General features: G+C 42.6%; 4 protein-coding genes across 12 annotated transcripts; 1 reads left to right on the top strand and 3 right to left on the bottom strand.

Moving 5' to 3' along the window:
* Positions 1–22,585: 22,585 nt before the first annotated feature.
* Positions 22,586–24,023, bottom strand: LOC310803564 (potassium channel subfamily K member 15-like; the record flags this gene model as incomplete). Its single annotated transcript, XM_083668396.1, has 2 exons — positions 22,586–23,559; positions 23,750–24,023. The coding sequence occupies 2 exons, from the start codon at positions 24,021–24,023 to the stop codon at positions 22,586–22,588; spliced, it is 1,248 nt and encodes a 415-aa protein (XP_083524522.1).
* Positions 24,024–28,550: 4,527 nt separating this feature from the next.
* LOC310803563 (opioid growth factor receptor-like) lies at positions 28,551–31,409 on the top strand. The gene is made up of 8 exons (XM_083668395.1): positions 28,551–29,043; positions 29,397–29,462; positions 29,874–29,909; positions 30,023–30,077; positions 30,164–30,242; positions 30,369–30,435; positions 30,533–30,681; positions 30,797–31,409. The coding sequence occupies exons 1-8, from the start codon at positions 28,705–28,707 to the stop codon at positions 31,209–31,211; spliced, it is 1,206 nt and encodes a 401-aa protein (XP_083524521.1). The 5' UTR covers positions 28,551–28,704; the 3' UTR covers positions 31,212–31,409.
* A 1,277-nt stretch (positions 31,410–32,686) lies between these two features.
* On the bottom strand, positions 32,687–52,869 carry LOC310803559 (death-inducer obliterator 1-like). Of its 4 annotated transcripts, none has more exons than XM_083668387.1 (17): positions 52,791–52,869; positions 50,063–50,169; positions 49,223–49,341; positions 47,868–48,888; positions 46,866–47,232; positions 46,551–46,757; positions 45,695–45,905; positions 42,332–42,917; positions 41,935–42,094; positions 41,586–41,702; positions 41,164–41,325; positions 40,560–40,725; positions 39,828–40,302; positions 39,445–39,592; positions 39,071–39,160; positions 38,739–38,934; positions 32,687–37,055 (listed from the first exon to the last, which is right to left on the bottom strand). In XM_083668387.1, exons 3-17 carry the CDS (start codon positions 49,302–49,304, stop codon positions 33,535–33,537), a joined length of 7,509 nt encoding a protein of 2,502 aa, XP_083524513.1. In that variant the 5' UTR covers positions 49,305–49,341; positions 50,063–50,169; positions 52,791–52,869; the 3' UTR covers positions 32,687–33,534. The 4 variants fall into 4 exon arrangements, with proteins under 4 accessions (XP_083524513.1, XP_083524515.1, XP_083524514.1 ...); XM_083668389.1 differs by having other exon boundaries at positions 41,212–41,325; XM_083668388.1 differs by having other exon boundaries at positions 46,551–46,754.
* A 282-nt stretch (positions 52,870–53,151) lies between these two features.
* Positions 53,152–69,602, bottom strand: zmynd8 (zinc finger, MYND-type containing 8). 6 transcript variants are annotated; one of them, XM_083668627.1, is made up of 21 exons: positions 69,483–69,602; positions 64,793–64,863; positions 64,219–64,370; positions 63,251–63,472; positions 62,872–62,985; positions 62,188–62,253; positions 61,846–61,938; positions 61,664–61,751; positions 61,485–61,540; positions 61,324–61,401; positions 61,098–61,213; positions 60,479–60,975; positions 59,971–60,114; positions 59,630–59,791; positions 58,839–59,369; positions 58,078–58,632; positions 56,111–56,322; positions 55,815–55,895; positions 55,618–55,696; positions 55,215–55,454; positions 53,152–54,538 (listed from the first exon to the last, which is right to left on the bottom strand). In XM_083668627.1, exons 1-21 carry the CDS (start codon positions 69,494–69,496, stop codon positions 54,369–54,371), a joined length of 3,741 nt encoding a protein of 1,246 aa, XP_083524753.1. In that variant the 5' UTR covers positions 69,497–69,602; the 3' UTR covers positions 53,152–54,368. The 6 variants fall into 6 exon arrangements, 5 of the variants coding, with proteins under 5 accessions (XP_083524753.1, XP_083524754.1, XP_083524756.1 ...); XM_083668628.1 differs by having other exon boundaries at positions 59,971–60,090; XM_083668630.1 differs by lacking the exons at positions 63,251–63,472; positions 64,219–64,370; positions 64,793–64,863; positions 69,483–69,602 and having other exon boundaries at positions 61,860–61,938; positions 62,872–62,974.
* Positions 69,603–71,756: the final 2,154 nt, after the last annotated feature.

Genomic DNA, 71,756 nt, shown 5'->3' with positions numbered 1-71,756 from the left:
TGGTTTGTAGGCTTTTTATTGAACCACAATTGGCTTTAGAGGCAATAAATACAAATATTTTTTGTTGTAATTACCTGGAATCATTGTGATTTTCACTGAAGGCTTCCATGCTGCCAACTTCTATACACTCAAATATACACTCACCGGCCACTGTATTAGGTACACCTTGCTAGTACCGGGTTGGACCCCCTTTTGCCTTCAGAACTGCCTTAATTCTTTGTGGCATAGATTCGACAACCTGCTGGAAACATTCCTCAGAGATTTTGGTCCATATTGACATGATAGCATCACACAGTTGCTGCAGATTTGTCGGCTGCACATCCATGATGCGAATCTCCCGTTCCACCACATCCCAAAGGTGCTCTATTGCAGTGTTTCTCAACCTTTTTTCAGTCGCGGCACCCTTTGCATGAATGAAAAATCTCAAGGCACCCCAATATATATATTTTTTTTTTTTATGTTGATTATCATTAGAATACACACACTGTCTCTGATGAACAAAAAATGCTTGACGCATGTAGCCTATGTGAGAAAACGTGTTATTTATTTGAAGGAGAAGACAAACTACTTCTTACTTTTAGCTATTTATTTATATGTCAGAATTCTAGGCTTGTACAAGGACCACATTTTTTCCAAAAATGGATACATTCAAAATATCAAACAAAGCATTTACAATATACAAAATGATTGTGATTGGCTATTTGTTTGGGGAGGAGCCGCGGTTTAGACTTGGCTCTTCTCTCGTTGGTGTTTTAGGCTGGTCCCAGCCCCTGACACACGATCCGTTCCAGGTAGAGATATCGCCGGTCCGTTCCCTCTGGGGAACGAGTTGATGATTGATGATAGTTAATGATTACCAAACAAATGTTCCCTGTATCAGATGATTAAAAAACATATTAATTCAATTGATTTGCATATGGAATATCAAATACAATTAGTAAATGTAATCACCCTAAATAAAGAACTGAATAGCTTAATTTACTCTAATGCTATTGAGCATTATAATGCAACTGTTTTTATAAAAATAATTTCTAACACCTACTACTCTTACACGCACGCATACACACACACACACACACACACACACACACACACACAGGGGGGCGTAAATGTGACTTACTTAGTGAGAGATTTGGGCCTGGGAGGATGCACACAACCTCTCTATTCTCGCAGGAATGGATGACAGACACACACGTAGCTCCTGGTCCACAGCTCTCAGGCGCTCTCTGTACTTGTTCTTGATGCAGGTTAAGCTCGAAAAGCTCAGTTCAGAGTCTATTGGATTCAGATCTTGTGACTGTGGAGGCCATTGGAGTACAGTGAACTCATTGTCATGTTCAAGAAACCAGTTTGAGATGATTTGAGCTTTGTGACATGGCGCGTTATCCTGCTGGAAGTAGATCAGAAGATGGGTACACTGTGGTCATAAAGGGATGGACAAAGTCAGCAACAATACTCAGGTAGGCTGTGGCGTTTAAACGATGCTCAATTGGTACTAAAGGGCCCAAAGTGTGCCAAGAAAATATCCCCCACACCATTACACCACCACCACCAGCCTGAACCGTTGATACAAGGCAGGATGGATCCATGCTTTCATGTTGTTTACGCCAAATTCTGACCCTACCATCTGAATGTCGCAGCAGAAATCAAGACTCATCAGACCAGGCAATGTTTTTCCAATCTTCTATTGTCCAATTTTGGTGAGCCCATGCAAATTGTAGCCTCAGTTTCCTGTTCTTAGCTGACAGGAGTGGCACCCGGTGTGGTCTTCTGCTGCTGTAGCCCATCTGCTTCAAGGTTCAACGTGTTGTGCATTCAGAGATGGTCTTCTGCATACCTTGGTTGTAACGAGTGGTTATTTGAGTTACTGTTGCCTTTCTATCATCTCGAACCAGTCTGGCCATTCTCCTCTGACCTCTGACATCAACAAGTACAACCACACTGTAAGTCTCATATTCACACCTATCCCTTTATTGACTATCGTGCTAAATATGACCACACTAATAACATTATAATGTGTCTGATGAGGTACATAGGGTGTATTTGCAGGTCAGAAAGGACTCATGAGGAAACCAAATGAGTAGATGATCCATTACTCCCAAATCATGAGAGGTAAATGGAGACGTGATGGTTAAAGCCAACAAGATGATCCACTAGTGAGAGATATCAGCCACTGTGGTAGGCACAGGAAACCTAATGGGCCTCTGTCAATCAGTCTCTCCAGTATTTGTCTGAGTGTCTCTCCTCTCTTAGCTAATAACGTCACTTCCAAGGATAGATTACAAAGTAATGTGAGCTGCAGCTATACATGGTCCTGAAGTGGACATAACCCAGTAAGTATGCTGGTTCTTTCCACTAATCAACTGAAGCGGGGCCAGTTCTGCTGTTTGGCTCATGACATGGAAAGTCTGGACAGAGTGTGTGGCTGTTCCTGAATCAGTTTATAAGAGTGGGAGGTACTCAGGGCCCTGGCTGCTGCCTGTCTCTCCTATGCCATATAATGTACCTCCCAACAGCACTACAGATGGCCTACTCCTCTCCCTAATTCCCCCCCCCCACCCCACCCCCTGCCCCCTCCACACTTAACAAAGCTGCTGTCTCCCAAATCCATTGCTGTACTTTTTATTGTCTCTTTCATTATATCCTGTTCCCACTTAATCTGGCCCTCGGGATGGGATCGATTAAGAAAAGACCACGCTCAATTTATTATTATTCTCTTTTATTTCTCTCCTGCACAATTCAAATAAATACACTTTTCTCTGGAGCCAATTAATGTCCAAACAGATGTGTCACGCTGGGAGCTAAACTTTGCCAGAGGGTCGAGCTGGCTCTATCTAATCTTCTCCACCAAAGTACATTTTCATCATCAGGATCCAATATCTTCCCACCTGCTCTCAGCCCACCGGAAGCCTACAACTTTGGGCTAATCTCACGTAAGCAATGCAGGGAAATAAATTCACACATCATGAGAGTGGAGAATTCACTGTGTGGGTTGAAGGCTCGGAAGAAAAGAAGAGGCTGAAAAGGACCATGTGTAAAAATACACATGCACACAATGCAACCAATGGAACTCAATATGCACTGTCAACATACCACAAAATACCAAAATCTATTTCAGCTTCTTTTTTATGTTGTGACCCATAAACATTGGGTTCTTGGTGTCAGACCATCAGAAGATGTCTTTGATGTGCTTTATATGCTCACATACTGTATCCTCCTCCTTCTGAATTTCGTCCTGATTTCATATGTTTGCAGAGAATAGAGGAGAGATACAAACACAGGGGACTTGTATACCTGAGGCAAAAGTGAGACTTTACACTTGAAAGTGAACTACATTACTACATTAGGTATGCCAGCCTCCCTTTGAAGAATCGCAAAAATGCTAATTTGTTCATCCAGTCCTCAAAATAATATAGAATAAAATCAATTATTTACTTGTAAATGTTTATTTCACTTCAAAAACAGGTATAACATAGACCTTAAAGGGGCACTTCACCAAATGTTTTTACTTCTTATTCATCATCACCAGCACCATACCAGTGTCTACATAGGTTCTAGGTTCTGTAGTCAAAAAAATGAAGAAGAAAAGATACTAAGAAAATGACCCCCCTATCATGTCAACGGGGGTATAACATTTGTTTAATGTTGGAAAAATGCTCCCGTAATAACCAATGTTCAAAACCCTCAGCATTTCAGAGAAAGAAGCTTGTGACTTTCTGGTTTTCTTTGTCTTGCAGGTGCATTCAAGTTATTGATTGGTCAAGACGATTGCAATTTAGTAACACTTGATGGAGGTCATATTTCTGTCCCAGCTGCCAAGATGTCAGTCTTCAACTTGCCACAGTGACTCATTCTCTGACATTTCTCACCAAAACCACAAGATACTGTATGAAGTCAGTAATGATGATGAGAAGTCTCTTTCATCTCTTGGGTATCAACATTAAACTCAAATATGAGTTCAAAAAGATAAGGATCAACAACAGCATGCTGAGTTTAACACAGGGTAATGCTATAAATATTTGCTAATACAAAGCTAAGATGTGATAGCATATGGGAGCGCTAATTTAACACTTAATCAAAGCAAAAGTCATTTATTATGTTTATTGAAAATGACTTGATTAATGAAAACTCTCAACTAATTTAGTGTGGAGCATTTAATTTTTAATTCAAACTGAACATAATAATCACTGATGTTATTTTTAAATTAACTGCAGAGCCATTATACTGATTACAGCTTGGAGTGGTTATGCTTCCTAAAGAAAATCTGCATTCACCTTTAAAACGAAAATATCTGAAGGGGAGAAATAGTGCAAATATATGAAATGACTGATTGACTTTCAAGTTGATTTGTGTCATTTGATTGTACATGTACACATATTGGAATGTTTCTTTCACTAGAGCCCAGATAATAAAACATTCATACAAACAAGTAAACTCACAAAAAATACGTAAGTGAAGGGACAAATGCCCTATCTCAGCATACAAGGCCAAAACTACTTTGAGTTATAAAAGTATGCCTGCAAATACACATTTTTCATCCACAGTTGCTTTGTTCAGATGATGTTTTGAAGATGTTAAACTGTGATGGGCTATTTATGCAAGCCATTGGCGCAGGGAAGGAGTGGGGGGATGGCAACTAAATACCAGTGATGGAAGTTTGCAGATAGAGTGACACAGTTGGCCGTAACAAGGCTATTTCAGTCGGCAAGACAGTTCATTTTCTCTGTAAATGTTTCGTTCCGCAATTCATCTCTGACATATAAATTGTATTTGAGCCTGATCTTCCGAGGGCTAAAGTGAAGTCCCTCCTCTGCGATGTTAAATGACCTCTGAAACAATTTGATTATGATGTTCTGCTGACAGACAGATTTATCATGGGAGTGGGGCAGTGTAATGGATATGAGCACAGCTCTAGCGACACTGTAGGAGGGGGGTGGAGGGGGGGTGTAAGGAGATGAGAGGGGAGGGGAGGGGAGCGTGGGCAGAAAGGCTCTAAGGCCTCTAATCCATTTACTGTGAGTGACGCATGGTAACAAGTGACTGATCATTAACTCACTCACACACATATGTACAGTACTTAGTAAACATGAATAATACCATTAAAGTACTATGGGGTGACTTCACCACAGGCAGATAGAGTATTGTATGTCTCCGGAAAGCAGTTTTGCTGTAGACCCTGCAAGCACCACTGACATTATGCTGCTCTTTAATGAAAGGTTTATTGTTTGTGCTGTTGAAGTTGAAGCCTTTAGTTGTTGTTTTCTCAACAGTCTTCCTCTCTTCCTCCAATCTTACCTGTCCTCTGCCGAACACACTTCTACTCTGCTTTGTTAGCCTCACTAGCAGGTAGCAGGTGTTGACATCTCTCAGCAGATCCAGAGCTTTACACTCCCAATGCCAGATGAGACACAGTTGAATGGCATGGAATCCAGTACCAAATGTGAGCTTTCAAATGTCACTGTGGGTTCCTGACTCTTCTGTATTCAACCCATCCACTCTCCCTCTTGTATCTGTCTGATTGGCCTAACTCAGTAACCTCTACACCAAATGGAAACGCGTGGAGGCCTGACACCCCTGACATTTAGTCACAGACAATTGTAATGGTTTGAGTCAGTCTGGTCTGGGATGGAAAGCCAATGTTAACAATGCCATCGATAGAGAGACCTCAGGTAGACAACATGGATAAAGTGTTGGCATTACTCTTCCACCTCCACTTTTTCATGTCACTTCAGTTTCAGTGTTACCAGGGAGACTGGGGATAGAGGTGGGAAGAGGGGCGGCAGGGGAGAGGGGACGGGGGAGGTTCATCTGTCTGTCAAACAGTGTATCAGGAGATATAATTTGTCTGGCCCTGACAGACCCTTCACTTCAGCTATCGTTTGACGTCTGCCTCTGTTGAATTAACAGGACATTGGAAGTAGGTTTGTTTTCCTCTGCCTAACCAAGGAAAGGTCTTGTCTGTTGACTTGCATACAAAGCTCAAATGCAAAACATTTACTGAATGTTCTGATTAAAAGGTATCAAGCCAAAGCCAGACTACATATTTAGATTTGAATTTGAATAGCGTGTATTTTTCAAACAAGACAGAAAGAAAAAACATGATTAAATAGATGAGAGAAATAACAAACATGATGTGCAGGATGATGCAAAAAAGAAAACAAGGGGAACGTTGGACCAACACAGTGTGGTGTCTGGCACCCAAATAGAGTTTAGCATTCACTTTCACTTTATTTCAAGATCTGAACTGATTATATCCCTGTCTGAAATATGCAAGACCTTCAAGAAGAGGACAGGCACTCACTCAGTGGAACTGAACAATGATTTGACGTTGGAGTTTCATACAATGTCTACTAGTCTATGTTCAAGAGGAAAATAGAGCTTACTGCGGCCTTTGGCGCATAACCACAACATAGTCTCCGAGCAAAACGTGCATACAGCAATGGTAGTACAAGGAGACACAACTAGAGGGCGAACTCAAAAATATGTTTTGCACAGTGGGGATGTCCAAATGTTCTCGTCACTGACAATGGGTCACAATTCTCGGGGAAAGTATTTCAACAGTTTGTAAAAAGACTATGATTTCCAGCATATAAACTCCAGCCCTCATTATGCCTAAGCCAATGGTGAGGCAGAGAAAGACATGCAGACGGCCAAAAAGATAGTGAACCAGATCCATTCCTAGCTCTGATGAGCTACAGACCCACACCCCTACAAGCCACCGGTGTGAGCCCATCACAGTCTCTGCTAGGCAGATTTTGTCCACAATCCACACCCTGGACGCAAACCTCCAACCTGCATGGCCAGACCTCCAACCACTGAGACAAGCCAACGAGAGAGCAAAGCAGAACTACAGACAGTACTACAACAAGAGGCACAATGTCAGAGACTTGACCTGAAATCCAGCCCGGCACCAGAATCACTGTGAAGATGGATGAAGAACATGGATGGACAAAAACTGCATCAGTCCTCCATCAAGGAGTACTCTGCAGGAACCGATGACACTAGAGACGCCTCCATGGTGCTCCTGAAGCACCAGAGGAGGAAGAGGAACAACCAGAATGTGACATGACATTACACTTACCTGCCTCCAGTTGCAGTGTAACACCTCGGTGCAGACTTGTTAGACTACCGGACAAATATGGAGACTTTATGTAGTAAACACTACATAGCTTGCTTTATGTTAGTAATCCACAGCAGCTATGAGGGTGACTGGCATTCTAATCAGTACACCTAAAGAAAAAAAGATTGTTCTGTTACGAAGAAAAGGGAAAGTTCAAATGAAAAAAAGAGACTGTCCTAATACAAAGGGAAAAAGAAAAAAGACTGTTCTGATAGAAAAAAATAAAGTTCTGTGAAAAAAAATACAAAGAGTATATGTTTATGTTTCAAAAGAAATTTGCATTACAGTTCATAGAGGAAACGTTTTCATGCAACTGTTTAATTATTTCACACTTTTCTTAACAGACTCAACACAATACGTCCTTTTGTAGCCCTTTTGTTGCTGGTTGCTATTGCCTGATATGTGCACCTACTATTGTGTGCAGGCGCACACATCCTCATGCCAACATTTATACTCAGCCCTTTCACAGGTATGGGATCGATACAAACTGGATTATTTTACCTAATTATTTTCGACATGCTCTAATGTAATCACAAATAAGAGAACATGGATGCAATACTGAGAGATGGTAGGACAGGACAGGGTTCCCACCAGACCTGTGACAGGATGGAGGACATACTGGTAGAAAATGCAACACACTGACATGTCTTTATCAAAGAAACAGATCAGTTTCATAGAGCAAACAGTTTTTAATGGAGCAAACAGTTTAATAGAGCAAGTAAGTTAGTATCACAATTGAGCAGAGATGGTAGTGAAGTACTGATGACCCCAGTAAGAAATCATACTACTAAATGATCCCTCAATCTCCTTCATATGGACTGAGCTACTATTTGCCCTTCTTATCCTAATCTCTGAGGAAATCAGTGACAATCTGGAGAGCGCCACTCGTCATGAGTGTGTGGGATGGCATGGCCCCCAAATCATATCTTAATGATTCATACAAGGAACCCCAAATGAATAGGGGATTGGAATATCTCTTCATCTAATGAGTGTATTCATGACTTATGCAGAAAGAGTTGCAAACAATTTTTAAGATATTAATGAAATATTAAACTTCAAGTGGGAAATCCCCTTACATGACTTTGTGTTTATCTTAATAAATCATCATCATTAATTTCCTATTAAAGGGAGCTTGTACTCTATGTTGAGAGAACATGATGATGATGATTACTTTAATTAATACTTGAAATGTTTCTAGCACTTTACATGCACTCATGCGAACCCACACATAGTTAAACAAACTAGCATGCACAAATACACATTTACACTTGACAATTGTCATCAAGACTCCTTTAAAGGGGCAATCTGTAATTGGTACATACATTTTTTGACTTTTTAATTAATGATGTACAGCCATTGATTCTTGAAGAATACTGAAAACGTAACTTATGAATGCCTCATGAGCTTAGATCAACTGTCTTACCATCAGAACCCAATATATAAGGTAGCCTTACTCAATTGTTTGTAAATGTTTGTCCATTATTGAACATACTTCTATAATTTATGGATGATTTATTGCACAATGTTAATTGCGTAAAATTGTGCAGTTGACATTTCAGTATATGCCATGAAGGGAGCCACAGATAGCATTTATTATATCAACATGGGTGTTATCAGAGGTATGCACCTGTACTGTGTTGACTATACACTTTCACAATATCACACAAGCCATTGCTCTATAAACATTGATCAATCAATTACATCCATAAATGCACATAAGAGCTTTAATCTCCAACAAAGCCTTTATACACTCCTATAATCTAGTAGCCAAAGTGAACGTGCTGCCAAAATAACCATTACACACTGAATATATGCCAAAAGGAAAAGCGTGAAAACATTATTCTCCTTTTTAATCTTTCCTCCTTTGTTTCTAGTTTTCCCTCCATCTCTTGCCCCTTTTCTGTAGCTGCCCGGAGAGTGCTGACACGGCAGCTGTCTCAGATTTGGTTTCCCAGTGCAGCAGTGTGATCAATAGATTGGGATTCATTGGGACCTGCGAACAGCAGTGTGAAACTGCTCCCATTTGGAGTTTACAAAATTGCCTGTCAAGAGAAAAATCTATCAATTAAGTCCAACAGAAAATGTACAAGAGATTGATTAAACAAGCAAAAATTGGCCCTTGCAGCACTATCGCAGGTCATATTTGCGCTATACTCTATATGTTGGAGTCAATAGAATAGGCTTGCAGCAGCATTTGCAGTCAATCTTTTTAAAGGTCCTTGGAGGGACTATGTTACTGCAAGTGCCTGTGTGTGTGTGTGTGTGTGTGTGTGTGTGTGTGTGTGTGTGTGTGTGTGTGTGTGTGTGTGTGTGTGTGTGTGTGTGTGTGTGTGTGTGTGTGTGTGTGTGTGTGTGCACATGTAAGTGTTTAAGACAATGATAGATCTGTCTTCTCAACTGATTTAGAATGATACTGTAGATCTGTCTTCCCAACTGATTTCAAAACAATCAGCCTGCACAACATGTTACTTACTCATGATTGAATTCTAATTCTTAACAATCACTCATGACAATTCATCATCGGATTCATCATGGGAATCGGGCAACAACATGAGTAATCAGGCTGTAACATCCAGAGATAGTAGATGCAAGGAAGTGAAGATGGAGCTGGGAGCTATGTTCTGCTGCCCGCCTGGCTGCCAAGCTCTGGCACTGCCACACACTGTGCCCGCCTCCCAGGAGCAAAGCAGGTTTATTCACTGGCACAGAGATCAGCCACTGTCTGTCTGTCTGTCTGTCTGTCTGTCTGTCTGTCTGTCTGTCTGTCTGTCTGTCTGTCTGTCTGTCTGTCTGTCTATCTGTCTGTCTCCCTCTTCCCTCCCAGCCTCTCCCTCCTTCCATGTGTACTTTATGCACTGCTTAAGCAGCCGGCAAATTGGGAGAAGTTGTTTTATCTAATTAAAAGAATGTATCACTAACAGGACACCCCCCCCGCCGCAACATATGGGCTCTCTCAGGAGGACTCGGATTCTATCTCTTATCTCTCCTCAGAGGGAAATGATACAGGTTAAGTGTCTCTCAAGTTGCTTTGGAATGCATAATAGCTTTACCTACAGTATGCGTCATCTTTCTAGGCCTAAGTAATATGCAATTGAGATACTTCTGTAAAAAAACCTGGTTGGTTATAAACAGTATAGACCTAAGGTACTGTATATGATGGTCCATTCATTGGGAGCATCTTTCAAAAGTGTCCAAATGTCGGTTATGTTTCATACCACTTCCACTACCAGGCAATACATGCAGTGCACCCCTCCACTGTGTGCTTTGGTGTTGTACTTGTAGCCTAACCCAGCTCAGATAGATGACCCTATGAAGCAGGGGGAGGAGGTGAGAGGAGGTCTTGCCTTGAGTCAGTAATTGGCCCGATGGGAGCTGGTTCTGGGAGATTACTGTGGAGGAGGCATGTGTCTGTTTCACAGCTGGGAGAGGCTTTGTGGTGAAAAGGTCAGCAGACTGCCTGGGTTGAGACCATGGAAGGGAGATCCCATATACAGTAGTCTTTATGTCTGCAAGGAGGGCCACAATATGGGTCCCAGGTGTGCAGTGAGTGTACTCAGCGGCTTGAGATGAAAGAATTTGCATTGTACATCCTAGCTGTCTCAACTCTGTGAGGATGTTTCCCAAGGTTGTGAACGTTCATTAGCTGATGAACACCATTTGCAGATGTCTCAGCAAAGCTTGCGTGACATCTTGGGTGTCATCATTTATTTTTCTCTCAAACAGTAGTTCTGTTATCTGTAAGTATGTCCTCTGTTACTGCAAAAGAGATCAACGAAAAAGAGATACATCTGATTCGCTGTAATATATTCAATATTGCAGTGCCGACTGAAATACATCTCCACCTTACCACAGGCCTGTGGGGAGATGAGCGGCTTTCAATTTCTGCAAAGCCTCAAGACAAGATTTTGCTCTCCATTTCCCCCCCCCCCCTCCTTTTTAAATCTCTGTTGCCCTGTGTCTCTGAATTGATGAATTCCCCCCTGATAGCCAGGGTGAGATCTGAGCTCAGTGATTGGGACACTTTAATCTGGGCAATCCATTTGGGAGACTCTCGCTGAGTACCCATCCGCCACCAACCCCATCCTCATCCTCACCGCGCTCTGTTCAAACACATCACTTCCTAGCAATCCAAAAGGGATTACAGGATAGGCAGCTTCCTGTGTGTGTGTGTGTGTGTGTGTGTGTGTGTGTGTGTGTGTGTGTGTGTGTGTGTGTGTGTGTGTGTGTGTGTGTGTGTGTGTGTGTGTCTGTCTCTCTCTCTCTCTCTCTCTCTCTCTCTCTCTCTCTCTCTCTTTTATTTCCATTCTGTAGGGGCTGAATCAAATATAGATGTGTCAGTGGTAATGCAATGTAAAGTAGGTAAAAGAAATACAGTGACATCAACTTAAGTCACATTTGACAGGTTCTGTGTAATTTATAACCATACGAACTATCAACTTTCTATAGTGATTTTGAGTACAGAGCTGAAGCATTCTTTTGATTCTGTCATTTTGATGAATGCAATCACAACAAACAGGTAGACACAAGGTAGCACAAGTATGGCACATAACTAAAACTCCATCATCTGTGAAATTACGTTTCCAGAGACATCTGCACCATTACGCCATCTCGATGAGAGAAACAGGGAAAACTGATTTTGAATACATTACTTTATCACTGATGCAACAACTGTGAGGGTGTGTGTGTGTGTGTGTGTGTGTGTGTGTGTGTGTGTGTGTGTGTGTGTGTGTGTGTGTGTGTGTGTGTGTATGTGTGTGTGTGCACATCCAAACAAGCACGAATACACTCACAACATGACATGCACATGTAATAATAAGAGAAGAGAATGTTTTTCGTTTTTGCAGGATGTCTAAGAACCCAAATACAATTCTCACCATAATGAGAAAGTTCCTAATGTTGTGACATCAGTATCATATTCATCACACACTCACACATCACTCAGCTCATCGTTGTGCTGAAAAATAACAGAGAAGAATAAGAAAAACAATAATGTTCCTGAGGTCTAAATTGTGTTTGCTGATAGCACTATCGCCTGACTGCCTGTTGATGGATATTACTTTCCATGTCATTCCCCAGGCTGGCTTTGTGAAGCACTGCCTTTTGAAATGAGTGATTGTATGATGCTCCTCTTAAACTAGTTCAGCATGGCATCATCCATCATCCCCTCCTCTGCCAGTGGGGAGCTGTGGAGTCCCTAAGTCTGCAAGTCACAATGGGGTTACAGAGAGAAACACTTGCCTGCGATCTCACGACGCCATGGTTTTACATCCTCCTATAGCCTCCTGAGGAAGACCTAGAATCAAATAGCCACATTCTCTCAACCTTTATAAACAGTTGAAACCAAAGCCTAATCTAAACTCACATGTCCGTTTTTTTTGCTGGTAAGAGCTTAAAGGGACATCTGACATTCCAGTTCAGTTCATCCATATTAAACAAATAAATCTTGTCATTGGATTATGTTTAATTATCTATACAGGAGTAGGTAACCAAAATCCCTATCATCCTACCCACATTTCCATCCTATCCAATCATCCTACACAGTCATTTTCCCCAAATTCCTATCATTTGATAGTGTGTCCCCTAATAAAAAAGTTATTTTGATTTAGAGAAGGAATGCTGAGAGAGAGGTGAGGATAACAGTGGAATATCACATGGGCCTCCTACAGGGACATCTCCTGAGCTCTGAGCTTTGTTTAATCACTTCTCTGAGGGTTCCACTCCTCCACCGTGCCAGGTTGGCTTCAGGCATGACACGTTTCCAACCACAAGGGGTGGAGGAGGGGAGTATGTGTGTAACTTCAGGACAGGACAGAAAACAGGACAGAAAGTGTGTGATGAGGTATATCGTACAGCACCTGAAAGTGGAATTATAACGCTAAGGATTGATTTTCAAGTATTTAGACATGTATTTATTTACCACAAGCAGTAGCTATGCCTTAAGATTCATTATGGTTCAAGTTCTAACCTTATTCAAGCTGAGCAATCAGAACAAAGAAGCATTAATGTGAAGTAACAGCCATACATTTTTATTTAGGGGAGATATGTTGCAGTTATCAGTGTCTACCAAAGGTTTTTAACTATATTCTATGCATACAGGACAGCCTCATATTGATCAAATATGCAACCCACAAAGCCACATGAAATGTTTCCCAGCATTTAGGCAATTCTTTCACAGTGTGACATTTCTTTGAGTTGTTTTACAATGACAGGCCACCTGCTGACTGTGAGCCAATTCTAGAGCTTTGAATAGCATTTATGAAGCTTAACAATAGAGTTGTTATGTTGTCACAATCTCCACCGATCTGAGTCAAGGCTCCTTTTTGTTGTCCCTTGAGACACACACACACACACACACAAACACACACACACTGTTTCTCTCTCTCTCACACACACACACACACACACACACACACACACACACACACACACACACACACACAAACACACCACACCAGACCAGACCAGACCAGACGACACCACACCACACCACACCACACCACACCACACCACACCACACCACACCACACCACAGCACACCACACACACACACACACACACACACACACACACACACACACACACACACACAGATGGCCTCTCACTCTTGTTTAGCTGGGTTTTGTATTTTATTCCGTTTACCATGCTGTTAGTCTTTTGGCTCGTTAGTGGGGAACAGTGAAGTTGAAGATTTATTCTCACTGCAGGTGGGGAGGCTCCTCTAGGATTCGGAGTGATGGTGTCTCTCTGGCTGATATTTTATTCTGATGTCTCAGGGTTCTGTGATTGGGAGAAAACAAGAGACTAAAGAGACTAGCTCAGTGCTGAAGTGGGAGGCATGCAGGGCTGGTAAAGCCAGTGTGAGTCACACAGCTGGCTGTCAGGCAGAAGAAGAAGTTTCTAACTTTTTGTACATATCTTCATGTCATCCCCATCAATTGTGATTGTGTCTTGTATTGATATTGTTCTTTCATTCATGCAAAGTGTTGTGTTAGAATGTAATGTTAGTGTTTCTTTAGCATATATATATATATATTTAAGATGAGCAACTGAAATTAGTAAAGATATACAGAGCTGTAGAGTGCTTTGAAAGAATACTGAATGGTTTGCCTTCATGGACCAACACACTTTTACTCTTTGTAACAGAGGAAGACCTTTTGTGTGTGACTAGTGAATCATCTCTATACCATATAAAGAATCACAGATATGTATGTTGTGTTCCAACAGAATATTAGTAGTAGTAACAGCAGTTGTTTCTGGCACCAAAAAAAACGACAAGAGGAACCTGCATCTCAAATTATGATGTAATAGTTGATTATGTGTCTGGCAAAACTATTACGAAAACTATGTACGAGTTTTTATATGAGCTCTCGTTAGGAACATAAGACCATCGGGCTCCCGCTCTAAGGGGTAGCAGTATCTTTGACTTGATCTCTAGCCAATCAATGGGTATCAATTAAGGTATAACCCAATAACCATACAGGCATGATCTGCTCATGCTCTGAAACCATGTATGCAGTGCACTAACCAACACAGTGCAGGCATACAGTAAGAATGGATAAAAGTGTCAGCTAAATGGCATAAATGGCATATATATAATAACACAACTGTTTCTGTGTGTTTGTATACCATAATCTTGTTCCTTGATTCCTTAAGTACTAATTCCCAGCTATAGTATCTCCTTACCTCCCACTGGCAATCAAACAATGATTCTGTCCCCTGCCAGTAGACTACAATATGAATATAGCAGTCATTAGTCATACAAGTCCTACTGTGTTGGTATGAGGATAAAACTAAGGTGAGAACACACGCTGCTTAGTTTTTGGCTCCGACCATCCCTGCTTGGTCTTTGCTGCCAACACATTTTCTGTTGGTATAAAAACATTTGATAGTTGCTTTGGTAATGTTTGTTTGTTTGAAAGTGAAGTAATTGATTACTAAGAATCATTATTAAGATTAATTGATGTAGAATACGTTTCAAGTCTGGCATAAAAAACAGATGCAGATTAGCCTAGTGCATCTGTTTCCTAAAGAGACCTTTGATGATTAATGGCAAGCGGTGTTATGTCCTGTTGGTGTAAACTTCTGCTTCCTCTTGCTCAGCAGACCAGACCAGGAAGCAGTCAACAGAATGTCAATATCATTCCATATCCGAGGGGAAATAAATGGGTTGATAGACTCAAAGTGGTATTGCAATCATTAGGATTGTTCTGAATTACCCGTATCTTTTCCTTAGAGTTTACAAGTAATGCATTACACATAAGTAATGCATAATACATGCGATAAACATACATGTATGACTCTATTGTGATGTCTCATGATCAGCCATGTTGAGTCAGGTCATAACGCCTTGACAAATGGCCACATTGGTATAGTGCAGGTCAAGCGGTTTGACTGTAGTTTGTGTGACAGTAAGAGAGAGATGCCATTGTTATAGCCTGGCTGTATGGAACAGTAGAGAGAAGCAACTAAATTCATGGCATAGTAAAATGTCATATTTTTCTTAGTATCGTGTGGCTGGTGGTATAAACGAGTATAAAATGACGACGTGACATCAAAAGCATTCTCTTTGTTGTTATACTCCTATTCCCGAGGTGGTAATGCTAATGAGCATTGGCCTGTGAAGAGCCATAGCATCACAATGCAACAGTGTAGTGAGCAAACCAGGAGCCTGACAGTTGACAGTGAGAGAAAGATAAATGGAATGAAACACAACTGCAGTATGCTGAATAATTTAATGCAGAGTCCCCAGTAAAGATCTAACTACTCCCTCGTTTAGGAAGATTAACAGAGTCGACAAATCATTCTGGTGTCAATCTTTTTACAGAAAGTATGAATAATTCCCCTTTCATATCTTCAACTGCAGTCATTCTTTATGTGGGTCCCCTCTTGCTCATCTTGCCGCTTTCTTCTTCTAAAAATAAAAAAAAAGAGAGACATGCATTTGTTATCCTTACGACTGAGTGCCTGTGGTTTAATAAATTGTATCTCTCTTATCTCCCTCATCCAATTCTGCCAAAGCAGCAACTTTTGAAACTGTCCTATGTCAAAGAACATCATTTTGTACTGGCCCTGGCACTACACATAGTGATAAAAACATAGCGCTTGTGTCATACAGACAATGAGTCCGACTTGGTTAGTGTTGAGGTGAACAGGGGAAAGCACTGTCACCCCTGGTGGTAGCACAGTTGAGGAAACACTAACCCTCACCCTCAAAAGTGGTGTAGAAAATAATGACGAATGATTCCTTTATGAATACTTATTATATCCGGGGATATATAAAGAAGTGAAATGACACAGACAATGGATGATGATTATGTGTCTGGCAAAACTATTATCTATTCACTTGTTCATTTTATGATGTGCAGTATGAACCCTCCTGTTCTGTCTTCTGTTGTTTGAGACATTTCCCCCAACTCATCTGTTGCCTTAATGATGAGTATGATTATTCCTTCTCCCTACCCACAGTGAGACACTTGTCCTCTTCACCCATGTTCCTAAATGGTAGACATACTAATTTTCCAACTCTGAGACTTTATCCTGAGAGGCCTCATGACTAAATTTTAATGGGTCAGTCAGTCCTACTAACATAGCCTCTCACAGAGCCTCTCACACTCAATAAAGACAACTTAAACAAAGGCATCAATCTCCCACAGGCAGCTGCCTTCCTTCATGGCCGCAAATACACGTCCAAGGCCAAAGCTCCAAGTTACTATCAGAACTGCATTTCACTCTCTTTTTTCCTTTCTTCTTTTTCTCCATCCCTATCCCTCCTCCTCATTGCCGTGAGACGTGGGGCTGCTGTGTGCTCAGAGAGAATGGCTAATTGTGGAGCACTGCACCTGAGGAGGAGAGGAATAAACAGCTAGCCCTGTAATTCCACCCCCTCTGCGTGCCGACGCTCTCTCACAGGAGAAGCTGAATGATGTGTGGAGAACGATTTGCCTGGAAGCCTTACTGTTTAGCTCAAAGCTCAGATGCCCCATCATCTGAAAAAAATATTTCCTAAACATTAAGAGCATACACTTCAATGAACACACTTGGTTTATATTGCCATAGTACATCTAGAATGTGTGTTATTTTGTATGAAGGTGATAATACAGAACTAACTAATGGAATACTAATCTTCCAATTGTGTTGTGTTGTCCAAACAATGTTTATTCTTCAAGCAGTATATGACTAAATATATATGGTTCAAAACATACAGGCCCATGAAATCAGTTGATTTCATACAGCACATACAGTAATATTTCTTTTTCCCACAGCATAGACAATGAACATTGTTGTAACACGTGCTGTGAGGAGATGTCGCACCTAATGCACTGTGGGCATCTTGATTATGGAGTAATTCAAACCCTCTTTTGATAATGTAATTGAATTCGCTGCAATTAGCCAGCCGAAGTGATCTTTTTGACACACAGTCCTAAAGAAACCTGTGGCTGATTGAAGGAGACATCCACACAGTAAAAACATCCACACCATGCTGCTATACAGATACACCAAATTGGCTGGAAATTAAAACTAATGAGCAATTACCCCACCAATGAACTTCTGCTAACGTCTGTTTTCCAAAGCTCTCACACTGAATCTTAATGTTTTTCATTTAATCAGCCTGAATAAGTATGACATTTGTTTTTAATGATTATATCTTTATTTTTTGTTATTTTCTTTATGAAGAACCTAGAGACAATTAGTCCTAGAGAGGGCCTTTTGACACCCACAGATCCAAGCACAATGGAGTCATCAATGGAGTCATTAACCATAATTAGATATTTAACATCTCAACATGTCCATCATAATTCATGTGGTAGAGACAGATGGATAGAGAATACAATAACAGAACAGTGGCAGCACATTTCTACATGTGACCACTCCAAACGCCACCACTCATTTTAAGAACCCTGTGTACTTTTCACTGATATGATGTCACCCAACTGTATCAACTCGCCCTGTGTAACTGTGAGTTACAATAAGCATCATCAATATGTGCTTTGAAGCATCATGGCAAGGCCGTCATTATAAATCAGAACTGATTTTTATTTCACGGCCTGGTTACATAGACCTGGAATAATCACATATCAGTCAGAAAAGAGATGGAGTTTGTCTCCTTGTGAATAAATCAGTATGTGCAAACAATGCAGCCCATGTGTTGAGTACATAAATAGCTCTTCCTTCATAAATACATCATTACCATTATAAATGGTTCAATTTGTTTGTGATTTCATGTAGGTACTATTTGCATGTAGGCTCTTTAACGCAACACTGCCTTATTCATTATTAAAGCGCACAAACTCTTAACCCTGAGAAAGAAGCATGGTGCACTCTACTTGAACCTATGTTTCCCATTGCGTCTTATTATCAGCCTAATATTCCACTGTGCATTAAAGAGCCTTCAATGTGGGGCACACTTCAGAGAGCTGACTGGAGAGGAGAGGGTTTGTTGTAATCACAAAGGGAAATCAATTATTCACCTTCTCTCCAAGCCAATCCAGATCTATATAAGTACAAGCAAGATCCAAAGCAGCCCTTCGACAGAACAATTCCACAGAAATATCAGAGAGCAATAAACTGAGTTGTTTGGTAGGGTATTTTTGAATCAGTCACAGGGAAGCAATGGGATCTACAGTATTTGGTTTGAAAAGAATCCCTGAACATATTAAGTAAATTTCCCATTTTCAAACTTGTTTGACAGAACAGTGCACGTTGTTTTGGTGTGAATTAAATTCCATTCAATCAGTTATAGAGTCGAATGACACTCAATTCAGGGAGCTGTGAAAATAGAACTAGATAGCATAAACCATCTGGATAAATATTATCATGGCACTTCTCAACTTTAGATAGAGACTAAACATAAGTGTATTATTGCAATGTTATGACATTGTGCCAGGTTTTCGTTACTGCAGCCAGATAAAGATTTAGGCTTTAGGGTGTCTTTTTAAACAGTGTAATTAAATAATAGGCCTAATGTATTCAGGGATATACTTTGTGTTAGGCCACCTTACTCTGTAGCACAACTAGGCATAGCGTAGAGTGCCGAGGTCTCAGTCCTGCTCCAGAACTGCAGCAAATCTTTGTAGTTTGAGTGTGAAAGGTCCACAGACAATGGTGCACTTTACATGTTTCCTTGATGAGCTTTGATTTTCAGCTTAAATCTTATGGATAGGCTATAGGACACATAAGGCATCGATTGTGCAAATGTTTGTTTGCCTTTTTCACCCCTTTTTCCCCATTATCATTGTTCTCAGTTCAATCGTGTCATTGTCGATCATTATAAGTATCATATTAATTTCGATGGGTTTCAATCAGCGATGAGAAACAGATTTGGGGGAAAAGTAGCCTATTGAAGTGTTTCTAGGCAGTGAAAAAAAATAATAAATTAAGATTTAATGGTTCTATAACAAATGTTTGTTTCTTTCTAATACCAGTAGTGTGTTGAGAGCCATGGCTTTTAAGAAGAACACTATCACCACCTGCAGTTGTTAACCTGCAATGGCACCATGTAATAGATTGCATAATGATATCTCTATTGAACACACACATACAGTATGTCTGTTAAACTACACAAATTCCTCTACAATAGAAAAGGGTTATGGATAGTGTGATGGGCCTAAGTATACTTTAAATAGACATGTATTGACTGGCAGCAGGAGACCTTCCGAACCCTGCTCAATGGACCAGAAGCAAACAGAGAGATTAGATAGGCCAAATGAAGAAGCAATTCTCTGCAACCAATCACTACAAATGATGACAAAACGAGCACAAATTCTTCATGCAAAGAAGAGTCATAATGTCACTCTCCATGACAACCTCATTTTATACTATCATTAGCTTTCTACTGTCAAGGCATTTGCTCACTGTACATATTTGTCATCACTTTGAGCTGACAGCCACGTACTGACAGAAATGGATATGAAGAGGCACCAGATGCATTAGAAATAATAAAGCGCAGTGCTATCTGCAGTATTAATGGAGTAATTATGTAAATGATATAATAGGTTTCATCAGTTACAAAAGACTTCACTTGTTCTGCCACACACAGATGCAGCTGGATTGATCTTGCTCATGGTTTAGCTTAGTCCATTTTATTTGTTTACAAACATCTTCCTAAATCACTTTTGAATAAATTATTGATTCAGAGTCTCCCCTATGCTTGACTGAATAGTAAATCATTAGCTCATGTTCACTTATCATTGGATGAGCCCCTGGTACACCCATTCACATCTAATAATGAGCACTGAACTTTCACTGGGTATTCATAACTGGCACATCCATTGTCAACATCACTTCATTGGAAATTAAAGATGCATGTTTAGTTTTTTAATCAGTCACACAGTTGTGGTGTTAAAATCTACATTTGCTACAGCAATTACTGTGTATGCTTTGGTCTTGATTGAATATCAATCAGAAAAGAGGATAGGGAGAAACACACAGACTTTCTCTTGCTCTGTCTTGCTCTCTCGCTCACACTCAACACACACACAGACACACACATACATGCACACACATACACACACACACACACACACACACACACACACACACACACACACACACACACACACATATTTTTCCTAATTGATTCTTAGAGCAATGCTGCTCCCTAGTGTAAGGAACAAGTATAATGATGAACATGTTGCTGGGGTTCTAAATACTGTGGCCACTAAAGGTCCCTGCCATCATGCTATGTATTGGACATTCACCTGTTGGAGGAGGAATATTTGGAAAGAAATGTGACAAGGAGTGCAAGATATTGAATATGTCCGTTTATGTAGTGTTGAAGTGTATTAGGCCTACGTAATATGGTAATTATGTTTGTATAACCAGTTGGTGTGTAGATCAGAAATTCAATACATGTTTGTGTACCATGATTGTAGTCTAGTACTAAAGATGTATCCGAGAGTCAATATCAAAGTGAAACAGTTCAAAGTTACACAGTCTTAAATCCTTTCCTACCACTTCTGTAGCTACATGTCCAACCTTAGTTTTCCACTGCAGATAACTGTGGATGGAAATGTTACCAAGGGAACCAGACTAAGCAACAGAGAGAACACTGGTCAGGAGGAACCTACTAATGATTACAGACTGGAGAGGAGCTTCAGGTCACTGGTGACCATAGAGGAATGTCAGAGATTAAATCATTTCATTGGTTAAAATGGGCCCCACTTGCGTGTCTCTCTGATGAGTGTTCTCCATCCTCATAATGTAGATGGACAATTTAGATTTTCTAAACAACAATAGGCTAGAATTAAGTGGTGATACGTCTATACAAGAAAGACCATACAAAGCTTTTTGTTAACAAATCTCCCAAAGTGGGGGTCACATCTTTGCAATAAAGCACTCATAATGTCAATATTTACCAATGCATTTGTCAAGAAAGCATACTCTAAGAGACAAGGAAAACATGAAAAGTTTTATTTTACTTGAGTTTTTACTTGAGGTACACCTTGCTAGTCCCGGGTTGGACCATTGGATTGGATCATTGCTGCAGATTTGTCCACTGCACATCCATGATGCGAATCTCCCGTTCCACCACATCCCAAAGGTGCTCTATTGGATTGAGATCTGGTGACTGAACTCATTGTCATGTTCAAGAAACCAGTTTGAGATGATGTGAGCTTTGTGACATGGCGCGTTATCCTGCTGGAAGTAGCCATTGGGTACACTGTGGTCATAAAGGGATGGACATGGTCAGCAACAATACTCAGGTAGGCTGTGGCATTTAAACAATGCTCAATTGGTACTAAGGGGCCCAAAGTGTCCCCCCCCCCCCACACCATTAAACCACCACCACCAACCTTTGAGTTACTGTTGCCTTTCTATCATCTCGAACCAGTCTGGTCATTCTCCTCTGACCTCTGGCATCAACAAGGCATTTTCGCCCAGAGAACTGCCGCTCACAGGATATTTTTTCTTTTTCGGACTATACTCTGTAAACTGTAGAGATGATTGTGCGTGAAAATCCCAGTAGATCAGCAGTTTCTGAAATACTCAGACCAGCCCGTCTGGCACGAACAACCATGTCACGTTCAAAGTCACTTAAATCACCTTTCTTCCCCATTCTGATCCTCGGTTTGAACTTCAGCAGGTCGTCTTGACCATGTCTACATGCCTAGATGCATTGAGTTACTGCCATGTAATTGGCTGATTAGATATTTGCATTAACAAGCAGTTGAATAGGTGTACCTAATAAAGTGGCCGGTGAGTGTATTTGTGCTGTAGAATTTTTTTTATTACAAAATACAATGCAGATATCTGTAAATGCTACCTTTTGGTTGGAAAAATAAACTCATAAGTACATCCTGAAATATGTAAGTGCTACAACTGTGACTGAAAAATCCTACACAATTTGTTCCGCCAGAGAATCAGAGTACAGTATCATATCTGTACTGCCCTCTCAGAGCTTCAAATAAAAAGACAAAATCAAGAACAAAGGCCACTTAGTCCAGGTATTCCCAGCAGTCTAGGAGGCTACACTGACCTCCTCCGTGTGTGAGGACTGTTCATCCCCAGGAAGAGAGCCCCGCTGCTAGAGGAGGACTGGGCCGTGGTGCCCCTGGAGCTGCAGGAGGCCCTGTCCACCCTGTAAGAGACAGAGTTGTAGAAGACAGGATTGGTGTGGCAGCCTGAGTGCTCACAGTGGGACGGAGTCGGGGAGGGGCTGTCACAAGCCTCCAGCCCGATGCACATATAGGAACACAGGGCACTGATGCTGGCCTCTGGGGGAATAGCGGGGACCCTGCTGCTGGGGGCCACCCTCCACTCCTCAGGTGGGGAGGGGATGAGGTTGGTGCGACTGGTGCCCCCCTCCATGGGTAGCGTGAGGTTGAAGCGACTACTGTGTCCGTCCTCAGGTGCCCCCAGGGCTGTAGCTTCTACATCAGTCTCCTCCTCCCCCACTTCCACCTCTCTGCAGTGTGTCCCCTCAGGCTCTGCTCCTTGTTCCTCTCCCTCTACCTCCAGCATCCCGCCCCCCTCCTCCGTGCTCACGGTGAGGAAGCGCAGCACCACCAAGTTGAGGAAAGTTATGATAGTTAGCCCCATCATGATGTACATGAAGCTGAAGGCCACGTAGGAAGTCTTTTGAAGGGCCTCATTCTTCTGCAAGGCCACAAAGTCCCCAAAGCCAATGGTGGTGAGCGTGATGAAGCAGTAGTAGTATGCATGGAAAAAGGTCCAGCCCTCAAAGTGGGAGAAGGCGGCTGCTCCAATACACAGGATTCCCATACAGAACAGGAAGCCAACCAGCACCATGTTCCCCATGGACACCTCGGTCCTCTGTAACCCAAAGCACTGCTTGGTCCTGAGGAGGAGGTAGCGGACAAAGGTGTTTATCCTTTCACCCAGGCTCTGGAACATCACCAGGGTCAGAGGGATGCCCAGGACTGCATAGAACATACAGAATGCCTTGCCAGCATCCGTGCCTGGGGCAGCGTGGCCATAACCTGCAGAATCATATAGCATCTATCACATCTATAGACATGGAGATGTGTACATAACACAAAAAACACACATATGTCAAACTTTTTTTTACTAAAAGGGCTGAGACACAGGAGTTTATGGACTTGCTATATTGTGCTGCATTAGTCCTATACAGTAAGAGACAGGTGGGGAAAGCACAGCAGGATGACTTGCCAATCGTTGTGATGACGGTGATGGCAAAGTAAAAGGATCCCGCGAATTTCCACTGTCTTCCCGCGCGATGGGGCTCCGACTGCAAGACCACTCGCTCAATGTCGTCATCGGTAAATCCGTACTTCTTCTTCAGCTCGTTGCGCTTCTGCTCCAGGGTCTTTTCCCTCGAGCTCTCGGTCTCGGACTCGAGTGCGTCAAAGACCGCAGCTCCCACCAGTAGGTAGGAGATCATGCACAGTATAAGAGAGAGGGTCCGAATGTTCTGTGCCTTCATCCTCACTCCGAGCGAACTCGAGTGGGCACTGAGAGGTGGGAGGGTGTGTTGCACACGCAGGGAGACAGGTGGACGCGCAGTTTGCCACGCACATGCATTAAGTAGCCTACTCTATGTGGGTCTGCTAAAGTTGGTTAGCAGACCCACATAGAGTTGGTTGATGGGCTATTAGCCTGCCCCTCAGTGCCCTATAGTGGTACAGTGTAGCCTACCTGTAATTGTAGCTACCTGTCCTATTTTTTAACACCAACAGCGGCCCCCACGTTCCATATGTTGTTTGCGTTCTGCTCCAGTCCAGAGATCACAACACATGTCAAATGTCCACATTCATGTGCACGTGCACCTCTAACCCCCAATGCAAAAAAAGTAAAAAAAATAAATAAAAAAAATAAAAAAATAAAAAAAATGCATTGAAGTAGCTGGTTTCAATGTGCGTTATTTTGGCGACCAGTAGTTGGTGATTTTAGTAGTTCCATCGTGAGGGCATAAAACGTTGATTTTAAAGCCTATATTTTATTAGCAGCTTCTAAGACCTGGATCGCCAACATACCTCCAAAGCTGGTGAAAGTTAACTGCAATAGGTAAAGGGACTTTGTCAGCGCATCCGATCTTAGTATAACAGTCTGTGACCAAAGTAAGTGAAGTAATATACATACGACCGGAACCGTAATGCAACTCTTTTCGCGTATGCGCACCTGAACTGAAAACTCTATGCATATATAGGCTATGCGAATGCCATTGGTATATCTGCGTATAAATATACATTAAATTAATATGATTGTCTTTTTCAATTATCATACATATAGGCCTACAGAAGTCGTTGAAACCAATGAAATGCACGACAGATAGGCCGACGTGTGTCACCGGGTCATCGCTTTTTTCATCAGGGATGAACGGAAAGACTCACTTGAGGTAAAGGGGCCAGTCGAATGACAGTTATGGAACACTGGGTTACATTTCGGTAATTGAGTTTGGATTAGTTCTACAACAACGCTGTATTTTCCGTAACAATAAACAGCCACACATGGCGTGAAACCACCGTGCACTGCAGTGGTGATGCTAAAATCTCCAGGCGCTGTTCGTGGTGCTGAATTGAACCCACATTTGGAATGGTCACCGTCATATAAGATCGCCTCTGTGTTATTATTTGGTTGTTTATTATTTGGTTGTTTATTTGTGTGTGTGTGTGTGTGTGTGTGTGTGTGTGTGTGTGTGTGTGTGTGTGTGTGTGTGTGTGTGTGTGTGTGTGTGTGTGTGTGTGTGTGTGTGAGAGTGATAGAGAAAGTGAGAGGGAGAGAGAGACTGTGGATACAGCTGGCCTTTTCATACTCTCTTGATTACGTTGCCTTGTGAAGCGTGCATGTGCGAAGTATTCACAATACGCTTGGGTAATGTATTACTCTGACGGATGAAGCATGGGCCAGTGGCGGAGTTGACCTTTATAAAGCACACATGGTCCGAGAGTGATCAATGAAGCCTTCATCAGAGAGATGAAGAGAGAGAGAGAGAGAGAGAGAGAGTGTGTGTGTGTGTGTGTGTGTGCATGTGCGAGCGTGTGAGAGTGTTTGTCCATTAAGAGCATGATTATCTGTTAAATCTACAAGTATTGTCCCTCTCCTTTTCAAGCATATGGCTGTTTCAAGCAGACAGTGAATACTTTAGTCGATTTGACACAGTGCAAACTAAATCTATTGCCTCCTAGATGATAAGAGTTCAGTGAGCTAGCAAGGCTCTGTTTTCTCTTCTGAAAAAAAGAGTAAGAACAATCATTGTATTGAATGGATTATATGACCCTTAAATATATGTTGTTAGCCAGTGTCCAGAGTCCACTCAAAGAAACCATATGGCGCTTACATATTACAGTACATGGTGATCATCTGAGGCCAGTTTATTAAACAAAACTCAAACTCATATTGTTTATCACAAATGATTTAATCAAACAAAAGTGGTCAGCAGAATATGTATTAACAGAAATGTATTAGCTTGTGATTTTTGAAATTAAGTACTTTTTAGGCTTGAGTGCCGAAACCCTTTAATGACATTGTTCCTGATGGTGATGATCCAGGGAGTAATCACAGTGTATTATCTGATTTTCTAAACAACCCCCCCCACCCCCCACCCCCCCACTAAGACATTAAGGCCAGGATGTCCAGCGACAGGTCAGTCATTTGCCAATGTTCCACCCACACTGCAGATCAGACATGATATAACAGGTAACATCATGCAGTGTTTACACTGATAAGAGACTGTACTTACTGCAAAGAAAATAGATAAATAGATAAAAGACTGCATAGGTGCCAGGTGTCTATAGCTTGTGTCTTTCCATAATAAGACCCTTATGCTTAAGTAATCCCTTAGTGGAAAGGCAAGGGGAATTTGTATGTATGAACTGTAGCATGTAGGGGTTTGGAGGATAGTTCAGAAAAGGATCCATCTCTGACTTTGGATGAAGCTATTATTATCCTCATCGAGATCATTTCAGTTCTCTCATTGCACTAATTCCACAGGCCCTGGCTTTTTTTTCAGAGGTACACACAGGTGTCACAGAAGGACACAGGCTTGAACTTTACAGCTAATGTGAGTGGTGCTTTGTGCCTTATTAAGCAAAAGGGCAGAATGACGGACCTTTAATTCTTCTGGGATGTCACCTTTAGGGAGGGGTATGGCTGACAGTAACTGTGACTAAGGGCCAAGTATTCAGCTGAGAAAGACAACAAAATAAACGGTTTATTGCAAAAAAAAACTTCAATACATATGACAAAATTATATAAAATGTACAGTATATTGTTTTATAGTACTGTATAACCATTTGTTGTATATTTTTGAGTATGCAAATCTTTTCCCCCAGACACTGCCTATATAATTAAATAGAATTACCAACTCTGGTGTCACGCCCTCCACTTCCACCTAGTCTGTCCCAGTGCCTCCCTCTCTCCTGTCTGTCTGTTTGTGTGGGTGTGGCCAGACTCTGGCTATTTCCTCATTAAATACCCTATTATTTTATATTTGTGTCCTGACTCTGTGTTCCGCGCCTGAGTTCATTAGCACAACATCTGGTACAACATACAAATGATAAATCGAATGTCGTCAAATGACTTACAGAATGTCAGACAAAAAGGTATAATGCATATTTTGTACCACAAATTGTAAGTAAGAGTTCTGTGTGTACTTTTGAATTTTCAAGTGCCCTAAAGTACTCCCAGCAGTGCAATCTGCGTTAGTAGATGTCCTGAGACATCATTGTTACTTAGCATTGGAGTGCCCCACCTATAACACTGTAAGAGGAAGGGTGGGAAACCCAGCACTGAAAAAGTATTCTGTAAGAGATCTGAGATTAGGGATTTGGAACTGGAAAACAGGCATGATTATCAGTCATATGGCTCCATCATGTTGGAAAGTCTTCTATTATTCCTATTCAAACTGCATATTTTCAGAGTTCTGATCTGGTCCGGGGTTTTAATTTTAATTGAGGATGCAGCATACCCCAGCCATTGATGTGCATAATGTATTTGTATTTGTTTATTTATGAAGATTCACAATACCACCCACTCCATCATCAAATGGAACATAGTTGTGCACTCAGTGCTCTCTGCATTTTGTCAACATTTTGTACATACCTCCTTTAATCGTGCCTAGAGTAAAGAATTTTCCTTCTATACATGCTGTAACCAATCAAAAGGCTCTATGTGGCCTAATGCACATTGGATGGAGCCTCAATAGGGTGACAGTGTTCAGCCAGCCTAGATCTGCCAGTCACCAGACAAAGTTTCAGGCTCTGATGTTGCCTTGAACATATCGACTGTAGGTGACACCTGCAAGTCAAGTTGGTCTGCTCTTGATTGCATTAAAAAAACGAAGAGAGGGTGAACTGGTAAAGAATGTGATTGTGTACATTTAGGACTAAGATGTCTATCTTACCCATTAATTTGGAGTGTTGTTGCTGCTGTATATGTTTTATCATTACACATACTGTACATCTTGAAATCAAATCATGAATATAGGCATAATACACCTGTAATGTTGACTACATCAATTGTTTATAGATTGTTTCCATATGACCTCTTATCACTGAAAATCTGTGCAAAGGTAGACATGGATCAACAAAGCATACATATCTTGCACAGAGATTAGGCCTAGCTGTATTATCAGCTGCAATGTCTATCTGTTCCACCATAAAAGCATGAAGCAATAGTGTTTAATGTGAGTAATGTGAAAAATAATAAAAGAGGCTACAGCCTAATGAGATTGGAATTGAAGTAAAAGTTAGTTGAGAAAAAGAGGAAACAAAATAAACTAAAACTAACACACTGAACGACTGAATACAAAATGCACTGCTCCATTGTCGTAGCTCAATTGTCAGCAGTGCAACAAATGGTTGAATGCCTGACTCACACAAACAATATGCGACCACAACATAGAAATGTGATGGTCGGGGTCAGTCTGTCTTGTGACGTCTTGTAAACGCTCTCGATATAGTGGCACAAAATATGAAACGAAAGTGAAAACGTTACAGTGCCATAACCCACTGAGAGTATCATTAGGATGCTCGGTATCGTCGTGCATTGCTAGGGCATTAGCTTATTCTGTATTCCCATAGTCTATCATCTTTAGAACTTTTTCGATCAGACATTAGGCAATCTTGAAAGTTACCGGACGGTTTGAAATTTCCATTTGTGTTTCAATGGTAAAAAGAGCGCTAGACTGGCTTGCAAGACCATCGAGACAAAGAAAGATGTATCCTTGGTTTGATTGGTTATGGGTGGGGTTTAGATGGTATTGTCTCTGTTTTTTTAAGTACATTAAATCTAAATACAAGGCGAGTTATTTGATGCAAGGCAAGGTATTTGATGACGCTGAAGATGGTAAGGTGCTCGACCCCCCAGAGCCCACTTATAATTTGAACTCTAATGATATCCATGTTGATGTTACTGACGAGTACTATTGTGAGTACGACTCCACCTGGGAGACATCCGCTTGTGAGAAAGTCACTCATCGTCAAAGAAGGAACGTGCAGCACCATGTGTGTATATATATATTTTTAAATCAGACCTTCTGGTTACGCACACACACACACACACACACACACACACACACACACACACACACACACACACACACACACACACACACACACACACACACACACACACACACACACACAATAGCACAGACAAACTCGCCCTGTCAAAAAAATGCAATGCTTTGCAATGAGGTTTAGAAAATTATTTTCCCATTTATACATTTTAAAACATTAAACTGGGCCTTTTAGTTAAAATGAACACTTTTTAACGTAGGAAATTAATTGTACTGAATCGTGAATAGTTGTGTGACATTATTGCTTGACATTTGATGTATGACCACTGTATTTATCAGTCACACAGGTTTCACATGTTCAGGAATGCAGCAAGAGATATGCAAAGATACAGGTGTGATTATCCAGTAAGTCATCAGTCTCTTCACACATTTTTCTGATTTATTTACACCATTTAGCCCTAGGCCTACTGTATCCATCATAATGATGATGTACTGCAACATGTTTCTCTTTAGATTAGTTTATTATTGTATTGAACTGCTCTTGAATAATATAACATAATGATAACAAAAAGGTTATATTATTCTTGCATGTGATATAGCCCACTGTTTCATCAATAACATTACATTGTCTGTATTTCTAGCCATTCACGCCTATGTATCTATTGTAAGTCGCTTTGGATAAAGGCGTCTGCTTAAATGCCAAAAATTTTAAAATTTAAAATGTAAGCCATAACTTCCACCTCAGACTTACACTGTAGATCACTGCTGTCCTTTCGTACCATTTGACATTGCTTTACCATTGTTGCATTTCCTCAGGGGCATGAGAACCTGTCCACTGGCTTGCAACAACAAGTAAGCATGCTCTCATTCTGCAAGCTAATGCATAAACAGGCCTATTGGTGTAAACATTACTATTGCAATACAGGTGAGAATTGACATTTTCTTGGCAACTTCTCTTTTATTAGGATTGCATGACTAATTTGAAATTCTACCTTGGAGATCTGAGGTCCAACCCTGATGGTATGCTATCTACATTTTCTTCTAAATGTTGCCTAGATTTCACAAGGGTAGTCTTTGAAATATTTCTAACTTTTTTCTTTGATTAGGTGTCTACATCTGGCAGTTTCACAATGATTGGTTTGGGGATTATGCACGACTGGAAAGAGGTCACTCATTCATTCAATGGTCAGTTTAGTTTACACAAGAGCTTTACCATCACTTTATTTTATGTCATATCTACCAAATGATAATGACCTAACCTGTTACTGTAGCACTGTGATAAAATACAACAAAAACATTCTATTTATTTAGGTTGTTCCCACTTCAAGAGCCAGGACTGAATGATCTAGCCAAGGAACTCACCAAGGAGGAAATTAAGGTTGTTTACAGCATAGACAAATATAAAATGAATGTAATTAAACTGTTAAAAGTAATGAAAAAAAATGGTTCTCACTTGAAATCTGCTTTCCCTTCAGGCTTTCCTCGGAAATGAGACAGCGAAGAAAAATCTGTTCAACTCCTACATACTTATGCTGCACTTCTATGGTATAAAGCTATCAGATGAGAAAACTGGGAAAGTGCAGCATGCTGAAAACTGGGAAGAGAGATTTAGAAATCTTGACAGGTTGACAACCTTTCCTTTTTTACCCTCATTTTATAGGGATAGTATGCATATTTCAGTATTGAAAATTGTTAACTGAGATTAACAGTACCCTCTTGTATTTTTTGTTCCATGGCAGAAACACACACAACAATCTGCGCATTACCCGCATCCTGAAGTGCCTGGGCACACTGGGGTTCCCCCACTACCAGGCCCCACTGGTCCAGTTCTTCCTTGAAGAGACTCTCGTCCATGGCAGGCTTAACCGTGTGAAGGAGAGTGTGCTCAACTACTTCATGTTCGCTGTCCGTAATAAGCGACAGCGCAGGGAACTAGTTAGTTTTGCCTACAAACACTATGAGCCCAAACAAGAGTTTCTGTGGTGCCCTAGGAAGATCCAGATGATGTTGTCTGCTCTCCCAAATAGTCAGGGAGCTCAAGAGAAGAAAGCAGAGAGTGAACCTAGCAGAGATGATTCAGAGACTATGACAAACACGAAGAAGGACTCAGTGAGCGTCCTGTCGACTGAAGAAAAGAACCAGGCAGACCAGTAAAGAATCCAGAACAACGGTCATTGAAGCTCATCCTCCATACAATGAGCCGAAGAGTCAAGGAGCTGAAGTTGGGAAAGCAGAGAATGATCCTACCAAAGCAGAATCACAAGGCAAGATGAAAACCAATGAGGATTCAGTGCATGGCCCATCTCCTGATCTTAATTATGGAGCTACTGGTAATTCAACTGCTCAAAACCCGCCCAGTATGATAAAGAAGCTCAGCCACAAGGAGCTGAAGAGAAAGCAAAGAATGTTCAAAAAGCCGAATCAGAAGGCAAGACAAAAACCAATAGTGATTCAGCGCATTGCTCTGTGTAAAGTTCATCTCCAGACGCCAGTTACTAGATCCACAAAGGGACCAAGGACGAAGATGAGTAAACCAGTGGAACAGAGGGATTCAATGACAGATGAAGGGAGCACTAGTGACTTGAATGATTCTTTACCAACCTAGGGCTCCACAGATGACCGTGGTGAAAGTGGTATTCAGGGAGCTGAAGAGGAGAGCACAGTGAACATAGCAGAGATGATTCAGAAGGTATGACAAACACCAATAAGGACTCAGTGAGTGTCCCATCGACTGATGAAAAGAGCCAGGCAGAGACCAGTGAAGAATCCAGAACAAAGGCCATTGAACCCCCAAAATTGGCGAGTGACCTACCAAAGGCCACTAAAGGGTATGAAAGGAAAACGGGTTCAAAGGGGAACCAAGAGACCTGATTATGGATCAGGAGTTGCGCTGAGTGAGGAATGGGCGTATCCTTCGAATCAATCATAGATCATAGAGATGAATCAAGTATCATAAGTGGAACGAGGGAGCATGCATTTAAAAGTGTCATCTATACCCATAGAGTACAGTGAGCCAAGAGGTTTTTGTGCTTATTATATTTGTACGATTATGCAGATGTCTTTTTTTCTTAATGGACAAGCAAAAAAATAAATATAGAGTAGATAAATATATATAAATATATATATAAATAAAAGTATATAAAGTTTCTCTTAATTGTGTATTGCGTGGCTAATGGCTAAGGAAACAATTTGAACAGTGTGCCCTGGTTGCTGTTGTAGAAAGTAATAGGGTGCATAAACAAAACGTTTATGCACGTTTATGCAAAATGTTCTTGCTCTTCATTTGATTGAAGTGCTGGTGTTGTAGAATGATGATTTGCTTGCCTCTTTAAGATTACTGTTTCAAATGCTGTAAATGCTTTTCATGATTAAAATCATGAGGTACAATGTAAATAAACTGTGGCCCCCCATGTGTTATAAGCGTCTTTATTAGACTGAATGATGTAATTTGAAGGCCCATCAGGGGATCAATGACAAATAAGCACTTTCCAATTTTCTAAAACATTCCCAATAACTCCACATAAATCATGCCAGTAGCTAGAATACATTGTCAGAATACTATAAAATGTGAATGTTACACAATACATATTACCTCACATCCCTGTATTCATTTATTCTGATTGGATTTTTATTGAGAAACAGCACCACCCTCTGATACTATTCTAGGTTAAATAAGTGCTAATGTTGTAGTTTCTGGCCTATATAGTATGTTTGTGTGTTTTAATGTGTTAGCCACTCAGAGATGCCACACACCTCATCCTCAATAGGTCTCAGAGAAACTGAAGAAGTTGACTGACACTGATTCAAAGAAGTTCAAAACAAAATTAATTCATGACAAAGAGAGGTGTTGTCATAAAGGTGGTTTAATTGGCCAAGTTTAAACAAAATCAGGACAGGCTTCAATGACAATAGTCAACATCCAACTATGGATATTTATGTTTATCTATGCTATACAGATAAACACCATTCAATGGTAAACTGCTGAACATACAGGTATATCATTTCAAATAAACTCAGACTAAAGCAACACGTGTATCCTCAATCCTCACATTATCCATTCCAGATATATGGCTTATAATTTTTCTACTTAGAAAAGTTTGATTAAAAACACACCAGTATATACACAAATACATTCATATTTACATTACACTGAGGGTGAGAGAGTTAGTCAGTTACTTTCAAGTGATTCTTATAAAAGATGTTTTGACAGGGCAAAGCAAAGGTACATGAATGGTCATTGACATCTTGCACACCTGCTAAACTTAAATGACTTTTCAGTTTGTTCAAATGTGATAAAATTCTTAAAATATGAAGTGACAAAACAATACAAAATGTTCAGACCTTTCAACTACAGGAATACAGTGACATGTAGAAAACATTCCTAAATAATGTCTATTTACACTACAAGTTATGATGGAAATTAGTGAAAGCGAAGTGTGATTCATTACAGTAATTAGTTGTCCAGGAAAGTAAGAAATTAGGATGTATTTTTATCATTCTCAACTTCTGAGGATTTATCGCTGTCCTTGGGAACATCAGGTTTGTTATCTTTTTTGTCATCTCTCTTTTCTTTGCTCCTGCTCCTGTCCCGGCGGTCTCTGTCCCTCTCTCTCTCTCTCTCCCGGTCCCTGTCTCTGGCTCTGTCTCGGTCCCGGTCTTTCCCACGGTCTCGGTCTCTGCTTCTGGAGCGGTCCCTTCTCCTGTCCCGGTTGTCTTTATCTCTGTCGCGTTCCCGCTCCCTGTCTCTGTCTCTCTCCCGGTCTCTGTTCCTGGGTCTGTCTCGGTCATGGTCTCTCCTTTCAGGCTCTCTCTCCCTGCCTCTGTCCCTTTCCCGGTCACGCTCTCTCTCCCTCTCCCTTCTTTTGTCTGCCTCTGGATCCCTGTGGCGTTCTCCCTCTGGCTCCCGGTGTCTATCCCCCTCCCTGCCTCTGCTGCGGTCTCTCTCTCGACTGCGCTCCCTCTCCCGGTCTCTCTCCCTGCCTCTGTCCCACTCTCGCTCCCTGCTCCAGCGCTTGCCCTGGCTCCTGTCCCAGGGCCTGCCCCCATGAGGGCCCTCTCGGTCCCTGTCCCTCCTTCGGTCTTCAGACAGATCCCTCTGCCTCTCTTCAGAGAGCCGTGAGGAGCCAGGGATGGGCTCCCGGTCTCGGTGGCCACCCTCAAAGCGACTAGGCCTGTCTCCACTGTGAGGCTCTGAGCCTTCTCTGGTGGGGCTGCTCCTCCTCCTCCTCATATCGGGAGAGTGTCGGCGCCAGTGCTCATCCCTGTGGGAGTCTGGACTATGGCCCCCCATGCGGTTTGGTAGATGTATAGGGCCATCTGGAGGGGTGGGAAGTAGTGGCCCACTGTGGCGTGCTGGCCTTGGGTCATCAGGATGGCTGTCAAGGCGGTACCGCTGGGGACCTCCAAAATGTTGAGAAGGAGGCCCCCTGTGGTCTGAAGGGGGAGGGCCCCTCTGGTCGTCAAAAGAGCTCCTGTGTGGTGGAGGTGATGAAGGTGCTCTAGAGCTCCCAAACTGATTATGGGGATGGAAGCGCTGATCACTCATATCCTCACTAGGAGGTGGGCCTCTTCTCCCCTCATACTGGTTGTGTGGAGGTCCCCTGTAAGGGGCGCCTGGTGGGGGAGCCTGGTTGTCTTTGTACATGTGTGGGGTCTGTCCCTGGTGTTGATCCATGCCTTGCTGATAAGACCCTGCACTGTCATTTTTGTATTGATCTACAGGGCCTCGTGATGGGTCTATATTGGAGGGTTGGGAGCCGTGATCCCCAAAGTGAGTGGGCGGAGGGCCACTGGGCCCAGGGAAGTGGGATGGAGGAGGTAACCTGGTGTCAAAATGGCCAGGGGGCGGTCCTGTAAAGGGTGGAGGGGGGCCTCTTGGTCCAGGGTAATTGAATGGAGGAGGGGGCCCAGTAAACCTAGGTGGGGGTAAACTGTTTTGCCCATCAAAGGTATGAGGGGAAAGGTTATGGCCCTCAATGAACTGGCCTGGAGGGGGTCCTCGCTGTCCCATATGCTGGGGGGGTATGGAGCCCATTGGGGCATTGAACATCTGAGGAGGGGGGGCTCTCTGGTCCATTGGCTGGAATGGAGGTGGGGGTCCTCTGGGCGGCATGATAGTCTGGGGTGGAGGCACAGGGGGTGGCTGTTGCTGAGAGCCTCCCCATTGATTCTGATAGGGAGGATATGCACCTGGAGGCGGGCCATACTGGGAGTACTGGGACTTATCACCTTCACCTTGTATGGGTCGTGGACGTCCTGTCATGGGAGGGGGACCCTGCATGGATGGGGGAACAGACATATGTGGTGGCACAAGCATTGGGGGTGGGCCCTGCATCGGTGGGGGGGCAAGCTGGGGTGGGAAAGTGGTTGGTGGTGGAATGTCAAGAGGAGCTCTGTAGTCACTATGGAATCCTGGCGGTCCCAAATGTGACGTGTGAGGGGACTGAGTGTCCCCCAGTGTGGTGCTAACCTGGGAAACATTTGAGGACAGGACAGGAATTGTGGGTAAAGCTGTGGAGGTTATATTTGTGGAAATGTTAAAGTAGGTGGAGGATGTAGATTCTTGACTGTTCTGCTCAAAACCAGCAATCTCTCCTGCTTTCAATATGCTAGCTGCATTTGGCCAAATACTGTACTTGTCCATCTCTGTTTCAACCTTGGTCGGTTTAGCTTCCTCATTTTTCATATTACATTCTTCCATGTAATTGACCTCCATATCAGGTTCCATATGTTCCCCTAACAAGGGAATGGACACCTCTGTTGTGTCAGATTCCAAGAAGGGGACAGCATCGGTTAGAACTTCCTCTTGGGGCAGTGGTGTTTCTGGTTGTTGTTCAGCTACAAATTGTTGAGGTGGGGTGGACTGTGATGGTGGTGTGGTTTCTGCAACAGGAGCAAGCACCTCCTCTTTCTCCACAATGTCTGTGGTTCGTCTGCGGGGGTCCCTACTCTGTCGTGGGTCCCTTCTCTGGTTAATCAAAGGAACCGCTGAAGATTTCACTAACTCCTCAACCTTCTTGCCTAGTTGCAGAAGCTGACTGTTCGCCAGTAGGGATTTAGTGGTCTGCGTTATCAAGGTGTCTGTGACTGAGAATAAGGCTGCTGATGTCCCTGTGGTTGACCTTTGTTGACGAATGGATTCCTCCTGCTCCTCGAGCTGCCGTTTCTCTACCTCAATCTGTTTGTTGATATCATCCAGCATTTTCTGCTGTTCAGTCAGACCAGTGGCACTACCTCCAGGTGTGGCCTTAGCGTGACCAGGGACCTCTGTCTTGACCTCCTCAAAGATGGTGTCATCCTCCGGGTCATATGCCACATCGTCCACCTCAGATGATAACCCCTGAGGCTGATTAATGACCTCAGGGTCTTTAACCATCTGAATTAGTTTCTTGGGCACTGTGTAGCCCATGCTCGGGTCGTACTCCTCCTCTGGGTCGTATGGACGGTCATCCTCATCCTCCTCCACCTGCTTCTCTTTTGAAATCTGCCCAAACTGCTGAACGATGGGATCAAGCAGTGTAGCAGAGGGGGCTGAGACTTCAGCACTTTGGTCCGAGGGGGATAGGGAGGCCTCAGAGTCCTGCTTCTTCTTCCCAAAAAGAGTCTTGAGAATGGTCTGCAGGGGAGTGGCGTTGGCAGCAGAGGATGCAGCAGAGCTGGAGGAGGAAGGGGAGTCTTTGCCTGTGGAGGTACCCGGGGCTTTCACAGCTGACAGGAAGGAGAGTACTGAGGAGGCGGCGAGGGAGCTGGATGAGGCTTCTGAGGAGCTAAGGGGGGGAGGAGAGCCTGGGGGTGTTGTGCTGAATTGAAGATCCTGGCTGTGCCGTGAGCCTTTGCCCTCAGCTTTGATGGTTGTTTTTAGAAGACCAGTGTCATCAAGGTCTCTATTTAGTGTCTTGGAACGCTTCTCCTCACTCTCCAAGGAGGTCCCGGCACGCTTCTTGTCCTTCTGGCAAATCACTAGCCCAAGGAGGAGGTTAGGGCGTGCTGGCTCAAGTCCTGCAGGACAGAAAGTTGAGACAATTCATAAACATTCAAGGGCACAACTCACTCAAATAATGTCTGGTATACATCTAATAAAACCTATATCATAGCAAATTATAACAATCAATCAAGAAACTAAGTGAAATGAGAGCTTGTTTTAAATTCTCATATCATATACTATGATTCCAACACAGTTCAGGAGGATTTCAAGAGACAGGGAAAGTTATTCACATTATACATGGTAATTGAGAGTGCACAAAAAAGGTGAGTGCTTGTGTTGATGATATCCAGTCTGCCGTGTATATTCCAAAACAATATGGAAAATGATCTGATGCTAAACCTAAGGCCCTACATTCCGGCCTTAATGTTCCATTTATAAATTTTATAAACACAATTAGTAAAACAAACAAAACATCTTGATAATCAACATGAAAGCACAAACTATCACTTACAATGTAAATGTGTCAAATAAATACTTAAACATTGTAAGCCTGAGACAGTTCTTCTAATTAAGAAACAACTCTCACATTCAACGACTGAGCGGGGACAGATGTTGCATGTTTTAGTTCAGGTATTGAAGAATTCCCCAGATGAGAATGTGTGTAAATGTGCCTGTGTCTGCGTAAAATGCATTTGATTCAATGTCTATGTTCTAAATTACTGTTTTAATTGCAACCCTCAGAATAAAAACAACAATCACACTTCACAGGTATATAATGTCCACATACAATCAAACACTTCACATTTTCAGAGTTTCTAAGTCTTGTATTATTTATATTTGTTTCTGTTCTAGTCATACTACTTGTAATTAGTAGTTGATAAGTCTCGACAACAGATTCCATATCAACAAGTAAATTTGCTTGTTGCACTGTACATTCTACTCAACTTATGTTAAATGTTTGACTCTTGATCCAAAAGGCATGTGATATTTGAGTGAGTAATGTTTTATTCCTGCAAGTCAGTTCAATTGTTGAGAAAGCAGTCTTTTCTTGTCAGTTATTTGTTCCAAACTGCAGCGTGAGTGGGTTGATCTCTGTTCAGGTTCTCCAAGCTAGACCCTACTATAATAACTTACCATGGCTCCCCAGGCATTAGAACTATGGTTTGGGATGGGTCAGGTCAGGTGCTGTCCCTTCAATCATGACGTGTGTTGGTAGATGCAGATAAGATCCACAGGTACAGTGTAGCAGGTGGCAGCATGCAAATGTGATTGGTGGCATTCCAGAAAATGACATCCTTCAAAAAACCGACCCAACATTTCTGACAATTACAATATAATAGGTGAGCCTAAAAAACAACAGGCTGAGACTGACATCTACGACGGCATCAACCTGCGATGCACAACATCCTTTATTAGAGAAAGACGTGTGATACATGGCAATATACACACAGAGAGTACACAGAGGGCACACAAATGTACAGAGGGATGTTCATGGAGGAAAGCAACAACAAAAGCATGTGAGCACCCCCTACAGGACATATCATAAATCACTACCATAAAACAAGCTCTCATTTCACAACTAACCTGCTTCCACAGGCTACCCTGTGTATACTCACCTCTCAAATCAAAACCATCAACTAGAATCATTCTTAACATGGGTGTTTTCAGGAAAACTGACTGTGGCATACCATTTCTAAACCACTGGGGCGGTGCTAATGTTAGCAGAGGCTTCTGTGCTTCTCCCAGCAAATGCTTACCTGGCCCTTCGAAGGGTAAAAGCTTGGAGGGCAGGGGGTCCTTGGAGCTCAGAGGGATTAGATAGAGGTCTTTGATACGCCGGTTGTTATTGGCAACCACTCCAAAACGTTTCCTGCTGCTGAAATAAGAGAAGAGAGAGACATAGGCCACCTCCTCTTCCTCCGTCGCAGGGTGGAACCGGATCAGACACAGCTCCTGAAGAGACAGAGAGGGACAGACAGACACAGAGAGAGAGAGAGAGAGAGAGCAAGAGAAGGTGAGACTTTAACTTAAGGCCCTCTGACAGGAAGTTAGTTAAACGCCTTGACCAACAGCTTTTTATCAAACATACCTTGGACAGGGATGTCTTCAGTTTCCCAACATAGTCCCACACTGTGCTTGGAGCGATTCGACCGCCTATGTGGATGGTGTCAGGCAAATCCTGTACAGGGTAAACAATGTTTACTCTCTGTTAAGTGATGATATCATCAATGCTACATCTATTCATAGCCACATTACACAAGTAAAAACTATTCTGAAGCAATTGAATTATAAGGTTCACTATGGTCACATGTAACACAGTTACCAACAGTTGTATTGTGTCACATTATAAACAGAGATTCTACTGATTTAGCAATCAAATCAGTTCCAGTGTTATGTTTCTCCTTAGCTCCCTTAGAAATACTATAAACAACATGAATCAGTGAAAATAATGAAAATACCAACCTCCTTTAGGTGTTCAAAGGATCCTGAGACCATGTATGCCTTGGTGACAAACTTTGCCACGCTGTGCATGTTCACGAATCCTTTCCACATCATCTCCTGGCCAGAGAGGAAGATGGCCGTCTCACCCTCAGGAGGGGGCTCTGATGCACTAGAAAAGCCAAATTACTCTGTTATAACAGTTCACAACCACATCCAATCAAAGCACATTTTTCAAATGCATCTTACAGAGAAAGAAATGTGTTTGCGTGAATAAACCTCTAACAGAACACCATGTAAAATGTTATCTCTAGTCATTAATATATCTGATAATCCTTTACATCCAAAATGTCATTCTGACTATACTGCTTTCCTCAAGTCTGACTTAGTGGGGGGAGATGGAGCACCTGGAGGCAGCTTTCTGCAGGATGGGCCTGGGGATGGAGGGAGGAGGAGCTGGAGGCATAGGCAGGGGCCCCTTGGGCACCACTTCAACTGCAACTGCAACCGCAGGGGGCTCTGCTGAGACGGGCAGCACCATGGAGGCCACCACCTCTTGGACACTGTGTGTGACAGTCACACCGGAGCTGTGTCTGGCCATGCGGGGGTCTCTGCGGGTGATAGTGCTGACAGAGGACACGGCTTGCGTGATGACGGGGGCAGGTGTCTGAGATGGAGGCACTAGACTGCTCATCTCCTCGCCGGGAGGTGGGGGCTCAGAGTAGGGTGTCGCATTAACTGGGTGGGAGACCTGGAGGCCTTCACCTGAGAAGGATCTGGAGGGACGCAGCTCCTGCCTGGACCTCACCTCAGGCCTCACCTCAGGCTTCTTGGAGAGTTTGGGTTTCTTGGTTGCTGGCTCATCATCTGCAGATCTCTGGCCTGGAGAAGGAAGGTGATAAGAGGCTTAAAAAATGGCACCATGTTGCATAAGGTGTGAGTTTAGAAAAGGACTTACCATTTCACCATCAATAAAGGCATTTCAGAAATGTTATACCAACAATGATAAATCAAAGTGATATGCTAATCAAAGTGATAGTAAAATAGCAAGTGGATTTGGGGGTACACTACAAGGCATCAAGACCAGATGAATTGCACTGTTACATCAATGAAAAAATGCCACTTCCTATTCTTTTTACCTGTGCAAATTTTGCAGTTGAGGTCAAAGAGGTGGGCCCTATGTTCAGATGTGGTGTCCTTCAGCATGGTGCTGAAGATGTCTGGCATGGCACTGCTACTCTTCACCCCAGCAGCAGATCCCTGGGCTGAGCCAGAGGACACAGCGGAACCAGACTCCTCCTGGTCCTAAAGACAGACCCCCCCCAGAGTCAAATCTACTCTAGAACTTATACTCTAGAAAGTATTATTTTTTACTTAAAACCCAAAACAAATTTGGTGAGGTGCTGAATAGCAATGCGAGTGCTGCACAGGGTGGGTGGCAGTGAGCTTCAGTGGGAAAAGGTAACAGTGTGAAGGATAGAGCAGACTGGCAAGATAATTAATCTGTGAAATCCCAAACATGTTAGCATTGTTTCAGTCCTTCCCATTTGGGATTCATTGGTTTGCATTCATTGATTTCAATTACACCAATATGAAAAAGTTAGCTCTGACAGGAAACTAAGGAAATAGGTTGAGTTTTGCAGAAAAGGTTACAGCGGATTGTAAAAAATAAGCTTAAGGAAAGGTAAATAAGACATTTACAATGCCAGAGTGTCAAGAAAGGGAGAAAAAGCCACCACTTACTGCCATATAAGCCATGCGAGGAGATGGGGAGGTGGCAGAGATACATACGTCTCCATCAGACATTGGAGGAGCTTCCTCCATGTCCACATCAGGGGGGCCAGCCTCCTTTCTATGACCTGTTTTAGGCTGCCCTATCTGGGGTCTAGCACTGGAACTCTGGACCTATAGGACACAATAATCATAATGAAAACCATCAACAATAAATAGATAGGGATATTACTAATATTGGGGATGTTAAGCCAATTATCTACTTTTTTAGCTGAGATATTGAAGCATCCATTAAACAATTAAAAAAATATCCCATCACAACTACAGCAGTAGGTATTAAGCAACAGTTAAAATCATTGCTCTTTGTTGCACCGAATTATGTCTTTCATCAGGATCTCTGTACTGGGGCAAATGCAGAATACTGCCATTGTTACCTCTGTAGAGTCAGGCTTCCTCCACTCAGAGATCTCTTTGGAGAGCAGCTCCTCAGCACTCAGCCTCACCAGCCTGAAGGGACTGACATCCCCCCAGACAACCCTGTAGAACAGACCCTGAGACAAACAGAACTCACTGTTACCGACACCAATCTAAAGATTAATTGAAATGTTGAATTAAGATTGAATTCATTTGATCAAAATAAGATATATTCTCATCCATTTACTCTATATTCACTACTACGATAAGAAATACAGTTTGTCATTATCATCATTACCAAGGTTTGTAAGCCTACACAACAGCTGGCTTGTGTAGACACAAGCAACTTAAGTGCTTCTGTGGACTGACCTTATTTTTGGGGTCCTTCAGGTTGAACATGAGAGATCTGTATTTGTTCTTGTACTTGCTGTCTGTGTTAAGGCACAGTCCAAACATCTCTTTCTCGATGCTGACAGCCAGTTTTCCCACCTCACTTTCTGACATGTTCAAGTCATCACTGTCACTCACCCTGGTGGGACAAATCATAAAACTCTTTTTGGAATCCTACGTTCAAGAAAATAGAGCTAATAATTAACGTTACTTCAGACCAGGGTCATTTTACTATCATCCTAATCCTAAATCTGACTGCTATAATCAATAGGAGTAACTCAAGCTCACAATGACCTTAGGTGGGGCTAGATTCAAGAGACTGTACAACCTATTGTATACGATAGTGGTTCAAGTGCAGCTCTTATAGTGCCCTTACCTCTTGTAGAGTATGTCTGTGAGTGAGCGGCGGATGTTCTGTCTCATCTGGTTGTTGGGCGGAGCCATTGGAGGCAGGGGGGGTGCCGAGGCTGCAGGCTGGGGAGGTCTGGAGGAGGCAGACTGGGACTGGCTGGATGATGATGATGATGATGATGCGGATATTGGAGAGGCTGGGACTCTGGATGAAGAGGACTGGCTGTGGGCTGGGGAGTCCTTCTGAGGGGGCAAAGCATGGGGCTGCTTCTTAGGAATGGTGAAGGTGGACTTGGTGACCCTCAGGGCCCCTGTGGCGTGAAGAGGGCCAGCGGCTGGGTTGGTTGGGATAGGAGCAGGTGGTGGGACTGGTTTCTTAGACTTGGCTGTTTTACTGGGGGGAGTTAATTGTTTCTTGGATGACTTGGCACTGCTGAAAGGAGTTGAAGACTTTTTGCCCTTGGTGGCAGTCTTCCCTCCTTTGGGGCCGGGAGACTTCTTGACTCCTTTAGGCGGTGCTGTGGAAGCAGGAGACTTCTTCTCAGGAGGGACTGGTTCCTTCTCTTTCTGCTCATCTTCACTCTCCTCCTCCTCCTCCTCCTCTTCAGGAGCTGCTGAGAATAAAACAATTGACATTAAAGACTAATCCAAAACCATGTCTGTGGAACACCAAACATATCACATGTAGCAAACATTCTAAATTAGCATAACACCAGTCAGAATCATGCAAATCTACAATTTAGAATAAATAACAAAGGTAGTGTCATTACATATTACATTGTCATAATGCAAAATGTGCTTAAAAAATACAGAACCACATACTCAAGAGGCCAACCACATGAACACACAGAGTTGAGAATAAGAAAAGAAAAAAGCAGGAAATGTCAAATTGCCTTTATTTTTGGCAAATAAAGATTAAACAATGTTGTGATCAATAGCCATTATCCATCCTTTGCAGTTTCATTAATCTCAACATCAGTTGAAACTGTTTTGATCCTCTTCATGAAGAATGCACAGATGAGTCCACAATTCAAGATGACCATGTGACAGCCTACCTAAACACCCACAGGTTTGTGTGGCTAGAGAAGAAAGTACATTATTTTCTGTTGTTAATCAGGCCAGAATTTCACTAGTTTCTGAGCAACAGCACAAGTCCCCAATCGACAAGTCATATCACCTGGGTGTCAATGACCAACATAAAAAAAAAGATGAATGGTGGATGTAATATTGGAAAAGTTGAAGGATGTATCCAAAGCCACTTCTTTGATCTCCTCGCATCCTTTCTTTCACATCTCAAATATTTTTAGTCAATGATAACTATCATCCACAATAAATAAGCTGCTCCAGGACAATCAATACAACTTACACAACCAAACACTAAAACTAAATCAAACTCAACACCAGCAACTTACCATGTCTGGACAGCACACAAAACAGCTTTACATCTTTAAGAGATTAACACGATGCAATATCAACACTGAAGTCTCACCCACCTCAATTGAAAATCTTAGACCACCAACTCTTATCAAGCATGATAGCACATATGCCTTGATGAATCCTACAATACAAATATATGTATACATCCAGTAGCTTTGTTGAATATTATGTACTACACTGTCCATGTCTACAATGTGTTGCTCCTACATTAACATAGGTCTCTAGGTGTGTACAAAACTGCAATACCATTGTGTGCCATCAGGACAAATGCCAGAGCTTTCACCATTTATACCAAACTACAACTGCACATTAACTAAAGGTGGTCGTCACTTCACCAACACAACAACTTAATCTGTTCTTACCTGTTACACAATGATCACTTGATTTCTTTAAAATGAAATCAAGATTCTTCAAGACAAACTGAGTTAAAACACACACAAGGTATCAAAACAAACCATGTGTCATAGTAAAATCTACTATACAATCTAATTGTCTATCATAACTGGTCAAACCTGTGCAAAATATCATGGGGATCTGAGAGGCTATGCATGTGAGTGAGGTCACATATGATACTCACACAGGCAACAGAGGAAAAAGTCAGCTGGTAATACGGTGGGTAGACAAATTCTTGAGGGTATGTATATTCTATGCATATATCAATACATACTTTGCCCTCACATTTTAATAAACATATCAAAGCATAACACCACTCTACATTTATCATCATTACCAGGACAATATGTTGTCCAGCATGAAAAGTAGGCACTAATCTAGGAACCGCAACTGTTCCTCATTGTCAAAACAAACTAAATGTCCCCAAGATATATTTCATATCAGTTAAATATAAGTGTGTGACAGCTGTTGATAATGGTCTGCCTCACTGCTCTATATCTATATGCAGGTTGTCATCGACCCTGGTCTTCCAATCTTCTGGTGCAGTCTTCTAAAACTTGTGCAGCGTCATCCGCTGGTCTTGTCTCGGTAGTCGGAATATTGATTTCCTGTCCCAGCTGTTCAGTCTGTGGGCTTCAGATTTTCACATCCTCTCTCCTTGCTGCATGTAGATTAGTGGCATATGTTGTCTGTGCAGGACTGGCCAAGATATCCCCAGCAATCCGTGATCTCACATAATCAATCAAGGCATCCAAAAATCTGTAATATCACCTTTTATTTTATAGCCAGTTTCCCAGAGGGATTTGTGATGCATGACATTCAATATGAATGATGTAATTAATCAAAACCAGCTTGTTATTCACAAAGCTAATAGTGAATACAACTTGAGCTGGACCTAACTGTATAAATCCAGGGATAAAAGTCACAGACCTACCTGCTGGAGAGGAGGGTGGGATTGTCTTCAGATGGATAGCAGAGTTGGAGAGAGCAGGTTGTGGCGATATGCACACTTGAGGACTCCTCACATGGGTACTCACTCAGATTTCATAAAGCACTACAGTAACTAGGCTTAATTGATTTGCCAGAAATAAATCCCCATTTGAGATATTTTCATGACTATTCTTTCATGTCTGCCTTCATTAATAGCCCCATCTTTTGTAGATCATATTTCACATTGGAGAATACTTACTTTTGGCTCGCATAGCTATGACTGTATCATATACTTACCCACTCTGCAGATCTACTTATCTAAGTTAGTTACTGGGCCTTTGCAAAAAAAATTCTAGAAGAGTATATTTGGGGACCTGTAGTCATCAAGGGATAAAATTCTCCATAATATTCCTTAGACGTTACTGCCTCGCCCACAGATATGGGTCACTCATCCAAGGCATTACGTTGGCATGATAACCACATTTATCATTGAAAAACAACGCGTTTTTTCAAAGAGAACCCAATGCATATAATACATTCACCCTACTCACTTGACAACTCCCTATAGTGTAAAAAGATAAGTGATTGTTAAAGATCGAATTAACAAGACCTTCAGAGAGATACATACACGTTTTGTTTAACACTGTTGGTGATATGGGTGTAGTCTTTTCTGGCGTTACTGCATTGTAATTATGGTCGCTGGACCAGGACGACATGGCGGGTGGTGGTGGGCGCTCCTCAGCATGCTGCTCTTCGTCATCATCATCTTCATCATCACTGTCAGACTCTTCCTCATCTGTGGACTTCTTGCTAGTCTTCTTCCCAGGGGCGGAACACTTCTGGATCGATGGACAAACATACAATTAATCAGATTGATAAGTGAGAAAGCATAAGGGTTTCAAGAGCTCAATCTTTATGGTCATAATGCATTACTGGAAGTGATGGAAGGACATGAAGAAAAAGGGTTATTCATGTTATTCATGTGAAATGCATTTCAAAACAAGCTAATGTACTGAAACACTTTTGATACTTTTTAATCAAGTAAATATTTTTTAATTTAAATGGGACAAAAACATTTCTCCCGGGGCACACTCATCCCTCCTCCATGAGCTTCTCAGACCAGCTTCCCATTTATAGAGTCACTGACTGGAAACAAACCGTTCCATAAATGTCTGCCAGTCAAGAAAAATCCACCATGCAAAGATGTTTCAGTACATCAAATCATCATTAATTGTGGGTCTCAGACATCTTGGAAAAATTCACTTGTTTTTGTCATCCCAAAAACAATTACATAAGACTGTTACCCTGCAGCCCCTTACCAGTTAACTGGTTCCAAAAAAGTTGTTTTCACAGTTTAACTACTAAATACAGCCTCATCTAGTGAGTTTGTACCACTCACTAGATGAGGCTGTAGAGAAGTTAAATGTAAACCTTTTCAATGCACAAACAGCTAGAAACGCCTATAATCTAAAGACCCAAGTTACCTTAGGCGTTGTCCTGGGGCCAGGTCTTCTCAGGGTCTTGGGCTTGTTCTTCCGCTTGGGCTCCTTGACGCCAGTGATGGACTTCATGGCTGCAGCGGCGTGTCTAAGAATGCAATCGTTGCCGCAGTAGACAGAGTCAGGTAGGGCGTTCCTATCACAGCCAGGACCAATGCACTTGGGCAGAGAAGACTCCTCCAATGTCTGCTGCTGAAAATCACAGCCCACGAGTGCACAGTTCAACACACCATAGGCAACATACATAGCTCTTGAATTGTGAATCCACTTACAGATACACTTTGAGTAAAAGAAACCTACCGGCTGAAAGATCTTGATCTTCTTTTTCCCGCTAGGGTTGGTGGCTTTCTCTATCCTCCCTTTGATCCCCAGGTCGTCCCCACCCTTCTCCTCTGTCCCGGCAGAGGCCGTAGGGGAGAACGCTGCCACAGAGGGGCTGGCCTCTGCTTTACAGGACCCAGGGGCAGTAATAGCTTTAGGTTTCCCATTCTCTGTGCCTGCAGCAGGGGAGGAGGTGGCAGACATGGTGACCTGGCTCATCTTGGTGGTACAGTTCGGGCAGACATAGTCTTCGCCATTCCTCTCCATCAGGCGCCCACGGGCCTCAGTGATGCCAACGCAGTCTCCATGGAACCACTCAAAACAGCGGTCACAGCAGATCATGAACCTGGGCGCACAAACACAGCACTTGTAGTGACAGAGCACAAAGAGGCATCAAGACAAAATACAATCAGACAGAGACAGGGTTGGAGACTTACACCAGCCCCACATTACCCGTGTAGCTTTTGCTAATACTCATTTAAAAAAAAAAAAAAAGAAGTAAGGTTTACATTTGAATCTATTCTGCCTTCCACATTATCTGTGCGATGCAACTGCGAGTGGCAGCGCTAATATAGGTACGGTTTCTATTTAAGCCGCGCCAAGTGAACCTTTGGAAATCTCATGCATTCATCTGTCATTTTTGCTCGCCTGTCCTGATCGGCTTTTAATGTGAATATACAAAAATAGACTATTTGTTGTGCGCGAGTAATGTGGGGCTGGTACAGACAGGACAGAGAGTTGATGTTGAATCTGATCTAACAGGTTTATCATCAAAGCAGCAGTCCTAGTTCAAGTCAGCTTCATATCTGTATTCAAGCTCATCATTCAGGCAAGCTAATCATTAATAACCTGAGGGAGAGTTATTTAGGTCATTTTGATCACAATGAGGAGGCCAGTAGAGAGGAATCAGAGCATTGCTACAGTGGAGTTCTACAGTGGGATCTGGATTATGTTATTCAATAACCATAAATAAATGCCTACCTTTTGTTGTGCTTCTGTCGACAGATGCAGTACAATGCATTAGGGTCATATCCTGAGTCATCGGACTCACTGGAAGACGAGGATGAGGAGGACAATGACTCCTCATCATCCTCACTGTCATTATCGATTTCCTCCTGTGCCTTGCTGGTCTTCGGCCCTACTTTGGGCATCACATCTCCCTTTAAAGGTGTGGAACCCTTATTGGCTGCTTTGGAATAAGTCCTGAGAGATGCACGCATGCCACTGGTGTCTTTGGGCTTCTCATCGCTCTCCTTCTCTTCCGTCGCTTGCTCCTCTTCAGTCTCTTGCTCCTTTTCCTTGTCTTCTTTTTTCTCTCTCTCTTCCACCTCTTTCTTCACAGAGTCCTGCTCTGGCTGAAGCTGTGCTGTACTCTCCATCTCACCCTCTTCAGGGCTGGGTTTCTCCTGGTCCTCTTCCTTATCCTGGGGTTGGCCCTGGTCTTGGGACTGGGGTTGGGGCTTTGTAGGTGCATCTCCACTGACCTCCTCCTCCTCATGCTCATTCTCAGAGCTTCCATCATCGCTGACTGAGGCTCCTCTGCCTCTGCCACCTATAGCCTTCCCAGGAGTCTTATTCTGGCTCCTACTCCTTGTCTTCCTCTCTGGCTTGTCATCCACAGACTTCACATCTGTGTTTCCATCAAAGCTGGCCTCTGAGGCTGTCTCTACGTCTGTAGGGGTTTGTGATGGAGGATCCCCACCCTCCAGGCAGGCAGAGCCACTCCTCCTTCCTGCAGGGCGCCCTCTTTTGGTGGTGAGCAGGAACTCCTCTAGCTTGTCTGTGCGCTTGGCCTGTCTGCCGCTGCGCCGCACGGCCCCCCGGCCCTCTTGGCTCTCAGGGGCTGGGTCCCCTGGCATCTCTCTCTTAGCGATGGTGGTCCGGCGGAATCCCCAGGTCTTCCTGGTCTCACTGGTGGCCTTGGCAGAATTCTCTGTGTCCTCTAGCTTTTCCTGAGAGGCATCTTCACCTGGCTCTTGGTCCACCGTTTCTTCTGACACACCTATTAATAGAATCAACACAAAGTTATTGGCAAAAAATGAGGGCATGTGATTACAGTGCGGTTGCTAATGCCTGCAATACTGAGAAGCTTTGCCAATCAATGGACTTCTAAGAAACTAATGATTTTAGAGTAATTGTGCATTCAAAAAGAGAACAGCACCAGAGTGAAAACAACTGAAAACCCTTGAGTTGCTTATGATTCCACTAATTCTGACCCTGTACCCAAATCAACATCCTTTAAAGAGCAGAGGATCCAACCGTGCAGTTGTGTCTATTAGCAGTCATTCATTAAGCCCCCCTCATTTATAAAGGGAAAAGAAGCTTGTCCAAGGTACCTTGAGCGCTGCTATCCATAGGGTCCTGGCTCTGCTCTGGCTCTGGAGCTAGAGAGAGCTCAGGGCTCACATTCTCCTCCATAGATGATGGAGTCACTCACTACTTTCAAACAGAATATCTACAGTTAAGAGAAGAGCACAAGAGACAGGCTATGAGTTAGCCTACTCTTTTAACTTAAGTTTCTAAAATAAACTGAAGATTGGGGTGGGTGGAGGGATTCCGGGCCATAAACATGGAGCAGCACTTTGAGGGCATGTTTTCCATCATTTCAAATGTCACTTTCAAGTTTCTCTGTGGCAGGAAGTACATTGGCCAAACCAAAAACATTTTCCAATTTTCCAACTACACACAAGGTTGGCTCACTGGCAACTTGATGAAATAACGATTAGTTGAATCAAAATCAGGAAGTCCCACCGAGATAAATGATCAGGGAGGCATCTGAAGCAGAACTTTGCTTCATTGCTGTGGGCATTTTAGAATTCCTTCCATGGTAACATTTGCTTATCTCATTGCTTGCTTGAATCTCACTAGTTTAATTGTTGTATAATTTCATATTATAACTGCACACCACTCATACACACACATACTAACATATTTGAATTTAGGAAATTCTAACAAGGACTGACAACCAGGAGAAGTGCATTAGGATATTGTCATCAAAATCAGAACAAAATGGAAAACCACTACCGGGACAAGCAAAATATTAATCATTCAAAATGACATGACTTGTATTTACAAATGGGACAACACCATTTCTAGAAAAATAAACAGATTAATAAATGAGGGCACAGCACTGTGCCTCCACATAACTAAACATGAGTTATTCTATGTGGCTGTACCTGTAGTGGTGGGTAACTGAATGAGAAACTTAATAGATGAGAAAAGGGTTCCGTCTCCTCCTTATAGCAGGTTCTGATCAGTACTCATCACAGACCTGATACTGGACCTGCAGGTAAGAAGCAGAGAACATGTTAAATCGGTGTGAAGTGGTACAATTATCCTAAAAGTGCTCGCATAAATAATTAGATTTTTTTTTTTTTTTTTTTTTTTTTTTTTTTAAATGCAGCATTAAATGTACAATAAGAGCATCGCATGACATGTCAGCATAGATCCACCACCTAGCAACTTTGTGAGTGGCACACAGGGACTGTTCAGTGCTATGAAATTGAAACAGCATGGCATCTCTGATCATTTCAATCTGTACAACCCATTTCTAGATATCAGACGAGTCTCAAGTCATCAACAGTTTCCCTTTTCCACAATTAAGTCAGTAATTTCCATCATAATCATTTTAAATTTCAGTTGACTATAGTTGCTTTATGGTTTAGGAGCATAGCATACAATGGCTTCAACACAGGACTATGAAAGAGGAAGATGTTTACCAAGTCAGGAGGCACCACCAACCGTTGATGGCGCTAGGACCATATTTCAGCAAAAATATAGCAGGCAGGGATGAGGCACATTTCAGAGAACAAAACTGAGGTTTAATTGTGGGTTCTTCTAAAAATCATAATTTCTAAATTAGAAAAGGGGAACACAAAACACTTGCTCCAACTTGAAGGTGTGTTGTGTGGCCAGAGTAGGAATCGCAAAGTCCATAGGTGACTGCCATGGCCCACACAAGTGGAAAACAGTGGTGTTCAGCTGGATCTCCCCTCAGCATAACAAGCATATTTGTCAATGTTTTGGATAGACAAAGTTAAAATGCTTCTGGCTTGACAGCGACAACTGACTAATTTAAAATGTCTCAGTTATGTCTGTTTAGGTGGTGCAGAGAGTCCCCATAAGCAACATCAAGAGATGTAAACATATGTTGCAGGAGATGGACAGCTTCAACCACAAGGTCAAACAAAGTGCAAAATGTGATTAATTTTGGTAATGCTGAACCCCACTATCCCATGTAATTGGAATGCCTCTGCATCTTTTCAAATTCCATATGTTAGAAAAATAAGAGGGCATATCTTAACAATGGTTTTAACAGTCTGTAATGACTGATTAATGGAGTAAACATTTCCGATAAAATACCAATATTGATCATCAACATAGCTCGGAACAAGTTATGCTTCGCTAACAAACAATCAAATGCAGTTAAATATCTTGCCGACCTTGATCCTCAAGAAATTAATAAGGAGGTGGACTAAACACAATATGAGACTGGCAAAGCAAACGTTACATTCCTGTTGCACAACATCAGCCCTTCATGTATAGGCCTACCATTGTTAGTATACAAAACAGCAATAAACAGATCTGGCCCACTCTTATCGCAAAAGTCCTAAGCTCATATAGGAGGACTCAACGATGACCATTCAAATTGAGACCATTCAGTTTGAGAGAGGGAGAGACTAACTGCACACGCGATAAACTATTTCTGACTGCTACCTTAGTGTTAGCATAGGGCAAATATTGTCTTTCTTGTGCTGCAGTGTCAGATAAGGCCACTCACAAATAGATGTAGCACAAGAGTGTTTTCGATAATTGTATCCCTTCTTTGAAACACCGCAAACACATCGAACACCCAGGAAATGAAATGGTAAAAACAAAATTACCTAGTACGCAAATAGAAGGCAAAGCGAGGCTAAAAAGGCATATTTATCATCATGGGCCTCGACTACATCCACGGTCGCGTGCACAATGACATAACAATCCACGAGCTACATTTCCTTTGAAATAGTTAACCAACGAAACTGTCTTGCCAAATTAACTAAAAATGAACTAAGAACTGCGGCAATTGACCACAGCTACGACAGATGTACACCGACCGTGTTGGAGATGTTTACAGAGAAGCCTTGACGACTCGCAACAACTCAACTGACGCATACACACCCACTCGCTGGCTTGTTAGCGGGGGAATAGACCATCCCACAGTAGAGCTTCAATGTTTACAAAACATAAACGTCGATTTTGCACAATTTTTTAATGATCAGATGCCACTTACCAAAATTACATATTTTATGTTCGCAGACATTTTCGAAACATGTAGCTAAAGACCGTTCCGTTGAATTCTGTACTGCAGGCTGTAGCTAGTTCCATTTTAGCAATTAGCTAGCGAAAAAACTCCTTCTATTGTTACTTTGATGACCTCTAAATTAACTAATGCCACCTCGAGCTACCATTGTAAAACATGCATTCTCTCCTACATAAGTACACACACTGAAAACAAACTCCTTAAATTGCCAAACAATTCATCTTTGCATGAACTGATAAATAGCTGGCACTTGGACAGGGCGCCACGGGGCCAGCATAATCTTCACATGGAGCGTTCCAACTCAAATTAACAAAATAGAGCATGGAGGGCTTATAAATCTAACTTTCATCAACTGTCAGAAACTCCCATTAAATATATAAACATTGTCACGAATGCGTTTGTTACCGTTACAAGGACCTAGTGCATATTTATTATATTATTTTCCAGCAATTAGCCTGACCCGCGCCACGCGCGGTAGCAACGCGCTTCAGCTAGTGGGCATGCTTGTTGCGACTGACATTTACAGGCAGAAACAACACAAACGCTGCAAATGGAAAATAGTCAGTCTGTTAAGGTATTTAAGACATTATAATATCACCCACCTAAAACCTCGACGATATTTGTGTTTTTTCACGGTCTACATCCAATCCTCCATTTTCCTTTCGTGTTGGCTCGCGCTGGTGATGCAGAATGGCTGACTGTCAGATAGAGGAGAGCTATAAATCCCCCGATGTAACTACAGCGCTCGAACAGGTCAGGAGTGAAATGGCAGACCAATGACAATAATAAAAGACGCTTTCGTCTCAATGGCTGTGTTCCAAATGCGTATACCTTATACGCTCTAGATAGAGTGAAAGAACGCATTTAGGAACACAGCCAACGTATCACAGAGTATCTTATGGAAAGATGTCTGAAATTTCAGATCACAGGTTGTGTGAGGAACACATGTCAAACACTTTTCAGAACAACATATTTGTATTTATTTATGTACATAATGTAAACAACAGCAGTGACACAGTCCTGCTGACAAGAAATATACAGCAGAGTTCCATTAACTATCATTGTCTCTTTTCAATGCAGGAACAGGGAGGCATTCCAATACAGTAGATTAAGTGCAGTCTATGAAAATCAGATGGGAGGTCCTGCTCGAGTTACAAGTTATAACTGCGAGAAAAAACCCAAAACATATATTGTGCAAACCTGCTCTTTGTATCATATTCTAGTAGATACCAGTCCACTTTATTTGCCTTCTTCCTTGCAGGTTTTCACATCATAATTATATGGCAGAGACATATAAGGAAAATGTTAATATCTCTTTCTCTATCTCTTTGTTAGAAATTATGTTTAATTTGCAATATAATGTGATTTGTTTTTCAGTGAGGATAATACAAGATGAATGCAAGAGTAGTATGAATACAGGGCTGAGGGTAACATTTAAGATAAACATATGGGTCAAGACAGGAAAATAGAGAGAAACATTCAGAAATAGAACACCCATATAACTGCTCTCAATTGGTGCCATGTATTGACGTTACTGCACTCTTGATACAACAGGAAATGCATTTAACATAAGCTATCTCTGTAATATATTGAGGGCAACACTCTGATATAAATTAAAATAATTTAACATACAAAATGGAAAACAAAATTTACAGACATGTGTGTCAACAGTCATCAAGCCATGTTCTGTTCTGGTCCATTCAAATTTAGTTTCTTGATTCTTGGACCAAACAGTCCAGTCACACAGTAGGCTATGTAGTATGCACTCCCAATATATGTTAATTGAAATTGCAAACAGTAATAGACAGACACACTTTTCTATACATCTTACACGCTCATACACTCCATAATTTAGCCACGGAAACCTGTTCCTGTCTATGAGATTGCAAAGGGAGTGTAATATGAAAGTGTAATACAAGGAGGACTTTGTGTTTTAACCAAATGAGGATGGCTCCCTCTAGTGATTACTTTTCTTCAAACTCCTTGTCAAACACTTGAAATGGAGAAAGAAAGACCACAGGGTGATTGTAGCAAGTCAGCAAGATCATCAGTGGAAAAAAAAGCCTTTGGATTCCTGAAGAGCATGAAATGCTAAAGAAGCCCGTCCATGTAGTGAAGGTGTCGATAGTTCTATACAGGTTGAAGTGCGGTAACTCAGTGTCGGGGAAGGGGAGTCAGGGTTAGGACAGACTAACAGTGACATTGTCCTTGCTTTTCGCCACCTCAGAGTCTCTGTCTACGGGAGCGGATGCTGCCGTGTCTCTGGGGGAGGTGGGGTCACCACTACACTGTCCTGAGGCTTTGTTTGGGCCATCTGCTGTGGACTCTGGTTCTTGCTGTGAGGCTGTTGCTACAAAATGGGGACAAGGAAATACATAAATATAATGAACAAAAGACAATAGATAGAAATGCACAGATGTCGTGGTTGCAAACTGAGCAGACAATGCATATTAGATTAATGTTCATTGTCATTAGTTTAGTCTCGCATAGCCAATACCTCCAAATCACGTTGTTCTCACGCCTCTATTGGAGGTCTGGAGAATTTTAGATTAGCCATTCTGGCTTGGATTGAACCAGAAGGAGCGATGGGAGAATGTGCTCACAATTTCATTGGATGTTATATTCCTAGAACCCTACCCCCACATGCCTGTAGAATAGTTACTTGTTGTTATGTGCGTCTTCTTTTCCGACCGGGTAGGACTATTTTGCAGAGAGTTGTTGCCTATGCTAGCTTGCAACATTGAAGAAAATGGAAGAAAAGTTTTTTGGCGCTCCGCCAGAGCAAGGTATTTGATTGGTCACAAGGTGTCACTCATTTCAAACAGGTTTCCACCCCATAGTAGCTACTTACTGCAAAGGATTTCCCCAGGAATTCCGAACGAGGAAAGCCTGGTCTCAACAAAGTTAGCATTAGTTCAACGTGTTGAACTTGACTATGTGCAAGATTTTGTGTGTTCAAGCAGTATGCTAACTTGTATGGCTAACCGCAATGACTGGTATGTTTGTGTGTGTATACTATGTGTTACCTGACTGCGTGCAGGACTTCATGTGTTCTGGCCAGTGGGCTTGCTGGCAGGGGTAGTCACAGTAGCTGGTGTTCCAGCAGCAGTAGAAGATGGCCTCCTTTCTGCAGTTGGCACACCACTGCTTTTTCTTGGTCTCGTCTATCGCTTGCTGCTTCTCCACCTCCATCTGTTTCTTCATCTCAGCCATCAGCCGCTCCCTCTCCTGCTCTAGACTCTGCCTCATCTCCGCCATTGTCAACTCTGCTCACACACACACATTCATAATCTATAAACCTGAATCTAAGCAGTAATGTTTCTCCTCCTTTGTCAATAGCTTCCATTGTTTTACTGTAAAGTCATTAAACATAGATTTGACTCCACACATCTGCTGTGTATAAGCTGGTTCAAAGTAAAATGTACTTACCTAGATTGTGCTTCATTTCTGACAGCTCCTGTTGATGCAGCCACTGCAGTTTTTCTATTTCAATTCTCAAACGTCTAATCTGTGGGGGAGAGTCAAGGACACCAATTTAGACACTCCAGAGACATGTGACCATGGAGCTCTCATTAACAGGGTTGTACTCACAGCTACAAAGGCTTCTCATCAGAGAGCCTACCTACCTCTGCTATTGTATTCCCTGAAGTGCTTTTGGAAAGGTCATTGTAGATCTCAGTCATTGTCCCTTTAATTGCATCCATTATCTGAGGAAAGAGAAAATCTTAAACAAAACTTTTCAAAGTACCCAACGATTAATCATAACTTCATAAAATAATATAGGGGGAAAAATCAGTTGAGAGTCTTCACCAAACTATTTCTGATTATGTAAAATTGTCAAATAAAACGTACAGCCCTCCTTCCAATTCAAACCCATACAGATTTTACCCTGTGGCCATCAGTATAAGCCCAGTGTACTCACTTTGTTAGTGTACTTAGCGATGTCTGCTGCTACGTCTGCTGAGGCAGTGGGGATCTGGAAGTCTCCAGCCATGGAGGAGGAGGAAGAGGAGGAAGAGGAAGGGCCGGAGCCTGACCCAGGGGCAGCCATCATGGCTACAGAGACTGGGGTACTGGTTACCAGGGTAATAGCTGACGTGGATGTACTGAGGGGAGTGTCTTTCTGCTGGACAGCTAGAAAAAACAGCAAAAATCTAAACAATAGTGACATTTAAGTGTTGATGCGGTGCACTGTGACACTGGCCCTAATTCTGAGAGCAGGCACATGTTCAATAGCATGTCATAGACTACAGTATGTACAGTCATGAGAAAAAATTAGGACACCCTATGAAAACCTTTGTCTTCTTCAACATATTCAAACATATGGACATTTGATATTCATTTGAACAATATTGAAAAATTGAGGTAATATAACTAAACAAATACAACTGAAACAAATTATTAAAAACATTATTGGTAAAATGTAATTAATAGAAATGCAATCTTCTTGTGAGGAAAAAGTTAGGACACCCCTACATTTAGTTCCACTTAAAATGCCTAAAATTATAATAAAGAGCACCACATCAGGTGCAAATGATTAGAACATCGTTACAGAGGATTTTGGAGGAGCCTGTCCTATTTAAACCTCAGATATTTAGTTTGGTTTGCTCTTGATTGTTGAAGTGAGTTGCATCACCATGGCGAGATCAAAAGAGCTCTCTGAGGCCTTCAGAAGAAAAATTGTAGATGCATACGAGTCTGGGAAGGGATATAAAAAGATCTCCAAACTATTCGAAATTGGCCATTCCACTGTCCGGAAAATAATTTACAAGTGGAGAACATTTAAAACCACCACCAACATGGCCAGGTCAGGCCGCCCAAGCAAGTTCAGCCTAAGAGCTGACCGAAAGATGCTTAAAGAAGTCTCCAACAATCCCAGAATGTCATCACGAGACCTACAGGTATCTCTTGCCACAATTGATGTCAAAGTACATGCATCCACCATAAGAAAGAGACTGAACAAGTTTGCATTACATGGGAGGTGTGCAAGGAGGAAACCCCTGCTGTCAAAAAAAAACATCAGGGCAAGACTAAAGTTTGCCAGAGAACACCTAGAGAAAGACCAGAACTTCTGGAACAATGTGCTTTGGACAGATGAATCCAAAGTTGAACTATTTGGGCACAGTAAGAGTAGACATGTTTGGCGCAAAACCAAGACAGCATTTGAGAACAAGAACCTCATACCAACTGTGAAGCATGGGGGTGGAAATGTCATGGTTTGGGGCTGCTTTTCTGCAGCAGGGCCTGGTCAGCTCACCATCATAGAATCCACTATGAATTTTGTATTGTATCAGAGGGTGCTTGAGGAAAATGTGAGACCATCTGTTCGAAAGTTGAAGCTGAAGCAGATGTGGACCATGCAACATGACAATGACCCAAAACATTCCAGTAAATCTACCAAGGAATGACTCAAGAAAAATAAATTGAGAGTTCTGGAATGGTCAAGTCAAAGCCCGGATCTTAATCTTATTGAGATGCTGTGGATTGATTTGAAACTGGCTGTGCATGCAAGACACCCCTCGAACATCACACAGCTGAAAGAATTCTGCAAGGAGGAGTGGGAAAAACTTTCTCCCAATTGATGTCAGAGACCTGTAGACAGTTATAAGAAACGTCTAATTGAGGTTATTTCAGCCAAGGCTAGCTATTAGGGCATAGGGTGTCCTAACTTTTTCCTCAGTAGGAATTGGCATTATTGTTAATTTTTCGTTAAATAAATGATTACAAAGTTACATTTTCATAGTTTTTTGTTCAATTACATCCCCTTTATCTATAGACATTGTTAGAAAGAAGATAACATATTGATATGTCCATATTTTTAAGAGAATAACTTAATATTTTGGGGGGTGTCCTAACTTTTTCTCATGACTGTACATGAACTAAACATACCTTTCACAGCCTGCCTAGTCTGGTACCGTGTGCTTTGGGAGGATTGCTGTTGAGATGATGATGATGGTGGCGCAGTTGCAGAGGCCTGTGTTTGGGACAGGGCTTGTGTCTGCAGCTGGCTGCCCTGCGCCTGTGCCGGTCCTGGCAATACTGTCTGCAGCGGTGTGGTCGGCTGCTGATTCTGCTGCTGCCTCTGCACCTTCTGCATGTGCCACTTCTGGGAGGAGGTCTGGAACTTGTTAGTGGGGTTCCACACCACAGCCCTCTGCACAACGGGGACAGTCTCCCTAGGCAGCAGCGGGCGCTGTTTCTTCACTGCTGTGGTGGTGGAGGAGGAAGCTAAGGAGGAGGTAGAGGAGGAGGCTGGGGCTGTTGTTGGTGTAGCGTTAGGCAGGGTGGCAGAGGACATAGTGGTGGGAGCAACAGTAGTAAAGGACACAATGTTGAGTGGTATGGCCATAGGGGACTGGGAGGGGTCTTTGACACTGGGGGTTGAGGAGGGGGCTGTGTTGCTTTGAGTTGGGGTAAGGACACTTGATGGGGTGGGGGCTTTACCTGCAAAGACAAAAAATAGACATACACATCAATACTGTTATGTTTGAGTACTGTTTTCTTATCATCTGAATAGGATGGTGGGTTGGAACATATAATAATAATGTAACAAAATGGACAATGAAACACACTGATTTTGATAAACAAATAATCTATTGTGGAGTACTGAAAACAGAAACATTAGACTGGGAGAGGACAGGATAACTCACTTTCTGTCTTGCTGGCTGGAGGGTCTTTAGCTGAGATGGGTTCTTTCCTGCTCCTCTTCCTCTCTCTGCCTCCCTGGTCTTCCCCCAAATCAATCACCAACTCCCTTTCAGAGTCAGAGTCCTCCACTGGAGGTGGCTGCCTGACCTGCTCCTTCACCTGGGTTTTTTCCTTGGGGGCCGAGGATGGTGGTGCTGTTTTGGCTTTCTCTGTGGGTTCTTTATCTGAGCCTACACCCTGCTTCTCCTTGGACAAGGGTTCTGAGAGGGTCACTGGTGCCCCCACATCGCCCATAGAGGCTGTAGGCCCCTCCGTTTTGCCCTCCTTGTCCTGGCTTGGGCATGGTTGGTCTTTGGGCCCTCTCTTGGAGGGGTCTTTCGCTTCCTTGTCACCAGCCTCTGTGTCCTGGCCCGATTTAGGCTTCTGCTCCTCGTCGCTGGCGTACTCACTGTCGCTGGAGTCTGACTTGTCAGAATCTTCTGAGTCGCTGTGCTCCACACCCTTATACACATCCTCAGAGATCTCCTCTATACCTGTGGTATACAGCAGATGTGAAAGTGGGATGAAGAATACCAATCATGTTTATACTTTAAGCCCAAGAGGAAGTAATCTACAACACAAAAGGCGTAAGAACTGTTAATTGCAAAATAAACTGTAAATTGAAAATAAAATGGCCTAAGTGGAAACTAAGCAGACCCATCTTGACGTCAGTTAGTTGGTCTATCCTGCCTCACTTTTAGTCTAACCTATCGTCATGAGGTTCTTTTGTAACTGCACCGTAGGGGTTATGCACCTAGTTGGGCTTTGCAGCTCTCAATGGTCTTGTCCAGGTTGAGCTGGAAGCGGCTCCTGATCTGTCTCTTGGGCGAGGTGAGGACAGGTGGTGCCCCCTGCTGTTGCTGCTGCTGTACAGTCTCACTCAGCTCCTTCAGGTCCATCTCTGCTTTGCTTCGATCTGATGGGTCATCAGCAGGGAGTACAAACAAAGTTATTTGCAGGTTTAAATCAATAAATGGCTAAATAAGACTGCCTCTATTTGTTGTCTGGATAGGCTATATTTTTTGTGGGTTTATGTGGACTTGGTGAGCTTTGATGAGGGCTATGATGTGATAGCAGGTGTGTGTGAGAGCTCACCCAAGTTGAGGTTAAGGATGCTCCCAGTGGCTGCTGCTTTTTCCTGCTTGGGGACGATAGGCGGGGGGGGGCCCTGAGAGTGGAATGGTTTAGGGCTGTCCATGGCACTGCCTGCAGGACCTGGTCGAGAGGAAGCAGGTGATGCTGTGGGAGAGTTCAGTCACATTGTTATCAAAGCCCTTGCCACCATACATTTTTTTTGGTGGAGGTAGAAATCGGAAGACAGGTTCAATGTAAAGTATGGAATGGAATGAGCAATGGTATCAAACATGTGTATTTGATACCATTCCTCATTCCATTCCATGTATCCATTCCAGCAGGGGAGGCTAGTGGAGGTAGAAATCGGAGGATGGGCTCAATGTAATGCATGGAATATAATCAGGAATGGTATCAAACACATGTTGCTTGAGACACACTTTTTTCAGAGTCTAGGTCACTGTTATACTACATACAGTATTTCCTCAGGGCTATCCTCTCCAGTCAGAGAGGCAGTGTGTGTAGACAGTACCTGTGCAGTCCATGGACTCCTCCCCAGCGCTGTAGTGGCTGGCTGGTGCTCTGGCCTGGCTTTTGTCTGCCGTCTCCTGCTCCCCGTCAGAGCCAGTGTGGGCAGAGGAGTTGGTACTCATGGGAGAGCGGGGCATGTCCGTCAGGGAGATCCGTCGACTCACACTCCCTCCCATCCCTCCCCCTGGCATCATGCTCCTGGCCAAGGGTATCTTGGGAGATGCAGTCATGTCGAAGCTGAACTTGATCTTCTCCTGCTTTTCAGGGCGGATGGAGCCGGAAGAGGGGTTGGCAGGGTCCAGGAGCATCTGGAACAGATTGTCAGGGGTGTAGGGTGTTCTGAAGGGGGCGTAGTTAAACACACCAAACTTCCTCCTCATGTTCTCTACATAGACCTCCATCTCCTGCATGGCACTGTTGAAGATGCTCTTGGTCTTCTTCACAGAGAAGGGGATCTCTTTGGACATGAGGTAGCAGTTGTTTAAGGGGACCCACGCCCTAGAAGATTAAGATTAAGAGCATCTTGTTAATAGTTCAACTAAACAGCTTAATAGAAACAGCGAGATATTCAGTTCAAAATACTGCAGAGTGCAAATATGTCAGGTTCAAAAGAGCATTACCTGTCGTGTTGCCCAAAGAAGCGAGCATCCACCTGTCCATCTTTGTCCCGCAGTGCCTTGGCTGGCCAGAATGGAAAGCCCTTCAGCTTTGCCCACACCAGAGGGTGAGGATTACTCTGAACACAGCAAATATGAAGACTAGTTACAATACTGAGGTAGGAATTGGAATGGCAATAAAAAGCTTTGGGCAGAAACGTTATTAGAAACTTGAACTAACTGAGCTTACACATGGCTCACAGAACCAGTTGTCTCTCTTTTGGCAAGCTGATAGGTAGCACTCGGGGCAGACCTCAATCTCATTCATCTGCAAGAGAAGTATCATAGTAGATATGTGTCCCTAATTGTATAGGCATTGCATAATCTTTGACCCCCCACGCTAATACTCACCTCATGTTCACAGATTTTCACTATGACCTTCGCTGTGGCTGTGAGCTTGTGATTCCCTGAAAAAACATGATCACAATTAGTGATCAAATTTGTGATCATAGCTAACAATTCAATGATTAACAGGAAAAATCTCATGCCAATTTAACATGATTACAAGGAGAAATCTCATGGACACTAACCTCCATTGTAAATTATGCAGTTGTGTAAAATCCATTTCACATCTGCCAGGAAGGCTTCCGTGCAGCCATACATTTTCTTTTTGATATTCTGAATGGAAATAAGTCAGTGAGCAAAATTGGTGTAAGGGTTAGGAATCATAGTTTTAAACCTTCATAGACAGAAGCAAGTGAATAACTCTAACCTTCTCTAACGTACAGAGGTCCATAGCGTGAAATATATACTCTGCATAGTCTGGATGCTGTTCAAGGGATACAGGTTTCTGAAAAGGCTCCGTCTGTTCAAGAGGGTAGACAAAAGAGACATATACACAGTGAATAAAACAGTCATGTTCCAAATACAGCCCTCACTGCATAACCTCCACCACCACAACATACAAACACTCTACCACCCCAGGACAGACAACATCAACTAAGAACTCAAACAGACGAACAAAAAACCCACTTCAAACAGGTTAAAGAGGAGGAAAAGAACGGGGGAAGAAAATATGATGGGGGTCATTTTTTTAATGTGCTGGATTGATTACCCAATTAAAAGCCTTTCTCTGCGTGGCGGCTGCATGGGGGGAGTGAGATGACGAGCGAGGTTGGTCCTGAAAAGAGAGTAAGAGGGGCAACTGGATCCTCACCACACCACCGCCTTACAAACTGCACCCTTTGTTAACTGGTTTCTTGTCTCTGTTGCCATTGTAGAAAACTGGCTAAAAACATGACTGGGGGTGGATTAGTATTGTTAAATTCCTTTACCTATGAGTCTGGCTGAGCCATTACACCAAAAGATACTTCATACTCCCAATCTTTCGTCATGAGTATAGTCAATACTTTGGTAGGGTGCAGTTCACAATGTATTGGGGCAGGGGCAATAGACATCAATTATGGAGAACGCAAAGCATGAAAAGCATTACTGTATGCTGTCTTAATATAATACCAGAGCCTAGCATTAAAACAAGCACAAGACCATTCCATTGTGTTTGCGTGAGTGATCACTCACCTCATAACATTGTTCAATACTGGTATGTAATATCAAAACTATTAGTGAAAACAACAGTAAAAAAAAGCCTGAAAAAAATGGGTGAAAGCTGAAAATGATAGCACATAAAAGCCTAGACACTGTGTGCTCTATTTGCAGTTGATTTTCCCCATATTTGATACAGTAGGTCTCCATTCCAAGACTCATCAGTCAGGCAGAGGTGGTGAGTCAGTGCACTTACACCTGGTTGTTTCATCTTCTGGAGGGCAAACTTTAGCAGGTAAGACAGCTGGTCTATCGTTAGCATCGTCATTGCTTTACTCTGAGTCTCTATGCACTCTGCAACTGTTATTTTCTGAAAGAGACCAGGAGTAAGAGAGCAAGTTAGCTTCAAAAGTAAATTGCCATTTCATGTGATATTCCTAATATCAGCTTTTTATCATCTTATATTCCCAATATCAGATGGGTTTCTTAAGACTAATCTTTTTTCATTTCTCTGTGTTTGTTTTTACTTTAATAAAGGGGTGTTGACATCCCAACGGCAACATCTATTGTGGTCTTTTCTAGGATAAAAGAGTTGTGTTCCTCTGAGGATGGGGTCCACACACACAAACGAGTACCTCACATTCTGGACAGAACCAGTCGCCCTCAGGCTCAGCTGGCAGTTTGAGGCACTTGGCGTGGTACACCCTGGGGCAGAGCTCACAGCAGAGCACCTGGCCCTCACGGTGGCACAGCCAACAGTAGAAGTCATTCCTGCCATCCTGCGGTACAACATCAACAGGGTCTGTGGTGAGTGCTGGCTGCTTCACATAGTAAAAGGGGCCATGTCTTAGTTCTGACTGAAATGCAGGCGAGAGAAACAGAAGGTATGGGGGTTCAAAATCAGACATGTGATTATAGGACATGCACAGCAGACATGCACAGAATCAACAAAAGTAAAGTGGCTGACTGCTTTTAACCCTGATAAGTGTCATGAGGCATTTCAGATTGATTGATCTGAAGGAAACAGTCACTGTAGATTACATTGATCATTGTTATCAAAAACCAAAACATGAAATTAATCAGTTTCAGAAATTAGCCCTCAGTATCACTTAGTCATTGGATCTGATCAGCAGTCTGTATTTTGGTACCCATCCATTACTATTTAGCATTGACCCAAGCCTTGACACAAGGCTGTCTTACAAGCCCAGGTTGTTACTGTAATTACTAATAATTTACAAAGCTGATAACAGTGCTCATCCTCAATAGGCTCAGTGTGAGTTAATCAGATAATAAATATACGGCTGTGGACGAGAGCATATACTGGGCACATTAATCACTTGTTTTTAGCAGTATAGTAGGTAGAATTAGTAAGGTTTGCATGCAGTTGAAATGGACGACACCTTAAAATTGCAGTTAAAGACAAGTAATTTGCTTGAAAAAAATGCAAAAATATTTCTGCCAAAATAGTCACATGATATGGAAAAAGGACTGTAGCCCAACAAAAAACACCTAGGTTTATACAATAATTCACTCAAGCAGTTATCTAACAGACTCCAATAGTCCAACAGTATGGTTGGAGAGGAGCAGGAGGTGGAGGCTGCACCTGGTCTTTGCTGCTGCCAACTGCTCCTGGTTTCTTCTTCTTTTTGACAGGACTAGGGGAGGTCTCAGCAGGGGAGTGACCGTTGGACGAGTGGGGGGGGCTGGGCACCTTACGTTTCTGGGCCACCCTCTCTGCGGACCCAGGGTCTGAAACTACAGCGAGGGGTCAAAGGTCAAACAAGCCCATGATGGCAAGTTTATCAATTCCAAAAAGGAGGATCCAATTCAATATGATGAATATGGAACAGTAGATGTTCATTGTTTCATCCAATATTTCATACAGTAGGTAGAGGCAGTAACCATAGTGATAAAGCCTGGCAGGCTGCGATGTGAACAGAAGCAGCACGTTAACCTCCATCTTGTTCTTTCATTAGCTCAGCTCTCAACCAGACATACATGCAGATACACACATACACACACACAAACACACACACACACACACACACACACACACACACACACACACACACCCACACATTCACTATTGGTGAATCACCTCTGCCACATACTCCCACAAGCAGAAGAACAGAATCGCTCAGCTTTCTTTAAACAACCATGCACAGTATTTTTCTCACCTTTGGATCGCGTAGAGATCTCCATCCCCTCTACTGCATCTGAATCAGTCTTCCCCTCCTCTTCAGCCACACTGACGCAGGGAGAAAGAGAAACTGTCAGAGCCCTGTTCACTGTAAAACCACCTACAGTAGCTCTACAGCTTCCTGCTATGGATCATTTCATCCAATGCATTCCACAGTCACTACATTTCAACCAGTCATTGCTTTACCCACAGTACGTTCATCACGGCACTTTGTTAGCTTCCGCATCATCACTTACTGTAGACACAGTGATAAATTGCTCCGATTAAGAGCGTCTGATAAATTACTAAAATTCAAAACACACATCTACAGCCTTACAAATCTGTTGGAGTGAATGAACCGCACTCCTCTAGTTTTATTTTCAGAGGAGGGACAATCCTTTTGGAGTGTCAAGGTCCGCTTTGACACTGAGTCACTCTGCACCAAGACTCACTTTCCAAGTCTCACCACAATGGGCTTATTCTCAGAGCCAGGGTCCAATCGGCCCGCAGGCAGCCTCTGACTATACCAGTCCTGACTGGACACAGATACTCGCTGTTCACTTGGGAACAGCGGTATTATAAATCTAGAGGCTATGGCCAGCAAGTTCCCCTCTCTTATTGTGAAAAATGGAAAGAGCTTAGGCTGACTCCTACACAGCAATGTGTTGTAAACCGTTGTGCTCATGTTAAGAGCTCCAGAGGGTCAACTGGTAAAGAACGATTAGGTCAAAGGTCACAAAGCACTTGTCAGTGTGTCTAAAGAACAATATCCCAAAGATTAGGTGTGCTTTGGTGAAGCTGTGCGTCACATATTTTAGGACTGAAATCTATCTTTGGGTGCGCACACATAACCACAAGTTGATGTTTGAGATAGGCTGCACATTCTATGATAAGAAGATATCCATTTGTTATGTAGCCTTGCACGTGTTTTCTAAAAAAAACAAAAGTTACAATCAAACAACATGGACTTCGTCAGGACTAGAATTGCTATAACCCAACAAGAGACCTCTTTATCTTTTCACTGTGTCAGCAAAGGAGCAGAGTTTGCCTCTCAATCATGAATGCTTAGCCCACCTCCCCATGGGCCCCATGACCTATCGAGGCATCAACAGAAAGACAGGTTGACTCAGAGCTGAATCCAGGGGGAGGCTAATGTCTGTATACTAACAACCTATGGAGAAATTCAGCCAACCACTCCTTCACCTTTGTAATTCAACTTCGCTTAGTCTCAAAAACCCCCTTTACTCCACAACACGAACCACATTCACTCATACATTTCATATCCCTCAGAGAGAAGCAGGTCAAAGATTCCTTTCCTCGAGCTCTTGCACAAACGCACCCATCATTAACAGGCACGCTTCCTTAAATAAAAAAGAAAGAACATTGTCAAACAGTTTTTTTACTCTGCATTAGCTCAACATGAAGCTCTTTTATTTCCAATGTATCGATCCCATTATTCTGTGTGTCAATCCCATTCTTCTAGCCATTTCCTGTCACGCCACAGCAAATGTAACCGTCTCACTGATCAGATGGCTTCCATTTCACCAGCTTTTTATTTAGAGCCTGAAGAGAAAGCATAATTAGAATGCCGGCGCGTTGGATACAAAGATAGCTGCTCCCTGCTAGAGCAGCAAATTCAGCCTGTTCCAGCATCTCTCTCTCCCTCCCCCTCTCTCTCTCCATCACTGGGAAAGAAAATGACAGCCCAGAGAGCAGCACATCTGCAGAGACAGAGGATAGAGGATAGATAGAGGACATGGCACTGGCTTTACTGGCCTCCACCTCTGATCTAGCCTGTCAGCAGCATAGGCAGACAGAGACAGTCTACCTCAGCAACATCATCCCCCTCTTCCCCAGGCCAGAAAAGCACAGAGAGAATACCAGTGAAACACACTAAAATCTATGCCACCCCCATCGGCCAAAAACCTCCCTTTAGTTAAAACATCACAGAAAATACATGTTATTCATATATTGATACAATCCTTCCCACGCCCCCTCACCTGACATAACACCCATGCTTCAATGTAGGAAATTGACAGCATACCTTTTTTTCTCTTTACGCACAGAATACAGATTCTTCAGCCTTTTTTTCTAAGTCTCTTTTTTTCAATTAGTTAGGCCGATGGGGGATGATGACAAAGATGGGTGCAGAATTTTCCAGACGGGCCTGCTCTCCCTGCTTCTCTCTCTGCGATTGTCAATCTTTAACCTCAGCTGTGGGCTGCCGATTGGTTTGAGCGCCACACGGAGGTGCCTGATTGGGCGCTGGGCTTGGTGTGCCACACAGGCTCTGTTCTCCCCTCTCTCCTCAGACACACTGCTGCAATGCAGAGAGGATTTCTCCTCACTATCACGAAAACCCCTGGAACTAAGTCCCTCACTCCCTCAAAGCCCATATAGACCACACTGGCTGTGTGCATTCTTTCCAACATGGGGGATGCAGTTACACAGGCTGAGAGGGAGCGGATCAGATTCCCTCCCTCTCCCTCCACGGCTCTGAGGCAGTGTGTGTGGCGTCCATTTTGAAGACATTCCCTCCCTGCCTGCTGTGCACACTTCACACACACACACAAACACACACATGCACACACACACACACACACATGGCTCGAGCCGAGCTGCTGTAGAGAGCACACACAGCTTACCAGTAGAGCGGCTCACAGGAATGCAGGAAGGGCCTTAACACAGAGCACAAAGACAGGGCTGAAAATGTCACACAGGCCTCCCAATCAAAATGGACGGCTGTGGTTTACAGATCATGCTGCCAACACCCCTTTTCCAATGCTTTCCAACTGACATTACCATTTAGACTAAAATCAATAATGGTTTGGACCTGTTTGATGTAGACGGTTTAAAAAAACAAAAACATTTTGCAACCACCAGAGTTTCTACTACAACTGATCATTCTGCAGTGTTGCCACTTCCACCTAGACCTGTATTTGTAAAAGCGATGTTTATCTCAGTGGGATAATATATGGTCAAACATTAAACAGTTGAATAAATACTAAAGCAGCCATCAAAAGGCAACAACAATGAAGCTTGGTTTAACATGGAGAACCAATGTGAGCTACAAGAAGGTCGTTTGAAAGGTCAGACTGCACGGGTGTGGTGAATAATTTAAAATGAGGGCCAGCGTGAAATGGATTTCATGTTATACCCCACCAATAGGATACACACCAGCACCAATCCTCATGCCAGTGGAATGAAGAGATTAGGGGCATAACCAACACCATTCACAAAAAGGCACTGGGTGAAATGTTCTACTCCTCAATCAATGCAGAAAGCTGAACTCTTGCCGAGCACCATTTAATTTGCCTTCTCACCCCTGGTAGATAAAGGAAATGAGCAGACTATTTCCTAGTCGCTTACCGTCAAACAAAAGTAGGACATACTGTATATCACGATGAGTGTTACATTCAGGCAACAATTAAGTGCTGTTGATTAATCAACTGCTTTGGACAACAAATCATAGGATTCAATATAAAGCTATTCAGTTGTACCTATTTAGGAGAGTAGCCTTACTACTGGAATCCAGTCTGTGTATCATTTATGGATAGAAGATGTTCTTTCTGTCCTATGGTCTCTCTCTGAGAAAAGCCTTACTTCCTTTTGTCAGGCTTCACATAAAAGCACCCAGAGAGACCAGAGCCGAGGTGCAGAAAGGGGAAGCATTTTTAAAATGGCTGCCATTCCACAGCAAAGAAAAAGCTGTAGACTGAAGTAGGCCAATGGGCCTATTTTCCCCTTAGACACTAAGCTCCCGGACATAGTCCTACATAGGCCTACATTCTGAGTGAATTCCAGGCAGTAAAAAAAATAAGTTGACTTATGTTGGTTAATGCTAACACACACAAAACCTGTTCAGCATGCAAATTAAAAGGTTCACACTGAAGAGAATTTGAAAAGCAATCAAGTATTTACAGAGAGTAGAAAATACATCTTGATGTAAGACATCCATTTTAATTTTTCATCGTTGCTCTCTTTATGGACCACAGTATAGATTTATTTTCTGCTTAAAAAATTTAGGATTAAAAGCAGTGCCCTACTCCAATGCCAGTCTGAGGCCTAAATTATTCTTGCTGCACTGTCATTTCACCATCTGCTAATTCCACTGGGGAATTCCCCTCTTGAATGTTCTCTCTCTCCCTGCTGCAGCCCTCTCAAATTATTCTATTTTTATTCTATTATTCTATTGTCACTTTATTTTGTTGTTGTTGTTTGTGATGTGAGCTGCTGTAATGCCTTAATTTCCCGTCGGGGATCAATAAAGTACCTATTTATCTATCTCCCCTTCCCAGGCCTTCCATTTTGAGAGCCCAGGCCTGTGACAGTCAGACATAAACCCTTTCCATCCACTAAAACTCCAGTGACACTAGTCAGTCCTATCCCTTACTACAGATAAAATGGAAAGAGGTATTGCTCTTGCCATAGTATATTGCACAGAGGTATGAAGTCAAGCTGACCCCCATATGTGAGCAAAGAGGCACCCAGTCAGCAGAGCAGAGGCAGCCTGCTTTGCTGTGCTGTACTTTGCTCTCCTGCCAGGAGAGCTCCACTCCTGTGCTGTGGGGACTGGCAGGCCCCCCCCGCCCCCCCCCCCCGTCTAAGACAAACCTGTATTCCTGAGGCACAGATCATACACAGTAGCTGGTAGCTTATCAAAGTGAAAGAATGAAAATCAAGCTTACCTCTGTGGATGCATGGCTAACAAACTCAGTGTGTTATGTCAATGCTTATTAAAACATGGAGGACAGCCCTCTCAGCCCTCACCCTGCTCAGAGCACAGCCACGGCTCTTCAGGCTGGCCGATCGGTTGCTCTGATAGAAGCCAAGCCGTGAGTGGCCCGCTCTCACTGGTAGGATGTAAGGCTGCAGCTGATTGGCTGGGGCATTTCCTGGCTGCTAATCTTTTGTTCCGCACAGGCAGGCAGGAGAAGCGCTGTGGACACAGAGGGAGAAACAAGGCCTAAATCACAAAATGAACCATTTCACAGCATTTAACTACCAAGAACACTGCACACAGCTGTCATGGATTCTCAACTCTTCCATATTATGAGGAATATGTGGTTGTATTTCTGAAACAAAAGCAACAGATGTGTGAATACAGGACAGGGCAGGCCTAAGGCCCTCATGTTTGAGAAAAGGCCTTTGTCTCATAGGTCCCACCCTTAAGTTAAACCATCAGCATTGGAAAAAAAACTGGTAAACATACACATTGAGAGAGCAAACAGAATGAGAAATAATAAGCGAGGCCAAGGCATCCTCCACCAGCAACTGAAATAAATAACCTCATGGAAAGCGCAAGAAAGATCAACATATTATATAAGAGTACAAAGACCAAAAAAATACTCAGCTGCAAGGACATGTTACTGTCATGTGATTTGTCAATTTTTTTGTAAACAGAACCTTGAGTTGACTAGTTTGCCATGCCAGTTAATAAAGTCACACAAAAACAGGCCTAAGACAGAGACTAAATAAGTGGTGCAAGACATATAAGGACATACATTTGCAAGTACAGAATGTGAACAGCTGAATGATGCGAGTCGCTTTTTGGTTGATGGTGCTCTAATATGAAGGAGAATGGTGACCTCTTGTGGAGCAAACTATACAGACCATACCATGGTTGGTTCCAAAGTTCCCCGTGCCAACTGTGCAACTGCTTATGAAATGCAGTCCAGGGTCATAAATGCTACCTATTTCCTGTTCATTCTTTCCTTTTCAGCGAGGGGGTTCTGACTACTCGAAAGACTGTAATCGTCGATACAGCTTGCGGCAAGAATGGTAGAAAAACTGGCTTTCTCACCTGACTAGTTAATTTAGTCAGTTGCAGGGCTCCAGGGTAATTAATTACAAGTGTGCTGTGAGTAGTCTATTAATGTTCACATATTAAGAATAGTATCACTAACGTTAGACTAAGCTTGGCTACATGCTGTAACTGACCAACATTTGGCAAAAATGGGTTTGATTAGGCCTACATTACCTCCCCGTGTTGCATCTGCCTCCATACCTGCTTTCCCGCCAAAGGTAATTTAGCCAGTGTTCCACTAGATGGCGTCCCTCAGCTTCACTCACATTGTTTACTCATCAGATATCTTGACAGAGCCCCCGTCACCCATTCTGCTGCATTAATAAATCACAACATTCACATAATGGTTAGGAAAAGCTTCCCTGTGTTACATACAAACATCCAATGCTCCTCATTTCTCATTGAAGTGTGTGATACAAGTATTCTTTCTTCATGGAGACCATAACTCAACCTTTCACAACCTTTTATCAGTAACACTGTATGTTATCATATGTATCTCCCATCAACACCTCACCCCTATTGGATCAATAGATGATGATCATGGTCTGTCAACATAAAGGGTGTGATTTGCTTTATATAAAATATTAAACATGGCATAATCCAAAACACAATCTAAGCATTCCTTTCAATCATTGATTAACAGACAGACCTCATCCATGATGTGAAGATGAGCTAATGTTGAGTATCTAAGGATGATCTCAAATCAAAGGTTGACTTCATCTTCTCTGCAGTGATATTCCAATAGATCAAGTTTATCATTTTCTCTTTGGAAATTCATTGTTTCATGTGAGTGAAATAAAAAAAAGGTAATAAACTATAACTATTTTACATGGTCTACCAGTTACATTTCTGGGCAATTTCAAAATAAAAAAATAAAAAACACTGTATTAGCACAGAAGTCTGATAAGAAATGTGTAAAATGAGAGCATGATAAAGAGAGAAAAGTGGACAGTAAACATCAGGTGAATGCTCTGTTATTGTGTTTAGATACATGCAAGAATCATAAACCAGGAAATGCTGAACCTCGATCACTAGCTTCCTTGTGGAGTCTGGCATCTTTATCACTGACTTGCCCTACCAGAGCAAACTATAAAATGCCTAAATATCTCTTCCTAAATCCCCCCCCCCCTCTCTCTCTTTCTCTTTCTCTCTCTCT

This window comes from Argentina silus (genome assembly GCF_951799395.1).
Source record: "Argentina silus genome assembly, chromosome: 4".
NCBI lineage: Eukaryota > Metazoa > Chordata > Actinopteri > Argentiniformes > Argentinidae > Argentina > Argentina silus.
This window is presented reverse-complemented; position numbering and strand designations above follow the sequence as displayed.

Coding starts and splice junctions, on each gene's coding strand:
- LOC310803563 (XM_083668395.1), top strand. CDS start 28,705: ATGGTAAAAAGAGCGCTAGACTGGCTTGCAAGACCATCGAGACAAAGA. Junction 29,044..29,396: donor GAAGGAACGTGCAGCACCAT/GTGTGTATATAT, acceptor TGTATTTATCAG/TCACACAGGTTTCACATGTT. Junction 30,436..30,532: donor TCACCAAGGAGGAAATTAAG/GTTGTTTACAGC, acceptor CTTTCCCTTCAG/GCTTTCCTCGGAAATGAGAC.
- LOC310803559 (XM_083668387.1), bottom strand. CDS start 49,304: ATGGAGGAGAATGTGAGCCCTGAGCTCTCTCTAGCTCCAGAGCCAGAG. Junction 46,758..46,865: donor AGATCAAGATCTTTCAGCCG/GTAGGTTTCTTT, acceptor TGTGATTTTCAG/CAGCAGACATTGGAGGAGTC. Junction 40,726..41,163: donor CTCGCATGGCTTATATGGCA/GTAAGTGGTGGC, acceptor GTCTGTCTTTAG/GACCAGGAGGAGTCTGGTTC.
- zmynd8 (XM_083668627.1), bottom strand. Junction 59,370..59,629: donor GAGCTGCAAAGCCCAACTAG/GTGCATAACCCC, acceptor TGTATACCACAG/GTATAGAGGAGATCTCTGAG. Junction 56,323..58,077: donor GACTAGGCAGGCTGTGAAAG/GTATGTTTAGTT, acceptor TGTTTTTTCTAG/CTGTCCAGCAGAAAGACACT.